This window comes from Jaculus jaculus, chromosome 23 (genome assembly GCF_020740685.1).
Source record: "Jaculus jaculus isolate mJacJac1 chromosome 23, mJacJac1.mat.Y.cur, whole genome shotgun sequence".
In the NCBI taxonomy this organism is placed as follows: Eukaryota; Metazoa; Chordata; class Mammalia; order Rodentia; family Dipodidae; genus Jaculus; species Jaculus jaculus.
In genome coordinates this window covers 3,344,871-3,416,959 of record NC_059124.1, presented here as the reverse complement: position 1 = coordinate 3,416,959, position 72,089 = coordinate 3,344,871, and the positions used below count along the sequence as shown (strand labels likewise).

Sequence of the window (72,089 nt, the reverse complement as noted above, 5' to 3'; positions counted from 1 at the left end):
GAAAAAGGCACCATTATATCAGATACCAAAGAAATTCAGACAATTATAAGGACATGTTTTAAGAATACATATGGCTCTAAGTTTGAAAGTCTGGAAGAAATGGATGATTTCCTTGATTCATATGACCTAGCAAAATTAAATCAAGATTAGATAAACCAGTTAAATAGACTTATAACAAGTAGAGATAACCAAACAGTTATAAAAACTCTCCCAACTAAAAAAAGCCCGGACCCCAATGGATTCACTGGAAAATTTTATCAGATATTCATGGAAGAACAAACACCAGTGCTTCTCAAAATTTCCATAAAATAGAGAAGGATGTAACTCTACCAATCTCCTTCTATGAAACTAGCACCACCCTCACACCAAAACTAGGCAAAGGCAGAACAAAAAAAGAAAATTGCAGACCAATCTCCCTCATGAACATAGATGTAAAAATTCTGAACAAAATATTGGCAAACATTATACAAGACTATATCAAAAAGAGTATTCATCCCAACCAGAGTAGGCTTTATCCCAGGCATGCAGGGAAAGTTCATCATATGCAAATCAAAAAATGTAATGCATCTTATAAATGGTCTGAAGGACAATAATCACATGCTCATCTCAATAGATGCATAAAAGGCACTTGACAACATCCAACATCCTTTCCTGGTAAAAGTATTATATAAAATGGGAATAGAAGGAACATATCTCAACATAATAAAAGCTACTTATGACAAACATACAGCCAACATAATGCAAAGTGATGAAAAACTCCAAGCTTTTCCACTAAATTCAGGAACAAAACAAGGGTGTCCCCACTTTTATTTAATATAGTACTGAAACTCTTAGCTATATCAATAAGTCAAGAGACACTCAAAAGAGATACAAGTTGGAAAGCAAGAGATAAAATTATCACTATTTGCAGATGATAAGATTCTGTACATAAAAACCCTAAAACCTCTACCAATGAACTGTTAGAGCTGACAAACACTTTTAGCAATGTAGTAAGATACAATGCAAATACACAGAAATCAGTAGCTTTCCTACATACCAACGACAAACATGCGGAGAATGAAATTAGGGAATCTCTCCTATTCACAATTGCCTCAAAAAAAATAAAGTACTTGGAATAAACTAAACTAAGGAAGTGAAGGAGCTCTACAATGAGAATATTGAAACACTCAAGCAAGAAATTGCAGAAGACACAAGGAAAAGGAAAGACATCCCATGTTCTTGGATTGGAAGAATCAATATTGTGAAAATGTTAATGTTACCAAAAGAAATCTACACATTTAATGCAATCCCCATTAAAATTTCAATGGCATTGTTCATAGGAATAGAATAAAACTATCCTGGGCTGAAGAGATGACTTAGCCATTAAGGCACCTGCTTGTGAAGTCTAAGGACCCAGGTTTAATTCTCCAGGTCCCATGTTACCCAGATTCACATTGTGGCACATGCATCTGGAGTTCATTTGTAGTGGCTGGAGGCCCTGGTGCACCCTTTCTTTCTCTACTGCTCTCTCCATCCATCCCTCTGTCTCTAATAAATGAATAATTAAATAAAAATTAATATATATATATATATATATATATATATAGAGAGAGAGAGAGAGAGAGAGAGAGAGCTAAAAGTAGATTTGGCATGTGATCCACCTATAGCACTCCTAGGCATGTATCCTAATAACTCTTCTCACTACCTTAGAGATACTTGCACAACCATGTTTATTGCTGCTCTATTCAGAATAGCTAGGAAATGGAACCAGCCTAGATTTCCATCAATAGATAAATGCATAATAAAGATGTGGTACATCTACACAATGGAGTACTATTCAGCAGTAAAGAAAAATGAAATTATGAAATGTGCAGGGAAATAGATCTGGAAAGGATAATACTAAGTGATATACCCCAGGCCAAACATCACATGTTCTCTCTTATATGTGGATCTGAGATACAAAGGTATAGACTTTTGTGTGATCTAGAACCAAAAATCAATAGGAGAGGCCCATAAGCTAGAAAACGACTATAAAGGGAGAGAGGAGAGGAAAGGTCTTAATGGTATGATATTGTATATATGTAAGTAGAAGAACCGATTACAGGGAGGGGAAAGGCCTAAGCAAAGTCAGGGGAAAGCATTGTATAAAAGAAAGGTTGGGGGGAGGACAATCAAAATTCAAGATATTCTCAAGAAGACATATGAAAATCTACTTTCTTGAATAATGGCACATCCAGAAGCCATACATTGTTACTAGAACATTTTCAGTGCCAGGGATGAGATACCTGCCAATGAGTTGTTGGCCACGGAGTTCCCTGTTGCCTCCAAGTCATTATAGGCTATTGCCAAGACCCTTGGTTTCCCATGAGATAGAGATGGTAAGACCCTATTGCTGAAGTCTTCACATACCTGAGTGGCAAAGTCACTGAGAAATCAAGCTGGTGCTGAGCAGAAAACCTTCTCCCTGTAGCCCTGCCAACTGAAATCTGGAAAGAGCTACACTGTATTCAGCCTTATTGGAGACAGAAGCCATTGGCTGTGAAAACAGCAGATACTGGAAACCTCAAATTTGGCCAGACAGGCAATAATGGGATGTCTGCTCTGGGGGAAACTAACTGCTCTGTAATTGGACTGAGGGCCCACTCTATGGGAGGGAATACATGCCTGATACAGAAAATCTAATCAAAAGCCTATGGCAGGGGAGGTCATGAGACTTAGGGGCAAAAAGTCTGCTCTTGTCTGGATAAATGCATATATTACTCTCACCAAATTGCCCTGAAAGCACTATGCCTAATGTTCATACTCATATATTAATGCTACTCTCACTTCTGGTTAGAGAAGCTTCTCTTTTCAGATGGTGATGACCACTGGGATGACCCAGAAGGCAATATAGTGCTGAAAAGAAGGGACAGAGGTATGTCAAGCACTGAAACATCTCACACCCTCCAAGGATCAGGGTCCATTGCGGAAGAGGTGGTGGAAAGAATGGAAGAGCCAAAGGAAGGGTATCACTCCTTATGTACAACTGTCCAGACAGGATTTGGCCTTGATATCCAAGACCTCACGGTGCCTAGCAATACTCACACAAGACCATCATAACAGGAGAAAAAGATGATGACATCAAATTAAAAGAGAGGGGGAGGATATGATGGAGAGTCGGAAGGGGGGGAAATACCATGGTTTGTTGTCTGTAAGTATAGAAGTTGTCAATAAAATATATATATTAAAAATATGATCTGTATTTGAATAAAGGTTACTAAAAGACCCAATCTAACCTAAACCCTGTCTGAATCATTACATATACCTTGTAGGAAATCTTGTTATCTCTTAGATAAAGTCTTTATCTTTTGCCTTTTCCTTTTGGTCCTCAGCATTTTGATAACTTAGAATGATATTATGAAATAAAATAAACAAGATGGCTGGTTCCACTGGGATTTTCTGAATAAGTGAATTCCATGAATGCCAGTTTTCTTATCAGCACAGCTGCCATGGTTCACCCTCACCCTCAGTCTGTGCCATGACTGTGATTAACAGCCTGACAGGTAGAGTGTGTGCTGCTGGCCCTCACCCTCCCATCCTTGGGCCTAGACTTCTGACCATCACTTCCAAGTGAGCACCTAGTAATGTGAGGCTCACCGAATCCTTCAGCACAAAAGTGGACCTGACTGTAATCATATTCTGGGTTACTCATCCCTCCAAGCTATGTTCAAACATGAAGTCATGTTACTTTGTGCCCCTACCTGAGGTGGTACGAAAGGAATGTCCTTGAACAGAGACAGAGCCTGGGAGGTCATATCCTGAGCAGATGGAACCAGTGCTAGGTGGCCCTGAGCAAGGCCACAGTCCAGTGGCTACGTCAAAGGGCTGCAGATTTTCTTCCTTGTGGGGCTGGACACCTTAACTGCTTCAGAAGGAATGTGACCCTTTTCCTAAAGCAGGCACCGAGATAGGATGAGGAGTGGGCCCAGTGTGGCCATGGGAGGCCATGGAGGATTCAGAAAGAGGTAGAGTAACAGGTATCTTGGTGATCCTGAGAACTAGGCAGGACCTGGTCCAATAGCTCACCTAACCAGGACAATGCTGGTTTCAACCGCAGTTCCTCACAAGGCTGTTCACGTGGAAGTAATGGGCGTGAGGAGTCCCTGGGTGAGCATTGGGTGCAGGGATGAGGCAGAACCTAGGCAAGCTTCTCTACCAGCTCAAATGCTGAGTAGCACACTACTTTCAAAAGCAGTTCCTCAAGAGGCAAACCATGTGGAAGAAATTGGCTGGGAGGACCCTGGGTGAGTCTTGGATGCAGGACCCGTGGGTGCTGTGGGATTGACAGCTCAGAACAGAAGGCAGGTGGGGCAGCTGGGATCATGTACTTATGCAGCAAGGCCTGGGCTGACAAATAAGGAGCAGGAGAAGAAAGTTCAGCCACCATCTGCCCCCAGTCTCCTTCCACTGACTCAGAAAACCTTGCCTAGGTGCCCACCTGTCTGCATCACTGTCCTAGAGGCTAGGGACATGGCAGAGAGTGAAACAGCCAAACTCTGCCCTGTCAACAGTGTTAGGGATAACAAACTAAATGAACATAGAAAATACATCGTCTTTCTGGAAACAAGGATTACTGTGCAGACTGGCTGAAGAGGAGGTTAGAGGGCAGGGATTGAGGAGCACAGTCCCCAGAGATGGACTGCGGGTGGACAGGAAGGAGAATGGGAGGGGAGGGACAACAACCCATAGGGGACAGGACGAGTCTAAACAGGGTGAGAAGGTGGCAGCTCTCAAGCCAGGAGCACCCGTGGGCTATGACAATGATTCCACACTTCCTCTGAGGTGCAAAGGTGGGCCCTGGAAGGACAAGTGTGACCTACTCTCTTGGGACAAAATCGTTCTGTCTTCTAGGTTCTAATGATGTTAAACAGGATAAGATTTTGTCCAGTGCAGCGGCACACACCTTTATCTCAGCACTGAGGGGCAGAGGTAGGAGGGTCACTGTTAGTTGGAGGCCACACTGACGCTATAGAGTGTTCCAGGTCAGCCTGGACTAGAGTGAGACTCTACCTGGTGGAAAGCAGCTTAGACGGGTAGGCCACCTGGGGATGAGCCCATGCTGTTGTGTCCTCATACTTTTCCTTGCCTTCCAGAAGTTCAAGGCCCCTGGACATCTCCTCTGGCCCACTGCTCACCACTCCTCCTCTTTGGCAAACAACTCCTTCCAGAGGTTCTGAAACCGCCCCACCCTGAGAGAGTCCACCCACCTCCACACTATCCCTGCAGCTGCCTGACCATGGGAGGAGTCATCTCCTGGACCTGGGGCTGCAGCTGTCTGTGCAGGGACCAGGGCAGTACTTGTCCCAGGGCCCACAATGAGGACATACTGTTTGAGGAGATGACACCAATCTCCTGTGTCTGTCACATAGATTGCACTCTCCTGTGAGACCAAACAGATTACCCTTGCCTTCTTGAACCCCCATCCCGGAGAACAATGACAATGCCAGTAGAGTCTGCTCTTCAAAAGTACACCCACTACTGGTTCTGAGAGTCAGCGGCTAAACAAGATCTCACAGCTAGTGAATGCAGAGTATTAGGACAGTGTATTTGTTGGGAGGGGGACTCAAGAAAAGACATTGACCACAGTGTCTTACCCTACCTGGGAGACTGTGACACCCTGGCATGTAGGGTAGAGGAAGACCTGTCTCAGAAGGTCCAAGGCCTAGGCTGAGGCACTGGGTGGCACCTCCTCCAGAGGCACCAGTGCCTGCTCCCTTAAGGGGATCTTGTACGCAGGCAGCTCTCTAGTCTCCTGAGCAGGAGTCTGCACGAGGAAGGGAAAGCTGAGAGCAGGCTCTGCCTCGCTGCTCCCACCCGGGCTCAGTTCCTCACACTTTCAGACTTACACTCTTTCCCACAATTCCTGCCATCATCACTTATATCACATCCTCACTCTTTTACTCACCCCTCATAATCTCAGAGGACTTCCCCAGGGCTGGCTTGCTAACATGCTGCAGTGGGGACAAGCAGAGGGTGAGTTTTGACGCTTGCATCTAGCCAGGATGGAGGAAGCCAGTACTGGTCTAGGACAATTGTCCTTGCTGGTCAAGGGGGTAGGATCCTTGGCGATGGTACACAGGAGGGAAAAGCTACTTCGTGAGAGGAACAGAATGACCTTGTCACCCATTCCACTCAAAGTTGCTACAAATGGGCCATACTTGAGGCCTGAGGGTGCTTAAGATGCAAAACCACATCACAAAGCTGTTTGCTATTCTTTCCCAAGAAAAAGGGAGCCTCATCAATAGCTGTCCCTTGATGCAGCCCCCCAACCCTGTGAATATAGAGTGTAAGCAGCTGAAATCTCATCTGTGGGATGTTGACCTACCAATACGAGATCTAAACCTCAAGGCCAAGGCCCAGAGATATCAAGTCAGGAAATTTAGACCTCCAAATAACCTCTCAGCTCTATAACACAGAGATGCCCTGAACAGCTCCATAACATCACAGCCTTGTGTCAGACACACCTTCTCTTTCATTTCCTATGAAAGAAGTGTAAAACTACGTCAGGGCTGGAGACATGGATTAGTGGATAAGGTACTTGCCTGCAAAGCCAAAGGACTCAAACTCAATTTCCCAGGACCCATGTAAGCCAGATGCACAAGGAAGTACACATGTCTGGAGTTTGTTTGCAGTGGCTGGAAGCCCTGGCATGCCCATATTCTCCCTCTCTCTCTCTCTCTATCCCTATCTATTTCTTTCATTCTTTCTCTCAAATAAATGAAGAAAAATGTATTTAAAAAATTGCTGGGCATGGTGGCACACACCTTTAATCCCACCACTTGGGAGGCAGAGGTAGAAGAACTGCCGTGCATTCAAGGCCACCCTGAGATTGCATAATGAATTCCTGGTCAGCCTGGGCTAGAGTGAAGCCCTACCTCAAAAACAAAAAACAGAAAACACACTATCCCACAGCCATGGATACCATGAACTTCTTCTACCCCAAGAAGACTGACACCTCACACCTAGGGACACAGGCCTCTCACTAGCCTCTCACTGATGTCTCATTCTGGAGTTGCACACCTGTGCATGCCAACATGGACAGATCACATGGTGGGCTTCAGACTAGTTCATCAAAGCCTGAATCTTCCCACCAGAGACCAACACTCTTCTAACCATCTCCACCCACTTCATAAACACCATGGGGAGGAACACCTCAAACTAATCAGACTGCCCCAAGCAGGGAAAATTTCCCCAGGTGCCCACCTGGCCCTCAACTGCCTCTTGGAGTATAAACATAATTGACACCGTGTTATTATGCATGGCCACCATACAGGAGATTGGGATCTTAAAAAGGCATTCAGGGGGCTGGAGAGATGGGTTAGCGGTTAAGAGCTTGCCTGTGAAGCCGAAGGACCCCGGTTCGAGGCTCAGTTCCCCAGGACCCACGTTAGCCAGATGCACAAGGGAGTGCACGTGTCTGGAGTTCCTTTGCAGTGCCTGGAAGCCCTGGAGCGCCCATTCTCTCCCTCTCTCTCTCTCTGTCTCTCTCTCTCTGCCTCTTCCCCTCTCTGCCTGTCGCTCTCAAATAAATAAATAAAATAAACAAAAAAAAATTTTAAAAAAAAAGGCATTCAGGATCACAGCCACATCACTAGTCTGGCAGGAATCTAATCCAGATCACTGCAGCCTCACAATCCATGTCTAGAAAGGAGAGGCAGAGGTATTGCTTTGCTGTTGAGAGAACCGCAGGGGAGAAGTGACCACTACTCTATGGCCATGTGGTATGTGTAAGAGGCAACTGCCATCTTGGGGAAAGACCTGGGCCAGGACCAAGTCAGTTATTTTGAACTGACTCAAGAAGCAAATTAGCAGGTCTTGGGAATACAAAATAGGCATCAGTCTCCCTGTATCTCCACAGGACTTTAGGGCAGGTGGGGTAGGTAGTCCAGTCCCCTGTCTCCACTACTGTCACATTGCTGGATACTTACCCCAAGGCCCTGAGCCCCCCTCACTGAACCTCTTGAAAGTCTAGCCCTCCTCCAGCCCACAGGGGACGGGCAACACGATGTTGCCGGCATAGAAGATGCGATGCTCATGAGCAGTGTGTGCAGGTAGCTCTGGACATGTGACAGGATCTGTGGCCTCTGGATGTGACATACCTTCTCTGCCAGGTCTGATAGTGTGAAGGCCAACACAAAACTGCAGCCATGCCAGGTGTGGTGGTGCACACCTTTAATCCCTGCACTCAGGAGGCAGAGGTAGGAGGATTGCTGTGAGTTCTAGGACACCTGAGACTACACAGTGAATTCCAGGTCAGCCTGGTCCAGAGTGAGATGCTGCCTTTGAAAACCAAAAAAAAAAAAAAAACAAAAAAAACTGGAGCTATGTGGGAACACAGCCATCAGCTGCGCTGTATGAGGAACGATCCCATCAGCCCCTGACTCACCTCGCCAGAGCTCCTCTTGGACTCCTTCACCCTTCCCCAGACTGGACAGAAGGGCAGGAGGCAAGAGGGCAATGCTTGAGTACAAAGCTTAGAATCCAGGTTCTCATGCTGTTCTGCTGTCCTGAGACAAGGTGGGCCCCACTCTAATCTCCACTGATACACCAGGACATGTCAGAGGAGGACCACTGAGTATACACTACCCACCCCAGTCCTCACACCTGAAGATCACCTGGACAGGCACACCTGAGTATGGATTGCCTTCCATTTCCTATAGAACAATTAAATCCCATACCCTGGGGAAAGAGCAGGAATCACATCTTCCCAGGTTCTGGGACAGACTGAAAACACCTCACATAGAGAGGCCATGCATGCCAGAGGGCCTACACTGCACAGGACAGTGATCTGGGGCATGTGGATTCTCAGGAGCTTATAGCATAGGAAAAATGTGATAAAAAATTAATGATCCAAGGGCTGGAGAGATAGTTTATCAGTTCAGGCACTTGCCTGCAAAGCCAAAGGGCCCAGGTTCAATTCCCCAGTACCCACGTAAGCCAGATACACAAGGTGGTACACATGTCTGGAGTTCGTTTTCAGTGGCTGGAGGCCCTGGTGCTCCCATTCTCTGTCCCTCTATCTGCCTCTCTCTCTCTCCCCCTCCAATAAATAAATAAAAGTTCCTCAAAAAATTAATGAACCAAGAAAATCTCTTCAGGTTTGGAAGGTACAGGAATGGACATCTAAGAAGGCAGTGTGATTTCTGAGTGGAGAAGTGATGATTTATTTAGCTGCGCAGGGCCTGGGAGGGGTAGATATATGGAGGTCAGGGAAGCGTCTCTGGGCAGGACAAACAGCAAGTGCAAGGCCTTGAGGCTGGCAGAGAACACTAGAGAAGGGAGAGTGGGAATCTTTTTTGAGGTACAGTGGTGAGACAGGGTCCCATCATGCACACCTAGAACTCGTTATGCAGCTGAGGATGGTTTTAAATTTCTGATGCTCTTGCCACCATTGTGATTTCAGTGCTGAGATTACAGGTGTGGGCCACCATGCCTTTAAGGAAAGAACATGTCTGCTTTGTTCTGTGCTCCTGGAACCTTGATCATTGCTGAGCCCTGGAGGGACATCTCGGAAGTGGTGGCAGTGAGGGGAGCTGAAGATGTATCTGGTGTTACTTTAAGATGGACATTTGTACGCCTGCTGGCCTCCAGATGCCAAACAAAAGAGTCACCACCCCCTGGGTCTCCCTCCACATTCCCCGCACATTTCAAAAAAAAAAATGGACTCATTCCTGGTTTTGATTTTTCATTTTACAAATCAAAACACATATAAATATGCTGGAAGTACTCAAATTATAATAAAAAAGAAGTGACAAGCCCTACCATGTACACTCAATCCTGAATCATCCTACCCGACTGCAACACACAGGGCACACACATGCACATCCACAAGGTGAACATTTGCATACAAACCATATGACACATCAAGCCTCACAGCATGCCGCCTCTCCACAGGACAGCCAACGTCACTGAGAAGGTCACAGAGACCGAGCCTTGTCACTGCAGAGAGCTGACATGGAACAAGAGAGCATCTTGAAGAGGAATGCAGATGGCATGTAAGATGTCCCTCCTCCTGCCCCGCGGCCACTCCCTGTCACAGCACACATCAGACCAGGTGGCTGACCCTGTTGGTACCAGGTGTTGCCATTGTACATATGTAAGTTCTCAAGAGCCAGGCTGCCATCAGGGCTGTGCAGAGATCAGAACTCCCAGGAGGCTCTGTCAAGACTGGACTTCTCAGTGAGACCCTAGGTCAGGCCTTCCCTGGACAGCTGAGGGCCCATGAGCTGGTGAGGAAACCTCCTCTGCTTGAGAAAGAATGCTTCTGAAATGTTTCTTGAAGAGTGAGAGGCCTGTGCCAGGCAGTGTGGCAACCACCTTTGATCCCTGCACTTGGAAGGCAGAGGTAGGAGGATTGCTGTGAGTCTGAACCCAGAGTGAGCTCTAAGTCAGGCTGGGCTAAAGTGAAAATCCAACCTTAAAATCAAACAGAAAGAAAGAGTGAGAGGACTAGGGCAGCACTCATAAAGAGCACACATTAAATAGCCTGAAGGCAAAGAGGGCCTCTGTGCGCTGGTGACTGTAACAAACCACTAGGGGGCGGTGTAGCTCAGTGGCAGATCCTTTGTTCAGCACTAGGCACAGAGGAGGGATTAAGCGCGAGAAAAAAGTTAAAGCATGCTTAGTAACACATGCCTGTAATCTCAGCACTAGGAGAATCAAAGCAGGAGAATTAGAAGTTCCAGATCATCCTGGACTGCAGAGGAAGACTGAGGCGAGCCTAGGCCACATGAGATCTCTGTCTCTATATCTGTCAGTCTGTTGGTCTATTTGTCTGTCTATCTATCTATCTATCTATCTATCGATCTATCGATCTATCGATCTATCGATCTATCGATCTATCGATCTATCGATCTATCGATCTATCATCTATCTATCAATGTATCACCTATCTATCATCACCTGTCATCTATCTATCTAATCTCTCTATCTATGAGAGAGGGTATCACCAGATGTTTAGAGGAAATGAGTCAGTTAGTGAGTAAATGAGAATGTGAAGAGTGAGTAAATGAGAACAAGTGGGCAAGGAATGAAGTGATTAGGGGAGCATTATGCACAGGGCACATATATAAGAGGTGAAGAGGCAGAACAACTGCAGGATGGATGAAGGGGGAATCCCTGAAAGTGCTTGGAGGTGAACAGAAGGCAGTTAGATGAGGAAATGAGCGAAAGAGGATGATGAACTGAGGTCTCAGAACCTGCTGCAGACGTGCCCAAACTTGCCCAGCCCCAACGCTCATGCTAATTGTCCTTGACCAGTGGTGGTGGGTGGGGGGTGGGGGGAGGGCCTCTCTCCAGTCATCTCCTTAAACCGCCTGTCTGGCCAGTCTGCAGGAGAACATGACCAGTTGACACTGGGCTGGGGGGAACACTGAAGGGAGAGAAGGGAGAGCGGAATAGGGACCGAGCCTGGGTATGGAGAGGCGTAAAACCTCCTCACCAGAGCACACCTCTGCAGTCCCGCCAGTGGAGCCACAGCGGGGTGGGACTGCGGCCAGGGCAGCCGAGACACCAAAGGAGTCAGCGAGCCGCAATGTCTGAGGAGCCGCAGCGCAGGCCAGAGGAAGAGGAGGACTGCTCCCTGTGCCCAAGTGGCTTAGCCTCACGTCTGCATGCTTGAAGACTCCATGCTTCCATACATGAGACCGTTACTCAAAAAATAAAAATAAACTAGCAACAAAACACTCTCTCCCCATTTATCTCCATTCTCCATACTCATTTCTTCTATTTTCCCTATCTTTATTTCTCCTATTCCTTTTTTCCTCCTCTCATGAAACATGAAGGCAAGGACAGAGGAGGTGGGCCATGGATCTGTTCCTCCAAATAGTCTAGATGTTTCCCCAGCAGGGGCTACAGCGGTAGTCATCCAGGACTGCTTCATCCACTGGGCTCAACTTCCCACTCTGAGGAGGCTATGGGTGCCAGGGCAGGCCAAATTTCCTCTGACTGTGAAAAAGCCTGAGGCTGTGGCCATATCTCCTCCTGAGCTGGACAGAGGTCTCTGGGCCAGGTGTGTGGACTTCTCCCTTGATTTCAAGCCCAACTTCCTGTTGAGGCTAAGAGGAATCCAAGACCACCTTCTCCCTGTGGCCCAATAAAAAGCATAAACACACTCAGACAGCACTCTTAGAACTTTAAAATATACATGGCTTAGTCTGGGCTGTGCCAACCCTGCTGAACCATAGCCCCTCACCTGACTTCTTCCCACTGAAACTTTTTTCCCTTTTTCCCAAGTCTTTTCCCTCTATCCCCAGCCTCTAAGCTTGACATCATTTCTGCCTACTTTGATGTTAATTGTCTCAACTTCCACATAAGGAGGGTGGATGCTAATGACTAGTTCTTCTGAAGCAGTAGATATGTTAAGTTGCACACCCCATAAATAAGTACAATCATTTTTGTCAATTGCAAATGTTATTTTAAACATGCAGGTAAAATATAATGCATAAGTGTATCTTGGCTTCCCCACTTACCTGGTTTCCTGTGGCTTCATTCTCTTCCCCACTTGCTAGAGACACTTTATTTGTGGAAACATTTTTCATTTCCTTCCTCTCTTTAGAAAGTTTTTATTATTTATTTATTTATGAGAGAGAGATACAGATACAAAGAGATAGATAGAGAGATAGATAGAGATAGAGAGAGAGCCAGAATGGGTGAGCCAGGGCCTCCAGCCACTGCAAACAAACTGCAGAAGCATATACCATACCACCATGAGCTCTGGGTAATTAAACCTGGGTCTTTAGGCTTCACAGACAAGCTCCTTAACTGCTACACCATTGCTCCAGGCCTTTGTTTTTCTATTGTGCAAAGCAACACAGACTCAGCACACAGCTGGTCTCCTCCTCAGCCTCTGGCAGCTGTGTTATAGATTTGCATAAACACTAGGCTGCACCCTCGGGTGATGTTTCATGGGGGAAGTGATGGGGTGTTCTGGTCATACATACTGGAGGTTGTCATCCCCTCAAGTGACTCTCTGGAAAAAAATCACTAACAGTGGTGTGTCATTAGAAGACAAGCTGGTCTTATTGGCAGTTGTGCCCTCTGGGTCCTATTTGGAGTAGGTTTTGATTTGATGCAATTGTCTGGAGGGGGTCATTGCTTTCAGGGGTGTGCAGACTGTGGAGTCACCCTGTTGCTGGCCATGCAGTGAGTGCTTTCGTGGATTGTGAAGCCCTGGGAGTCATACACTCTCATGAAACACTGGAGAATGAGGTGCAGGCTGGTGGGCTGTTGTTACCCTAACTGCTCTTCCTTGTACCACCAACACTGCTCATTTTCTGAGGATCACAAGGATTATGCTGGTGTCATATGGGCATATACCACGTAGGTGCATAGCTGTCCTCCTGAAGCATTCTCTACCAGGGTTGTGATGGCAGCTGACTCTTCATCTTTCATTATTAGATTTCTTATCATATGGCTTGGAGGGCATGGGAAGGTTAGAAGGCTGGGTTCACTTTTCTGTCTTCTCAGGGGTCAAGGGGTAGGCTGGGAGCCCACTGGAGTCCTGGCAATACCACTAGGGAGCTGGGTTCAATTTAATGGTGCACATTTAGCCAGTTGCCAGCAGGTATTACACCCCTAGAGCACATGACCTCCCCGTCATAGGTTTTCAATACCAGGCACGCATTTCTTCACCTGGAGCAGGCCTCCAGTCCAATTAGTGTATAGTTGGCTTCCTCCATAACAAACATGCCACTCTTGCACCTGTTAACTCATTTGGCCAGGCTTGGCAAACTTAAGGCTTGTAGTATCCACTGTTGTTATGTCCACTAATGACTTCTCTCTCCCATTGGACTGGATGCAATGTAGCTTCTTCCAGCTTTCTGTCAGCTAGTGTAAGACGAGGAGGTTTTCAGCTCAGGTCCAGAATGACTTCTCAATGACCTTGCAGCCCAAGCATGTGGAGTCTTCGGCAATAGAGACTAATGCCTATTCTTGGTGGGAAACCAAGAGCCTTGGCAATAGCCGGTAATGATTAGGGAATCAGAGACCTTCCTGGACAACAAATAATGAAAGGTGTCCCATTTGTGGCACCGAAATTTTTCTAGTAAATATCTATGGCTTCCAGGTGTGCTATTGTCCAAAAGAGTAGATTTCCATATGGCTTATTCATATTCTCTTAAATTTTGATGCGTCATTTTTTTTTCTTCTTACTGTGTAGAATCCCATCCTCTAGCTATACCACATCTTGGATATCCATTTGTCTAATGATGAGCATCTGGGTTGATTCTAGCTCTTAGCTATTACGAATTGAACAGCTATAAACATGGTTGAGCAAATCTCCCTGAACAGAGGCATGGACCTGGCAGGATAGATGCCCAGTAAGGGAATAACTGGGTGTGGTGATAACTCTGTAGTCAATGTCCATGTTGCTTTCCATAGTTGTTGGGCCATCTTACATTCCTACCAATAGTGCCTGAGGGTTGCTATTTCTCCTTATCCTTGCCAGCATTTTTTTTTTTAATGTTTTCTATCCTTATTTCGGTAAGGTGGAATCTCATAGTTGTATTAATTTGCATTTCCCTGAGAATTAGGGATGATGAACATTTTCATAAGTGTGTGTTTGCCATTTGTATTTCTTCCTCTGAGAATGGTCTGACCAGTTCTTTGCCCCATTTTGTGAGTGGGTTGTTTGCCTTTTTATTGTTTAGCTTTTGAGTTCTTTGTAGATTCTAGAAATTAGGCCTCTGTCAGTTGTATAGCCAGCAAAAATTTTCTCACATTCTGTGGATAATGTATTGGCACTGCTTATTGTATGTTTGTCTGTGCAAAAAAAAAAAAAAAAAAAAAAAAGCCTTTTCAGCTTCATGAGATTCTAATTCTTGAGTGATTATTTAAGTTCCTGAGTTATTGGGGTTTCATTCAGGAAGCATTTTCCTATTCCTATATCATGCAAAGTTCCTCCTATTTTTTTCTTCCAGTAGTAGCTGGGTTTCTGGTCTTATATTGAGATATTTGATCCATTTGGACTTGATTTTTGTGTACTTTCCTGCATATGGTTATCCAGTTTGTCCAGCATTATTGGTTGAAGATGATGTGTTTTTGCCAGCCTACATTGTTAGGACATTTGTCAAATATCAAGTACCTGTAGTTACTTGGCTCAAAGTCCAGGTCCTTGATTCTGTTCCATTGGTCGACAATCCTGTTTTATGCCAGTATCATGCTGTTTTTATTACTATGGCTTTGCTTTAGCTTTAGATCAGGTATGGTGATGCCTCCAGAGGTGTTTCTTTTGCTGAGGACATACTTAGATATCCAAGGACTTCTGTCATTCCATATGAATTTTGAGATCATTTTTTCTATCTCTGTAATGAATAATATTGGGATTTTTATTGGTATTGTGTTAAATATGCATATTGTCTTTGGTAAGATTGCTATTTTTACAATGTTAATTCTGCCTGTTCATTTTTCTCCAGTCCTCCCAAATTTTTTGGAGTGATTTTATGTTTTCATTGCATGGATCTTTCACATCCCTGGTTAATATTATTCCAAGGTATTTTGTTGTTATTGATGATATTGAAAATGGGACAATGTCGCTTATTTCTTTCTCTGTATCTTTGTCTTTTGCATATAGAAAGGCTACTTATTTTTGTGCAATGATTTTGTTTCCTCATACTTTTCTGAACAAATTAATCTCCTTTAAGAGTTTTTTTTTTCTAAACAATTTTTTTTGTTCATTTTTATTTATTTATTTGAGAGTGACAGAGAAAGAAAGAGGCAGGTAGAGAAAGAGAGAGAGAGAATGGGCGCGCCAGGGCTTCCAGCCACTGCAAACAAACTCCAGATGCGTGCGCCCCCTTGTGCATCTGGCTAAGGTGGGTCCTGGGGAGTTGAGCCTCGAACCAGGGTCCTTAGGCTTCACAGGCAAGCACTTAACCGCTACGCCATCTCTCCAGCCCTCCTTTAAGAGTTTTGAGGTGGAAATTCTTGGGTCTCTCATACATAGAGTCATGTCATCTGTGAATAGGGATAACTTAACTTCTTCCTTTCCAATTTGTATCCCTTTTATTTCTTTCACCTGTCTTATTGTTTGAGCGAGGACTTCCAGTACTATGTTGAACAGCAGAGGTGAGAGTGGACACCCCTGTCATGTTCCTGATTTCCATAGGAATTCCTTAAGTCTCTCCCCTTTAAGTATTTGGGCTTTAAGAGCTGCATATATACCTTTATTACATTGAAATATAAACCATCCATGCCTATTCTCTCCAATGTTTTTTATCATGAAGTGATATTGTATTTTGTCAAAGGCCTTTTCTACATCTATTTAAATGATCATGTGGTTTCTGTGCTTAAGCTTATTTATGTTGCATCATGTGATTCTTGTGATTACATTTATATAATGTATTATGTCTACTCATTTCTGTATGTTGAACAATCTCTGCATCCCTGGAATGAAGCCTATGTGACCAAGGTGGGTAATGCTTTTAATATGTTGTGGAATTTTGTTTGCAAGTATATTGTTCAGGACTGTTGTATCCAAGTTCATCAGGAATATAGGCTTATAGTTTTCTTTTCTTATTATCAAGTGAATGCTACAACAAGAGGATATCACAATAATCAATCTTTATTCACCAAACACAGGTGCACCACAATTCATAAAACAATACCTACTTGACAAAAATATCAGAAATAACTACCAACATCATCATAGTTGGGGACTTCAATACTCCACTATCATCAATAACCTCCAAACAGAAAATTAACATGGAAGTGAGAGAGCTCAACAAAACCATAGATCAATTACACCTAATGGGCATCTACAATACATGCTACCCAAAATCTGCAGACTACACATTCTTTTCAGCAGCCTATGAAACCTTCTCTAAAATAGATCATATACTGGGTCATAAAGCCTGCCTCCATATGTTTAGGAAGATCAACATATTCTCCTACATGATATAAGATCACAATGCTCTGTTGCTTGAAATTAACAACAAAACATGTGTCAGGAATCCCATCAGTACCAGGAAACTGAACAATACACTTTTAAACAATAAATAGTGGACAAAATAAACACAGGAAATTGCAAAATTTCTAGAAATAAATGACAAGATCATATCATACCAAAATTTGTGGCACACAATGAAAGTGGTCCTCAAGAGAAATTCATAGTACTAAATGTCTTCGTAACAAAGACAGAGAAATCCCATATCAATAACCTAACCATGTACCTAAAGACACTGGAAAAGCAAGAAGAATCCAATCCAAAAAGCTCCATATAGAAAGAAATAATTAAGATCAGAGCATAAGTTAATGAATTGGAAACTAAGAAAAGAATTAAGAAAAATTATGAAGCAAATAGTTGGATTTTTGAAAAAAATAAACAAGATTGATAAACTCGTGGCCAATTTGATCAAGTGAAAAAAGTGACACTTCAAATTAACAAAATTAGAAATGAAAAAGGAGAGCTCACAACAGACATAAATGAAATTTGGAGGATCATCATGACTTATTTCAAAAACCTCTACTCCTCAAAACTGGATAATATGGAGGAAATGGATGAATTCATGGAAACATACCTCCTAAGAAAGCTAAGTTCAGAGGAGATTAACCTCATAAATGACCCATTGAGATTGAAAAGGTAATCAAAAACCACCCCCAAAAGAAGAGTCCAGGACCAGATGGCTTCTAAGCTGAGTTGTATCAAACCTCCATGGAAGAGCTGAAACCAACTTTTCTCAAACTGTGCCACACAATTGGAGAACAAGGAAAGCTCCCCAACTCCTTTCATGAAGCTGATATCACCCTAATACCAAAACCAGGCAGAGATGCCACAAGAAAAGAAAACTACTGGCCTATTTCCCTGATGAACTTGGATGCAAAGATCCTGAACAAAATCCTCACAAGCCGAATTCAACAAATATCAAAAGCATTATCCACCTTGATCAAGTAGGCTCCATCCCACAAATGCGGGGTAGTTTAACATATGGAAATATGTCAATGTAATACACCACATAAATAAGCTTAAACACAAAAACTACATGATCATTTCAAGAGAGGTAGAAAAGGCCTTTGACAAAATATAATATCCCTTCATGATTGTTCAATTTTTTAAACCATTGCCATCCTTACTGGACTAAGGTGAGATCTCACAGTTGTTTTAAATACGCATTTCCCCAATGGTTAGGGATGTTGAACATTATCTTAAGTGTGTGTTAGCCATTTTTAATTCTTCTTCTGAAAACTCCCTATTCAGTTCTCTGCCCCACATTTAGAGTGGCTTGTATGATTTTTTATTGTTTAGTTGTTTTTTTTTTTGTATCTTGTAGATGCTAGATATTAGGTTTCTTTCAGTGGTATAGCTGGAGAAGATTTTCTTCATTCAGTGGAAATATATTTGCTCTGCCTATGCATATGGTGTGTTCGTTTGTGAACAGGCTTTTTATCTTCATGAGATCCCATTAGTTGAGTGATTGTTTAATTTCCAGGGCTACTGGGGTTTTGTTCAGAAGTCTTTCTCCACTTCTATATCATGGAGCATACCTCCTATTTTTTCTTCTAGTAGGAGAGGAGTAGTAAGAGAAGAGTTTCAGGTCTTATATCTAGATCTTTAATCTATTTGGACTTGATTTTTGTGTATGGAGATATGAATGGGTCTAGTTTCATTTCATTTTATTTTATACATTTATTCAAAACAGTGTGATTTGGTTATGCATGTCTATGTAAAAACACATATTTGAAATGTTTAAAAAACAAGTTAAATATTAATATTTTGCAGTATGATATTTCAATATGTGTATAAATATTGTGTGAACCATATTAGTCAGTACTTTCATATTTTGTGGTACTTTTGAAGGGCATGTGTTCTTATTTTAGTTATCCATACAGTAAATAACAGGTTGTTGAGATGTAGCATCAATCACTATTGTAGAATTATAAATACTCATATGTGAAAAAAATTATGAAATTCAAATAACTCAAAACATGTTAATGCTATTTAAATCCTAGTGATACTGTTTACACTAGAGATTTGTTCAAAAAGTGTTACATCCATCCATTATGCATCATCTATGGTTATTTTCCCACTATAGCACTGGAGGGTCACAGCATCCTCAGAGACCATGTGGTCATAAAACTGAAATGATCTACTATCTGGCCACTATATATAAATATACTATATTTAATTTACACCACCTGCAATAAGATAATGGCCATTTTCAGTTACCTTATCACACAAAACCCACAGTGCAATAAATTCCAATTTTGGAAAATGAATATTGATGCTATTATATTATGGTTTGATTTCTTGGACTAAAATAATCCCATCCATGCTTTTGGAGAAAGTATCAGGCAAATTCTTTGAGTGAGCAGAAAATCAGTTGGGGAAGATGATACATATCTGGACAGGGATGAATGCAGTTAAGGCCTCTTAAATGTGCTGTCAGACACTGACCACCTGAGGAGAATCATGTTGTGTGCTGTTTAGTTAATTTTGAAAGAATAAACACAATATTACATAACAAGTGTTCAGAAGCATGTGGTACATTATTTAGTTTTACATATTATCCATTAATGTCTTCTTTTTAGTATTTTGTCATAGTTTGGAAAATGTAGGCCGTAATCCTACTAATAAGAGAGAAGCAGCTGAACACAAGTATATACAGTTTTTATTTTTATTTAAAATTTTTTATTTTTATTTATTTGAGAGCGACAGACACAGAGAGAAAGACAGATAGAAGGAGAGAGAGAATGGGTGTGCCAGGGCTTCCAGCCTCTGCAAACGAACTCCAGACGCGTGCGCCCCCTTGTGCATCTGGCTAACGTGGGACCTGGGGAACCGAGCCTCAAACCAGGGTCCTTAGGCTTCACAGGCAAGCGCTTAACCGCTAAGCCATCTCTCTTACAATCAAAGGATAAATTTTTGAAACTTTTTCTTATACTTTTGCAAGAGTGGGGTAGATGTCTGGGTGTCACACAAGCCAAAAAAAATTAAAAACAAAATTGTTGATGATCAATTCATTTGGCCACAATTATTTAACCATTTGTAAATATTACATATAATATTGTACTATCCAGAAAGACATTCAGATTTGGTATCAATTCATGTTTCATGGGAACAAAATGCTGATATATTCCTTCAGGAAGGACAAAAAAAAAAAATTCAGAAAAAATATGATGATATGGTAAATCATCACATCTTAGTTTTACCAGGAAGCTGACATTAATGCCAAGACTTATCTATTCTTCTGGGATTATTCCTCATGCCTGGCTGTCTTTCATATGGACCATGAACAACACTTCACTGTCACAGACATTCTGCAGCCACTCTATGTATTTTCCCTTCATCAGCATCTGAAACGACTGGTAAGTTGAGCAATTCATATTCTGTTTCAAGGTTCCAGATGCTGAGCTCTCTGTTCCTGTGCATGGAAATCTCTTAGTTCAAATATGAGTTCGATTTTATGTTACTTTGGGTAGTAAGTTAAGAATTGTAGATCAAAATATCCAAATGGAATTTCAGAGATTTTGACCTGATACTTTGGATTTGATGTCTCACAATGGATGTCATCACAGTGATTAATAGGATGTATAAGAACAGAAAAGAAGGGATGACAGTAATTTAGCATCAAGAAAAGTACAAGCAATGAAGATCTGCTAGGGACCAATTCTTATTCACACTTCTTCAGCACTACAATATTGAGAAGCCAGTCCCCAATAGTTGAATCCTTGGGAGACAAAGGACATCTGTATAGTAACTGGTACTAAGCAGAAGTTATACTAATTTAAATTATGTAAACATAATTTCATTAATTTCTATGTTTATAAACTTTTAAATAAAAACCACGAAGAGTTTATTTCATTTGTGGTGTTATAAATGCCCAAGATTTGTGATCTGCAAACCAGTGAACTACAAATGTGTTAAGTAACAAGAAACAGATTTTCAACTGTGTCACTTTCTCAGTGTCAGCCATTTCCTTTTACATTTTGGACAAGGACCTTCCATGGTCTGCACAATCTGATCATTCCTCAAGTTGTCCAGTGGATTCCAGACACTGTGATAACCATAGTGCATATGGAAAATGGTTACTGTAAGGCCTGCGTTTCTTCCAGAGAGTAATATTCTTTCATCTTTTAAACATACCCTCACCGTGTCTCTGAACAGTCTTTGAGCACTCACCTGCGACCTTTCAGTCAGGCTCAAAGACATTTGCTCTAGGAATCCACCTATAGCAAGTTTCAAATAAAAATCTGAAGAATGGCTCAGATACATTTCCTATTATCAAGACTAATAGGAGCAAAATACCCAGTACATTGTCAGTGTCTTTTACTAAATGATTTGATTTACTAATTTGAGAGAGATGTGAGAAAATGATTATTCTCACTACTGCAAATGAACTCCAGAGGCATAGGCCACTTTGGGAACCTGGATTTCAGTGGGTGCAGTGAATGGAACCTGTGCTGAAGGCTGTGCAAGGAAGCTGATAAATATCATTAGAGAACAAATAAGACTTTTACACAATGGCAAGTATTTTATCATTTTCTAATGTTTAGTGGCTATAGTAGTACAAAGGTTTTTTACAGGACATACACTACATTAATACATATGACTTAACTTTAAAAATCAGTTGGTTGGACTGTATGTTTTTTGTTGATGCTCTGAAGTGAATTTCTGCTTGGTCTTAGTAAAATGATGTAGCACTTGGGGAAAAAGATGCAACCTAGCAACCCTGCACTGGAGGCCAAGATAGAGAAGACCTCCACCATCACCATGGCCTTCCCCTTGGTGCTGTGGTAGACAGGAAGGAAGGTGACCCACACACTGCAGAACACCAGCATGCTGAAGGTCAGGAACTTGGCTTCATTGAATGTGTCAGGCAGGTTTCTGGCCAGGAAAGCCACAGTGAAGCTCCCTAGAGCCAGAGATCCCAGGTAGCCCAGGACACAGTAGAAGGCAGTGACTGAACCTTTGTTGCACACAATGATGATGTGGCCATGTTCTGAGTGGGCATCAGTGTCAACAAAGGGAGGGGATGTTCCCAGCCAGATTCCACAGAGAACAAGTTGGATCAAGGTACAGATGGGAATGATGAAGTTAGGTGCTCCTGATACCAGCAGCCCCCTCATCTTTCTTCCTGGAACAGTGACCTTGAAGGCCAGAACCACAGTAATTGTTTTGGCCAAGATGGTGGACACAGCCACAGTGAACAGCACTGCAAAGGTGATCTGCTGCAGGATGCAGGTGGCTGTGCTGGGATGTCCAATGAAGAGTAATGAACAGAGGAAACAAAACTCGAGGGAGATGAGCAGGATGTAGCTGTTTGTTCGATTATTGGCCTTCACAATCGGTGTGTCTTGGTGCTTCACAAAAACCCCAAGAACAAGAGCAGTGAGTGCAGAGAAACACAGGGCCATGTAAGCCAGAGCCATGCCAAAGGGGTCTTCATAAGACAGAAATGTCACAGTTTTTTGGAGACAGTAAGTTTGCACTATGTTGGCATACTGATCAATTGGGCACTTCACACATTGATCCACATCTGACAGACAAAGAAAAGTATCATCAGGATAATGGCAGTATTTCCTCCTTAGTCAGAGCACACTGCAAACAAGTGTTTCAGAGGTGAAGCATCTTGTATTCCTTGTTCCTACTGAGAGCAATTAAGTTAGATTGTTCAATAGCCATGATTCCCAATTAATAAAGACCATCATCTTATGGTAAGGTAAACACAGATTTTTTAGAGATATTTTTATTTGATTTTTGGAAAGCAAAGTGAGGGAGACTATGACAGAATGGGTTCACCTGAACCTGTAGCCACTTCAAACAATCACTGGATACATGTGCCACTTTGTGCTTCTTGCTTTAGGAAAGTACTGGAAAATTGAATGGGGTGGTTAGGTATTGTGTATATGCATATTAACTGCTGATCCATGTACTTAGACTAACAAAGCTGTATTTTATCCATTTAATTGACCTTATACATTTTCCTGATCCTTTATTTATCTTAAAAGAATAAAATAATATTGTCCTAGTGTATAAGAGTTATATAATACCATAGCTTAAATGAGGTATTTCTTACGATTTCTACTGCTGGAGAGGTGGGTTAGTGATTAAGGGACCATTGGCTCATCAGATCCCTCATAAGTCAGAGACACAAGGTGACACATGAGCAAGTCCCACATATGCGCAAGGTGACAAATGTCTCTGGAATTCCACTGCACTGGCTGGAGATCCTGGCATAATTCTCTCTCTCTCTCTCTCTCTCTCTCTCTCTCTCTCTCTCTCTCTCTCTCTTTCTCTTTGTGTGTGTTTCTCACCCTTGGTCTCTTTCATTTTTAAAAAAGTGCCAGTCTACTAGGCTTACCTCCAAAAAAAAAAAAATTCTAGTTCAGGGTTCTGTACAAAGTACAGTCCAAGATCAGAGAGGTACATGACTCTATGTCTCTTTTAAGACCCTCTTTTATTTTACAACATCCGTACAGGGAGGGAGTTAGGGCACTCGTGCACTGGGAGGGGCCCAGCTGCGGGCAGAGCTGCGGGCAGCACAGCAGAGAACCTGCTCAGGGGCTCGGTGGCTGGACTAGTGGTGCGGCGGACCGCGGGTGCGGTGGGCTACGCCAGACTGTGGGAATCAGTGGATTCTCTTCAGTGCCCCTCCCTGCCCTCTCACTTGAGGTCAGCTAAGACTGGCTCACACTGGAGCACCACAGAATTTGCCTGATATTACCCTGGGAGCTGAAGCGTGGCTAGGTGGACACTATCTTGACCAGAAGCCTTCTTGATGTCTCTTACAAACTTTTTTTGACAAAGTTCATAAATTTAGACAATAAAATATGATTGTTCCCTCACCATGGAGTTCTATAGCATATGAAATCTGTCTGTATCAAGGTGATGCCCCTTGGCTTTGTCCCTAGAAGGCAGCACATACATATAATTGTTTCAAAACTATTTTTTCTTTTTAAAATATATTTATTTATTTACTTATTTGAGAGAGAGAAAGAGAGGATGGGTGCACCAGAGCCTCCAGCCACTGCAAACAAACTCGAGATGCATGCACCTCCTTGTGCATTTCACTTATGTGGGACATGGAGAGTCAAAGCAGGATTCTTTGGGTTTGCAGGCAAAGACATTAATCGTTAAACCAACTTGCCAGCATCAAAACTTATTTTTAACAAGTACAAATGAAATTGGAGACCCCTAGATATAATTCACACTAATATCATTATTGCTTAAATCCATTTCCTTGGAGTAGGAATTAATGTACTAATTTGGAGAGGACATAGCATTTCCCTATACTGCCCAACTCTACCTGCATATTCCTTAGTCTATGTTTTAGCAGAATTTGGTCAGGAAGTTATTGAGAAAGGATTATGAACAAGGTAACTTGCCAACTTTGATAAAAATTAACATGATACATAATAGTGAACTGGGGATAAATTCATCCCATCTATAAACTGTATTTTTCATCATGGACTTAAATTTTTTTTGATGTCTAAAAAAAGTATTAAATATAACTGCTCCAAAGAAGCAAAGCTCTCATAAACAGAAACCTTCCTTGGAATTAATACTTAATAATTAATTAATAATTAATTAGTTCAACAAAGTGAGGAACCCAACTTCATTTATTAAATGTGACTGTGAGTCTTCAAATATTTTATTGCTATTAAATTGTTTTGTGTGTTTCTCATTTTTTTTATTAATTACTCTTGTACTCAGCAAATACAGTCAATTTGGTACCATTGTTAGGCTCATCCATGTCCTAACCCCCCCCCCCCGTCCCCTCCTTGTGGAGGTATATGGGTCATGGATTCTGGAGTTAGCCCACAGTTATTGGTAGGATAAAATGACTCTGTATATCATTACCCAACATGTGGCTATCTGCCCCCTCTTCCACAAAATTTCCCTGAGCCATGTTGGGTTCATCTTTGCTCTGCTTCAGTGATGAGGTGTTGGGGGTCTCTGGGTCTCTGGATATCTGACTTGGTAGGAATTGATTTTTCTCTGTGATGATCTCCTTCACCCTTGTGCTGGTCCCATGATGGTACCATCATTAGCCTTCTTCCTGTTGCACCACCACCACCACCAGAGATTGTGGATGCTGCATTTTGGGTGCCTTCAGTTATGGGGGCAAGGCAATGTCTCTGTGCACATTGACCCAATGTAGGGCTCTAACAATCTTTCCATCCCCTCTTCCGTGAATTTTCCTGAGCCAAGTTGGGTTCATTTTAGTTCTATTTCAGTGACAGGAGGTCTTGGGAGTCTCTGTGTCTCTGGATATCACATTTGGTAGGAGTTGAGTGTTCTCTGTGTCTGTCTCCTTCACCCTTGTGCTGGTACCATGTTCACCAAGAAAGTGTCTTTTGCTCATTACCCCACTAACTCTATGGCTTCAGCTGGTGCCCAGGTGGAGCGCGATGGGCTGATTCTCTCCTCAGGTTCTGTGTCTGTCTGCAAAAGAGAAGCAAATTCTCCAACAGAGAGTGAGGTCAGTGCAAGATACATGGATACCCATTATTATCTTAGAGAGAATTTAGTAGGTGTAGGCCCTTTTGTAGCCACTTATTGTTTAAGAGAGTGTTGCTCAGTTTTCAGGTGTTGGTTGGGTTACTGGCACATCTTTTGTTGTTGATCACAGCATTGTGACCTGATATTAAGCAGGAAAGATATGTCGATCCTCCTACATATAGGAGGTAGGCTTCATGACCTAATATATGATCTATTTTAGAGAAGATTCCATGGGCTGCTGAGAATGTGTAATCTGTGGATTTGGGTAGAATATTCTGTAGATGGCTGTTAGGTAAAATTGATCTATGCTGTTGTTGAGCTCTCTTACTTCCCTTTTAATTTTCTGTTTGTATAATTTATTTATTGCTAATCGTGTCGTATTGCAGTCCCCAACTATGATGGTGTTGGTGTTTATTTCTGTTTTATTGTCAAGTAGATTTTGTTTTATGAATTGTGGTGCACCTGTATTTGGTGCATAAAGACTAGTGATTCTAATATCCTCTTGTTTTGGATCATTCCCTTGATAAGAAGTGGCCTTCTTTGTCTTTTTTGATTACTTTTGGTTTGAAGTATATTTTATCCAGTATAAGTGTAGCTATAACTGCTTGCTTCTTATTTCTGTTTGCTTGGAATATAATTTTCCATCCTTTCACCCAGAGGAGGTGTCTGTCTTTAGTGGTGATGTGGGTTTCTTGAAGACAGCAGATTGAGGGTCTAATTGTCTGATCCACCCTGTTAGCTTGTGTCTCTTGATGAGTGAGTTAAGGCCATTAATATTTAGGGTAATAATTGAGGTTTAATACCTGCCATATTGTGGTGGTTTATGTGGTTCGGTGTTTTCTTGGCCTTTGTAGTTTTTGTGCCTTCTTGAAGTTTGGTTATTGTGGTCTGCTTCTTGAGGCACTTGAGGTAGGTTATTTGAATCTTTTATGTGGAGCATTCCCTGAAGTACTCTCTGCATGTTTGGCTTAGTGTTAATATAGTTGTATAGCTGAGTTTTATCATGGAAGGTTTTTCTTTCACCAACTCTTATGAGGGATACTTTTCCTGGGTAGAGTAGTTGGGGTTGAAAGCTGTAAGTTCTTAGACTTTGCAGTGTATCATTCCAGGCCATTCTGACTTTTAAGGTTTCCATTGAGAAGTCTTAAATAATTCTTATGGGTTTTTCTTTATATGTAGCATGTTGTCACTCCCTAGCTGCCTTTAGGACTTTCCCTTTGTGATTGATGTTTATGATAATATATCTTTGAGAATTTCTGCTTTGGTCCAATCTGTTTGGAGTTCTGCTAGCTTCTTGTAACATGATGGGACTTTCTTTTGAGAGAGTGGGAAAATTTTCTTCTATAATTTTGTTGAATAAGTTTTCCATGCCTTTGGTCTGATTTTCTTCCCCTTCTGTTTTCCTATGATTTGAATATTGGGATGTTTCAGGGTATTCCACAGTTCCCTCATGTTATGTTCACAGAAAATTTTGAACTTGTGAAAAAATTTGAACTCACAAACTGTTTCTTCTATTTTGTCTCCCAATTCTGAGTTTCTATCTTCCACATGGCTGACTATTGTTAGAAGCTTCTATAGAGTTTTGGGCTTGTTCAATTTGGTTCATGGTTTCTACTGCTTTTTTTATGTATAGTTTCCAACCCTCTGTCAAGTTTTCCCTTTTCACATCATTTTTTGATTTTCTTAATGCTCCTTGGAGTTCATCCTTGTATTATTTTATGTCTTCATTGACTTTAGCCAGCTGGTTATTGAGGACCATTTTTTTTACTCTCCTTCAGATAATTTAACTGTCTCCAGAACCCTTCTGTTTTTGTTTTTATGTCTAATCTAGTGAGCATACCATTCATACAATTATTGGTCCTTTGTTGAGTTTGTGCAGGTTCTGCTATTTGCTTGGCCAAGATTGCATAGTTTGTTTCTTCATGTTGAGGTTCTGATCCTATTGTATCTTCTCTGTTTTGATTAGAGACATTCTTTGTAGGACTGGACAAACTAGCTGGATTTACTTGCATCTGATTTTTCATGCTATTCCTTTTTCTCTGTGGTCTGCCCATCACAATGTTTCAGAAAGCCTAGGGTGTGGGATGCTAGCCTGCTTGCCAGGGGCAGGGGTTTGGTGGGGAGTGGGACCATGAACACCCGTGTAATTCAGAAAGGCCAGGGTGGAGACACTTGCCTGGTCCCTGTTTGGTGGTAGGATGGGGCAACAGCCAGTTGGGTGGCAATTGCACACTGGGCTCAGATGGGCTGGGTGAGAACTGAGACTGTACTGGTGATCACCCACAGGGTCAGCAATGCTGGGGGGTAACAGTGACTGGGTTGCCCAATCACCCACAGGGGACAGCAAGACTGGGCTGAAAGGTGATGGCTGGCACGCACCCACAGGAGACAGCAAGATGGGGCCAGAAAGGAGATTGTGTGCACGTGGGGACAGCAAGGCGGGGGTAATGGCAGTTGTGTACACGTGGTGACGGCAAGGCTGGGGTAATGGCAGTTGTGTACATGTGGTGACAGCAAGGTTGGGCAGGAAAGGCGATCACGCACTGTGGCCAGCGGACAGCAAGGCTGGGCGGGAAAAAGAGGTCCTCAATAACCAGCTGGCTAAAGACAATGGAGACATAAAAAAAGATACAATAAAGGGGAGAGAAAGGAAGGGAGGAGGGTGCTTAATAGGTTGATATTGAATATATGTAAGTACAATGATTGTTATGGGGAGGTAATATGATGGAGAATGGAATTTCAAAGGAGAAAGTGTGGGGGAGGGAGGGAGGGAATTAACATAGGATTTTTTTATAATCATGGAAAATGCTAATAAAAAATTTTAAAAAAATAATAAAAAAATGGAGTCAGGTTGGCTCTTTAGGAGAAGCTAACCCTCCCCCCCCCCAAAAAAATACAAGGATTACGTCCAAGAAGCATTAGGAAAATTAGAAAATGATGTGAAAATGGAAAAATCTACCGATGGTTGGAAACTATACATAAAAAGGATTAGAAAACGCGAACCAAATTGAACAAGCCCAAAAGTCTGTAGAGGCTCTCAAGAACAGTCAGTGAGGGGCATAGCAAGGCTGGGTGGGGGGGGCAATTGCACACACCCGCCGCGGACAGCAAAGCTGGTGGGGGGGGGTACCACTCACGCCCAGGAGGGACAGTGAGGCTGAGGGGACAGCAATCATGTGCGCGAGGGGGGCAGCAAGGTTGGGTAACGATGCCAACCATGCACGGGGTGTGGGACACCAAGGCTGAGTGGGAGCTAAGATTGGGCTCAGCAAGACTGGGCGGGAAGGGCAATTGTGCACTCCTGCCAGGGTCAGCAAGGCTGCGGTGGGGGACGGCAATTATGCGCCACGGGGTCAGCTAGACTGCGGGCACTGCGATTACGTGCGCCCAGGCTAGTGGGGACTTGTGATCGCGTGAACCTGCAGGGGACAGGAAGGCTGGGGGCGGGGTGCGGCAATCACGTGTGCCCGCATGGGACAGCAAGGGTGGAAGGCAGTTGATCGCGCGCCCTTGGGGGACAGCAAGGTTGGGCGGGAACTGTAGGACAAGGATGGCATCCATGGATCCGCCTGGTTGTGGGAAAGCCTAGGGATGCGGACCTTGCCCGCTAGCTTGGGTCCACTTGGCTGGCGTTTAGTGCAGGAGGACCTCCTACGGTACTGCAGCTAGGATCGCTGCTCGAGGGGCTCAGGGGACTGCTGGGCTACCCCAGAGTGTGGGAATCAGTAGAGACCCTATTTTTTCCTCCAGACCCTCCCTCTGGCAGCCTACTAGAATCATCAAACTTCTAAACAAAAATACCCCCCCCACACACACACCTTAAGGGTCTTGCCTTTTCTTCCCCATGAGGTGAGGTAAGGTTAGACAGATGCCATCTTGACAGGAAGTCCAAGTTTAAAATTTTTGATTGTGATCATATTGAATCACAAAATAGGATTAAGAAGAATTAGCTATCCCATGTTCAGTATTTCCATCAAGGACATTTTTTTTTCATTTATAATTCATCTTTTCTTAATCATTTTTTTCCTAAATTTATGTGCATGCAATGTTAGGAATTGTGTAAGCATATAAAAGTTAGTCTATATTATATAGGCATAAATTCCATTTTATTTGCTACATATAACATGGCCAGCATGTACAAATGAAAAAAGAAAAACCTTCCAAGCTGGGCGTGGTGGTGCACACCTTTAATCCCAGTACTCGGGAGGCAGATGTAAGAGGATTGCCATGAGTTCGAGGCCACCCTGAGACTACATAGTTAATTTCAGGTCAGCCTGGGCCAGAGTGAGACCCTACCTTGAAAAAAAAAAACCTTCCATGTTAATAATGAATTCATCCATCACCACTAAAGTTTGTATGTAAGAAAACAATTTGAATTTTATGCTATGGTATTATATGAATAAACAAAGTTTTAATTTCCTTTCTAATAATATTCTTTTAGTTCTCTTTTATGATGCTATCCAATCACATCTTAAAAATTAAAATCAGTTTTATTCCTTTTTCACATTATGTATCAACACCCTCCCTACCCACTTTAAATTCTGGTGCACTGGAAAAGTGCCCTGGGTATGAGAGTGCCTTACAGGCTGTCATAGATTAAAATGATGAAATGTTAATATTTATATAATCACTTATATCCCCTTGATCATATTTATTGCAGGCTTTAAGTTCAATTCTAACATCTCATCTCCATAAGTTTGCTTCTCTTCTCAATGTAAAATAGAGGGCAACATAAAGTAACACCTCTGCATCCATTCAATGCCAGCCTAATAGTCTTCATACCACAGCAATACGTCTTTATTTTTATTGTTATTTTTGATCTCTGAACATTTGTGCTTACCTCTTTAAATGCTTAATATATACCTGAAACAACACTTGTGAAATTTTAATCAGAATATTTAGTTTCTTGAAACAGTATTTTAATGTTTGTGACATGCTATTGTCTAAAGTCTTAAAATTAACTTTCATTTCTGAATTATTTTGCATATCCTCACTAGATACTAGTTCCCAATATGGGTGGAGAAAACAATCAAACTGGAGAATTACTCCCTAAGCCATCTACTTACTTGTTTCATTAGAAATCTCATTTACTGGGCAGGGGGAGCAATCAAAACAGCAGGCTGCCTTTCCCTCCTGATGGAACTTCCTGAAGCCAGGCCTGCAAGTCAAACTGCACACAGAGGAGGGAATCTGAGGAAAACCACAAATGTGCTTGTAACAGATAGGAATTTCACCTACTACATTCATAAGTATATGTTAAAAGAATGCACCATTAATAAACCTCCAATATAACTGAAGGGTCACACCTATTTAATACTCTGTATATTGTCATAGACATGGAGATTTTGATTAAACATTTTGTTGCTTCCAAATAACTTTCAAAAGATAAAAAGAAGGGCTGGAGAGATGGCTTAGTGGTTAAACGCTTGCTTGTGAAGCCTAAGGACCCCGGTTCGAGGCTCAGTTCCCCAGGTCCCACGTTAGCCAGATGCACAAGGGGGCGCATGCGTCTGGAGTTCGTTTGCAGAGGCTGGAAGCCCTGGCGCGCCCATTCTCTCTCTCTCCCTCTATCTGTCCTTCTCTCTGTGTCTGTCACTCTCAAATAAATAAAAATTTAAAAAAAAAAAAAGATAAAAAGAAAATCAAGGAGGATGGAATGCAAATCCTAAACAACATGTACTTGATCAAATAAGGAGGGAGTACACATTGCCCCACATGATTTTTGCTATTTATGTACTAAATAAATAAGTAAATAGAAATAAATTTAGAAAGCTGGCCATCGTGACGCATGCCTTTAATCCCAGCACTCGGAAGGCAGGGGTAGGAGGATCGCTGTGAGTTCAAGGCCAGCCTGAGACTACATAGTGAATTCCAGGTCAGCCTGGGCCAGAGTGAGACCCTACCTCAAAAGCCCAAAAATAAATAAGTAAGAAAGAAAGAAAAATAAGTTTAGAGGAATGCATTACAATTAGTTAAAACATACCTGCCTACTCCCTGTGACCCACTCTTTTGTCTCAGACAAATACAATTGCTGACCAAGGGTCAGATATGGAGAAAACTGTCCTATTTTGACTTTTATACCAATTCCTTGTGGAAAATTCAAAATGTGGAGAATATCATAGCCCACATCAATTTTTGTATTCTCATTAACGGCCACTAGTTCTCCAGCAGAGTTAATAAATTGTATGTTCTTCAGAGCGCGGTAAAACTAAAAGAGATGAACCATTTTGCAATTAAGTATGTACACACATTAAGGCATAATGCATGATGTGTGTAATACCTTTCTTTTTTATTTTCAGAATCCCTTCCCTCATAAGGAACATCATTGCATGTACCCAATAGCGCGAAATAAATCAAATTCCACAGGTAAATTAAGTATGACTAAATTTTTATATGTTTCTTTTTGGAGAAGCTGCAAAAATGATCACCAAATATTTGGTCAAGCTAATGAGATAAGCCTTTAAATCAATTATATTTGTGAAAAATCAGAAGAATATTAACTAAAGTACTAAGGTCTTCAGTAACTATGGTGATATAAAATTCTTTAACAACTCGTGTGACCTGTCAATCACACTGATCAGGGTACATTGACATGTGAAAAGCAAGATCACACTTTGATATTCAAACACTTCATGGTTGATAAAACTGTGATTATATTTCAAATAGTTAAGGCAGTTGGGCATGGTATCAGGTTCATCTGTCGCATAAAACACAGATCACTGAAAACTGACATCATTAATTTCATTGTCCTCTTGTTCATGAATACACACAGTGATGGTTTGTCATCATTGTCTACTTGGCTGGAGTTAGAATTACCATGGACAAAAATCTATGGAAATGTCTCTAAGGAATTTCTAGGTTAGGTAACTAAACTTGGAACAATCACACTGAATGCAGGTGGCATTATTCTATGGGGGAAAGGGTCTCTAATCAGTGAAAGTGGCAGACCTCATATATTCATCACTCTCTGCTTAAAGACTGTGTATGCCATGGACACAGTATTTTTTCATAGCCTCACTTCCATGATTTTACCAACATGATGGACTGTATACTTGAACTGTGAGCCAGAGTGAAACCATTCTTCACTAAGTTGCTTTTGTCAGGTATTTCCCACCCAAAAGAAACTAATAAGCTCACATCTAGATTTACTTCCTATGAAATGAAACATTATACAAATATTCATAATTTGGAAATGTACTCCTTAGCACCAGTGTTTAAAAATGTGTGAACCCACTTAGAAGGTAATATTGATGACTGCATACCTTTGGGCAGTCAACTAGGTGTTGATGTATGATTGGCTGAACATCTACCTGCTGAAATGATATTTCATGGACAGCATATGCCCAAGCATACACAGCATTGTATAGATTGTAATTCTCATCATTCATTGCCATGTCAAATCCTTGATCTGCATACCACTCTAATGAAGTGTTAGGTAAACACATGCTCTGTGATCGACATTTAGATTCATTGTCTGAGCAATTAAAGTACATCCATTCTGATCTCATCAGTGAAATATCTATTGGATATGTGGAAGTATTAATTGTCTGAATAAATTTTTTGAAATTGGGAATCTCATGATGGTGGTTTGAAAAACTGAAATCCTCATGGAACGAGTCAGGAATGAAATCTCTTTTCATAGTTGTGATGACATCCCACTGTGAGGTGGTGACCCAGATCCTCCGGATACCTAAATAAGCCCATCTTCTAAAGCTCACTTCTAGTGTAGAATTCATTTCACCATAAATGATCACAACATTTGCTAATGATGTCACAATTTGTTTATAATACATCTCAGCCCTTGTATTGTATAATTCCATGCTTAATGGGATCACATTCACAAAGGCCAAACAAAGCTCATTTCCTTGCATCCTTTCTCTCAAATCTGAGAGAAATGGAATACCGTGGTCATCATCAGAGATGACCAGACCCACCCAGGTCCAGTTGAAATGCAGCATTAAGGAGACTATGGCAAATGTCAGTCTTGTGTTCTTGGGGGCAATCTGATACAGATAAGGATACTGATAACGGTCACTCAGAATAGGATGAAATGGGCCATAGTGAATCTAAAGGACACAGAACATATAAATCAACATGATAAAGGGAATTGGAAGAAAATTCAATCTAAGATTAGAATTGTATAAATTACCACTTGGGAAGAATGGTGGGAAGGATGATTGTTCACCCCATTATTAGTCATATGTCACAATTCATAAATGGAAATGGAAAATTAGTGAACAGTTTAAAGGTTGTAGGAAATCCCTTTTTATGTCTCCACAGGTCCTCCTATCAATCTTTTAAAATTAAGGGTTGATACATCACCAAGTCACTGATTACTACTTCTTTGAAGTGTATGTGAAAAATATATGTATACAACAAGTACTATACTTGAAATATCCCTAAGCACATAAGAAGAGTAATAAAGGGGACAGGATTTATACTCTTTATATCACAAAGTCTCACCTGTGCATAATCAAAGATGGTCAGAAATGTTCCAATTTTGCTACTTGCTGCCCATGTTGGTCCTGTAAGCAACACACCACATCCAACTGATGTACACCTATAATTAGGAAACTTGCGATATGTATTTGCTATCCAACGTAGATAAAAGATAATTTTAAATGAATCATCACACTTGAAAGGAAAAAAGGTAAAAATCACCGAGATGTTGGGTAAAAGGTTGGGATTCTTGTTGATCTCCTCAGTGACGAAAATCAATGTCAGAATGTGTTGATATTTTTTGACTGGCAAACTGAAAAGAAACACAGTGATCATTATGGATGGGGCTTCATACAGGATAATCGTCAAAGCAAACACAGTGGACATGTAACACGTGTGATAAATGAGGCTTTCTCCTGAACTTCTCATGCTATCATTCACCTTGATGTGAGGTATGACAGCCACAAAACAGGGACCAACTAGGTGTAAGGCAGACCATTTATAAATTCATTTATGTTGTTATAAAAATATTTAAAGAGCTGGTTTCATCTTTAGCACATGAGAATCTGGTGAAAAAGCTGTAGGTCATCTATGAACTGGAAAACAGAACTATACCACAAAGTAAGTCTACCCATATCTTGATCCTGAAATTCCCAGTTTTAAGAAATGAAAAATAAATGCAGCAGTGATCTAGTTGATGGTACTTTGGTGTGTCTATGTGTGTAATACTCACATTCATATTTGTGGTAGACCACATTGTATGTGTGTGTGGAACAGGGCACCTGCTTCTTTCAGTGTGTACATCATAAATCAGTGTCAGTTAAACTACTTTACATGGAATTATTTTAATGACTTGGAGTTCATCATTTTGGCTAGACTAGCAAATAAGTAACTCTAGGGATCCTGTTTTTTCAAAGAGACTTTTCATGGAGACTTGGGTTGACAGATACACATCAACATGACAAAATTTTATGTGAGAGCCATAGATTTGTACTCAGGACATCATGCTTATGCAGAAATCCCTTTACAAATTCCTATTTTATGGTACTTTGTTTCATGCCATCTTCCACTAAGGCCATACCCTGATTAATGTTGAATATACAGTCAAATATCTTTTCAGGACAAAATTGGGCTCTTATAATACCATTGAGGACATGAATATCTCTTCTATTTGTGTTGTGAAATCTATTTGATCGGGAATTAGAAGAGTGGTCCATCATTTTCACAGTTCCATTTTCTTCTTGTATTAGGCATCTTCCCTTTGTTAGGACAAAATAGTTGACAAAAATCAGGTTAAATGAATCAGCTCATTGCACCTCACCAGGGCCCCAGCTGAAACCAAGACTAGTTGGGGAAATGAGCAAGAGTTCTGCTTTCCTGGTGAACCTGGTACCAGCACAAGGGTGAAGGAGATAAGACACAGAGAACACTCAATGCCTCCCAAACAAGATATCCAGAGACACAGAGGCTTCCAAGACCTCATCACTGAAGTAGATCTAACACGGCTCAGGGAAATTTGCAGAAGAGGGGGCAGAAAGATTGTTAGAGCCACAGTTGGCCCACAATGCACAACCCACGTTCCCCAATGAGGAGGGTCCCTGTGGAAGGGGGAGGACAGGAAGGAGGCTACAGATGGTACCAACGTGGCTGTATACACACTGTGTAAATAACTAATTTAAAAATCAGGTTAAAGAAAGAAGTATTTATTTTTGATTACCCTTCCAGGTAATCTTAAATAATAATCAAAATTGATAAGGAGGGCTGGAGAGATGGTTTAGCAGTTAAGTGCTTGCCTTGAAGCCTAAGGACCCAGGTTCGAGGCTTGGTTCCTCAGGACCCACATTAGCCAGATGCTCCAGGCGGCACACGTGTCTGGAGTTCGTTTGCAGTGGCTGGAGGCCCTGGCGCGCCCATTCTCTCTCTCTCTCTCTCTCTCTCTCTCTCTCTCTCTCTCTCTCTCTCTCTGCCTCTTTCTCACTCTCAAATAAATAAATAAAATTAAATAATAAATAATAAATAAATAAATAAAATAATTGATAAGGAAATTATTGGCAGGGAAGGCATGGCAGCTAGGACTGGTCTCTTTCAGTCCAACAAGGAGGTACCAAAGTTAATCTAGGACAGCCAGTTCTCTCCTTCTTATACAGTGCAGGATCTCTGCCCTGGTATGGTGCTGCCCGCAGTGAATTTGGATAGTCCCACCTCAATTTCCTAGTCAAGATTATCTCACATAAATGCTGTCCAGGGATTCTCTAATCCATATAATCCCTCTCAGACCTTTCTAAATCTTCTGAAGATGAATATGAAAATAAAATGTCACAGTTCAAAAACCATTTTCTATCTGTTCCCTTAAAAATATCTCTTTTAAACAGATATTTATTTATTTATTTGACAGAGGAGGAGGGAGAGAGAGAGAGGAAGGATGGGTGCACCACTGCAAACAAACTTCAGATATGTGTGCTCTCTTGTGCATCTGGCTAACATGGGTCCTGGGGAATCAAACCTGGGTCCTTTTGCTTTGCTAGCAAGTGCCTTAACTGCTAAGCCAGTCCTCCAGCCCTCAAAAATATCTTTTTAATGGTAATGTGAGTTAATTTAAAATGAAGAAATGCTTTTTTGTGATTCAATCTTGTACTTTGAGTCTTTTGAGTGGAGAGTTAACACCAAAAATATACAGAGTTGGGCTGGAGAGATGGCTTAGCGGTTAAGCGCTTGCCTGTGAAGCCTAAGGACCCCGGTTCGAGGCTCGGTTCCCCAGGTCCCACGTTAGCCAGATGCACAAGGGGGTGCACGCGTCTGGAGTTCATTTGCAGAGGCTGGAAGCCCTGGTGCGCCCATTCTCTCTCTCTCCCTCTATCTGTCTTTCTCTCTGTGTCTGTCGTTCTCAAATAAATAAATAAATAAATTTTAAAAAATTTAAAATATATATATACAGAGTTATAGTTGATTTTTGAATTTATTTTTTATTTAGTTTCAAAGATTTGTTTCATTATGGTGTTTTAAAACAGTTACATTTCTCCCCTTCTTCTTCTTCCTCCTCCTCCTCTTCCTCTTCTTCTTCTTCTTCTCCTTCTCCTTCTTCTTCTTCTTCCTCTTCCTCTTCTTCTTTCTTCTTCTTTTTCAAGGTAGGGTAGCCCAGGCTGACCTGGAATTCACCATGAAGTCTCAGGGTGGGCTCGAACTCATGATGATCCTCCTACCTCTGCCTCCCGAGTGCTGGGATTAAAGGCATGCGTCACCACACCCGGCTTCCCCTTCTCTTTTAACCTTCCCCCTTTAAGCCTCCTCCTCAAAACATAGCTTTCCTGCTTTCATACCATATGATTCCTTTGGTCTTTTTGCCTGTTCTCATCTACTTATATTCACCTCTCATGGCTGAAGTGATGTTTACTGAGTCTTAATTTGCTTAATTATTGTATTACTATTGGTTGTTTGTCTGTACATTTTAGAGTATGTTTGCTCCTCTGTTCAATTTGAAGTATTCCTTGTATCCTCTGCAGAGGAGTTGCCTTGGTGTCCAAAGTTTCCTTAAGCCTTCATTTATCATGGAAAATGTTTCTTTCCTTATTATGGGAGAAAGTTTTGTGTTATAACTCTTTGGTTGTGCAGTATGTGATTAGTCGATAGTTGAAGCTCATCTTGCCAAAACTATCTTGTTTATAGAGTCTATTTAAAACTCTTCTCTTCTGGGCTGGAGAGATAGCTTAGCAGTTAAGCGCTTGCCTATGAAGCCTAAGGAACCTGGTTCAAGGCTCGATTCCCCAGAACCCACGTTAGCCAGATCCACAAGGGGGCAAATGCATCTGGAGTTCATTTGCAGTGACTGGAGGCCCTGGCGCTTCCATTCTGTCTCTCTCTCTCTCTCTGCCTCTTTCTCTCTCTGTTGTCACTCTCAAATAAATAAACAAGAAATATTTGAAAAAATCTTTTATTCTGATGGGCTTGCTTTTATATGTCACCGAATGTTTCTGTCATGAGCTAGCAGTAGCCTTTCTTAGTTCTGTATATTTAGTTGTTACTATAGCATGACCTGGGTAGTTTCTCTTGGGGTCCTGCCTGTTTGTTGTTTTCAATGTCTCTTGTACCTGGATAGCATATTTAGTCCTAGTTGTGAGAAATTTTCTTCTAGAATTTTTTCAATAAATATTATACCTTTAGTCAAAGGTTTATTCCATTCTACACACATAATTTGCAAGTTTGTCTCTTCCATAGTGTTGCAAATATCACTTGTTTACTTCACACATTTTGATCCTGTTAATTTTGACTGAACCTTTAATTCTTTTTCTTGTTTTTTATTTTTTATTTTTTTGATTTTTCAAGGTAGGGTCTCACTCTAGACCAGGCTGACCTGGAATTCACTATGGAGTCTCAGGGTGGTCTAGAACTCATGGCAACCCTCCTACCTCTGCCTCCCAAGTGCTGAAACTAAAGGAATTTTTCCTTGTATATGTATCACTACTGGACTTCTAGTTTACAAAGTAAGAAGAAAAACTCAGGATTTGATGGTATTTTCAATGTTGAAGATTTCATCTTCCCTTACATTTTGGCTATTCCTGCAAAAGTAACATTTTGACTTCCTATATAATTCTTTCATTTTAAGTCTTCCTTATTCATATATATAGTTTTTTAGCAAAGTTTTTCTGTAGATGTATTTTGATGTCATGGTTAAAATATTTCTTCATAATCACTTATTCTATGTTGTCCTTTTATGAATAGTTCAAGTGACTGCAGCAATGCACATGTAGCATCCTCAACGAATGTTGCTAGACATACTGGATAACCACATGAGGAAAATAAAACTAGACCCACTATTTTTCCCCTGTAAAAAAATCAAGTCCAAATGGATGAAAGACCTCAAAATAAGACCTGAAAATCTAAAAGTACAGGATGACGGCTGGAGAGATGGCTTAGCAGTTAAGGCACTTGCCTGTAAAGGCAAAGGACCCAGGTTTGACTCCCCAGGACCCACATAAGCCAGATGCACAAGGGGGCACATGCATCTGGAGTTCGTTTGCAGTGGCTGGAGGCCCTGGTGCACCCATTTTCTCCCTCTATTTGCCTATTTCTGTATATCTCTCTCTCAAATAAATAAAAAATATTTTAAAAGAATAATAATAATAAAAGTGCAGGATGAAAAAAGGAGGAATTCTCCACAATATAGGACTGGGGAAGTACTTCCTGAACCATAATAGTCCAGGAAATTAAACAATTACACAACCAGTGAAATATAAGGAAGATAAATACTTTTATAAAGATAATATACCCTAAACAGGGCCAACAAACTATGCACAGATTGGGAGAAGAATCTTTGCCAGCTATACCTCTGACAGAGGCCTAATATCCAGAATCTACAAAGAAAGCAAAAAGGAAAGCAATAAAAAAAAAATGAAACAATCCACTCAAAAAGCGGGACAGAGAATATAACAGGAAATTCTCAAAGCAAGAAAAAAAATGACTAATATTTATCTAAGAAAATGTTTAACATCCTTAACCATCAGGGAAATGCAAATTAAAACTACTATGAGATTCCACCTTACTCCAGAATGGGTGGCAATCTTTAAAACATAAAATGACAATGAATGTTGATGAGCTTTCAGGGAAAAGGGATGCCTCATTCACTGCTGGTGGGAATACAAACTTGTACAACCAGTATGGAAATCAGTGTGAAACCTCCAGAAAAGACTGAAAACTGTGCAACCAACTGAGCCAGCCATTCCTCTGCTGGGCATCTACCCTAAAGGCTCCACTTTTCACTGCAGATACATTTGCTCAACCAAGATTGTAGCTGCTCCTTTCACAATGGCTAAGAATTGGAAGCAACCTAGATGCCCATCTCTTGACAAATGGATAATGAAGATGTGCTACACATATACAATGGAATTTTACTCAGCCTTAAGGAAAATGGTATAACAAAATTGGTAAGAAAATGGATGGATTTGGAAATGATCATTGTAAGTGAATTAACCCAGATTTAGAAAGACAAATGCTGCATGTTGTTAAACTGCAACTGCTTTAATTACTGTCACACCCAACAAGCAACTTGAAGGTCAGATATGAGGGATGGAAAGACTTGGGGGAAGGGAAATGGGAAGGCACAGGGGATTGGAGATCTAAAGAAACCCAAACCCAAACGTATTGGTACCATAGAGAACTTTCTCCTGGATAGCAGACTAAAAGTTATAACCCTCAGCAGTAGCATGGAGGGATCATCTGGTAAGATGGGCCCTGGAGAGAGTTGGCTTAAGGATTACCCTAAAGTATTTGACAATTGCTGTTCCCCCAAACAAGACAAGATTCTGTCAAAGCACAAAGCATGATTACCCACCTAAGAGGAAAAATGAGATATGATTGCTGAAGAAACCACATAAGGCCAAGCAGAATACTGCAGAACATTGAGAGATCTGGCTGAATCTGGAAGGAAGTCAGCTCCCATATTGTTAACCCATATAGTGCTCAAACACAGCATGAGATGCTGGTCGCAAGCAGCCAACAATGCTGTGAGCAATCAGAGGACCCTGCTGCATGTAAGCAATATCCTGACAAGATGTACACAGCTGTGCAATACGGGCACCCACACTAAGTAACTAACCAATGGTTTTCTGATTAGCTAAGCGATCTGCTCAGTGGAAAGGAAACCATAGCTAGAGTTCAGAGCAAATTCAGAATCCTATGGACACCAAGACAATAGTCACCAATGAAAACCATTCATTAGTCTTTGGTCAAAAGTGAGACTACAGCTATCAAAATCTCTCCAAATTGATAATTGCTATACACTTTAACCTATCCTGATCTCATTCTAAATTGGAGAATCTGTTTTCTTTTTCTAAAAGCAGCAATAACAAAGTACAACCAAAATCTATCAACAGGACAGGATCTCTGACTCCATGTCAGCTAGTGAACCACCCCAAGCACCGGAGGTAGGCCCCAGATGAAAACACAATGGAATTGGTGAGATGAGCAGGAATGCTCCCCCCACAGACAGTCTGAAAATGTGAGCCAGGGTGATGGAGATTGACACTGAAGATACTCAAAGTGCACTAAAACAGAAATCCAGAATGCTGAGACTTCCACACTAAAGTAGATATAAAGCACACTAACCAAGTACCAGGAAATTTTGTGGGAGAGTGGGAAGAAAGAATGTACGAAGCGCAGGGAGGGAGAAAATATCCAGGAGCATTGCACAGACTTCTCACAACTCATTACCCACAACTACATGGTGAATGCAAGAAATCCCACCAAAGAGGTTCCTCAGTGGATCAGGAAGGAGGGGAATGATGATACAAACACTTCATGTATCAATACAAAGTACCAACCTAATAAAAAGAAAGTATTAAAGAGAAGTGGAAAATAAAGAAAATACTGTTTGTAACATGTCAATCCTGCTATTACATGGGAGTAACTACCATGAGAAACACTTGCTAGTTTAGGATCTCAGAATGGATATAAGTAATCATAACATTGGGTGACATCTTCTATTCTATCAGGAGTAAAAAAAATTTACAGTCCTTTCATAACTGTGCTTTATTCATGTATTAGCTGGGATATTGATCAAATACCTGACCGAGAGTATTTAAAATCCTTACTATTCTTATGTCCAAGAAACACAGTAAAAGAGGAAGACAATCAATAGTTAGAACCTTTCTTCTTTCTGTATTCAATTTAGAATGGAAGGAAATATCATGGGACCTCATCTACCCTGTATCTGAGAGATTAATAACTATGAGAAAAGTCTGTGTAGAGTTAGGCAATAAAAGAAAATTATTCCCTTTCCACAGACTTTAAGAATTCCATGCTCATGGATGAAAGATGAACAGATATTTGAAGGGACACTTTGTCTCAGTCACTTAATATTGAACAAATGCCAGTGGTGCTCATTGTCAAGAAAAGGAGGATCTAATAGGAAGCAAGGTAGAAAGCATTGTGTCCCCCAAATTCTAGTTTTATTCATTGGAATATTAAAAAAAGTCAGATACATTTGACTGTGGAAATACTGTTCAGTAAAAGACAAAATAAATTTTGGTTTATTCATAAGTGGTATGCTTGGGAAGAAAAGAGCAAGGGATCCAAAAAATATTAGTGTACCCATATACAGACTTCTTACACATTATTCATGACTTCCAAGTAGAAAATTAAGAAGCAAAAAAAATGACACTTACCGTGGAAGCTCGCTTGTTAAATTTCTTTGTTTCATAGGCCTCCGTGATGTCCCAATTTCAAATATACAGTCCTTCCACATATCTCCATCATTCTCTGTGTTTTGCTTTATTCTCCAAAAGCAGCTTGTTTCTGTCAAGCTGCAGAAGCAGGCCGACAGCATCACAAGCAATAAGACAAAAATGATACTGATCAGCAGCCCCATGTCTCAAATCTCTCAGCCTGAGCTCAGCTGTAGTGAGCAGCTACCAGTAGATAAACACAACGCATGCACATGCTTGTGTGTGTATCTGCCCTTACTGTTATTTCTGACTAGAGGGAATATTTATAAGCCTAATATTTTTCTTTCCAGCCTGAAGAGGACAGAACACAGCCCTGGGGCTCTGCATCTGAGGTCTACATCAAGGCCAAAAACACAAGTTGAAAAACATGTTGTGATGATCATCTCTTGTTTCAGGTGCAGTGATTTCATGCGTATCCAGGCATGAATGCCACTGGGATAATCTCCTGAGCACATTTGGTTCCAGATTCATGTCAACAAACCATTTGGATGAACAACACCTAAAACCATGTAAGTGGATTTCATCAGACTTCCCAAAGCAGGATGTGAAGTGAAAATGTCGGAAAGGTACCCTGCCCATCATAGCTCATGCAGACACATGCGGAATCATTTCCTCCATTGTTCAAGCAGTGGGCAGAACCCTCACATACCTCACTTCCATCAGCATCATAGCATTCACCGTGTGGTCCAGGCACTGCTCCATAGCAGTTTCATGCCTGTAACATCCCACATCTCCATGTTTCCCATTATCCGAGTAAACAATAAAGAAATGATCATGGCAAATTCAACAATCCCCAGTCTCTCAATATCAATTAAGACACTATTCTTCATACTTCTGTTCTAAAACATGACCTTCATCCATGTTCCTCAGTTCCCACAGACCAACGCCATGTGAAGACCCAGTTTCTCATCTTTAATGTTGCTTTTCTCCATTGTTTATTCTTACTTATTTCAGGAGTCTAGCTGGAATTCAGCAGTATATTTTGTGTGTAAACTCTGTATTTCCACCATTTAAGTAAGGAATTACTTTTTCTTGTTACTTTTACTCTATGTGTTGCCAGATGTACAGTCAATAAATGAGTGTGGAATGAGGAATTTGCTTTTGTTAATATGGACTGCAAAGAAAGTTGCACAAACTTAGTGTAATTAGATTTATGTGAGTTGACATAGATCTTGGGACTCAGAAAAGGCTCAAGTGTCCTGATTTATTTCCTTGTTTAAAAATGCTTAAGATTTTAAAATCATTACTCAATGGTTCTAATTCTTGGAAGAATCCTCCTGGAGGATTCTAAGAGGCACATGCAGAGAAAATAGGGAGAATTAGCTATGGAAGGGAGAGGAAATTCATCCTTGAGAATGGAAAATAAAATTTCTCTGTACAGTGTTGAGCATGTTTTCATTAGTTTTTACCATAATTATTTCTTTCTGTTATTTTAAGTTAACATGAAACAGGTTTTAGTTCTATATGAAATATTAACTTGTGTGACATTGCAATTTGAGCATATTTCTCTTCCATTAACTATGTTTATCCTTCACCTAATTCTCACCTTATCTTTTTCTTATCCCAAATATTCACCTTATGTTTCATGTAACATATATTTATTTATATTTTTCACATTAGAGTGAATAGACTTGTCATCTTGCTTTTTTGTTATATTTTTATTAGTTATGGATATGCTCAATATGTAAACAGCACATGTTGGTACCGTCCTTATCTTCATGGCTATTCTCTCAAATGTTTTGATCACAAAGTGACGTTGTATTTTGTCAAAGGCCTTTTCTGCATCTATTGAAATGATCATGTGGTTTTGTGTTTAAGCTTATTTATGTGGTGTATTATTGACAGATTTTAAAAAATATTTTATTTATTTGACAGAGAAAGAGGGAGAGAGAGAGCGAGGGGAGAGAATGGGCACACCAGGGCCTCCAGCCACTGCAAATGAACTCCAGACGTGTGCACCCCCTTGTGCATCTGGCTAACTGGGTCCTGAGCAATTGAACCTGGGTCCTTTGGCTTTGCAGGCAAACACCTTAACCACTAAGCCATCCCTCCAGCCCTACATTGACAGATTTTTGTATGTTGAACCACCTCTGCATTCCTGGGATGAAGCCTACTTGATGAAGGTGGATAATGCTGTTGATGTGTTGTTGAATTTGGTTTGCAAAGAATTTGTTCAGGATCTTTGCATATAAATTCATCAGGGCAACAGGCCTATAGTTTTCTTTTCTTATGACATCTGTGCCTGATTTTGGTATTAGGGTGATATTAGCTTCCTTCAAATGAGATGGGGAGCTTTTCCCATTCTCTGATTATGTGGCACAGTTTGAGAAAATTTGGTTTCAGTTTTCCATGAAGGTTTGATCGAACTTAGTGAAGAAGCCATCTGGTCCTAGACTCTTCTTTTTGGGGAGGTTTTTGATTACTTTTTCAATCTCCATGGGTGGTTTAGGAGGTTAATCTGCACTGAGTTTAGCTTTGGTAGGTGGTATATGTCCATGAATTCATCCATTTCCTCCACGTTATCCAGTTTGTGTAGTAGAGGTTTTTGAAATAAGTCCTGATGATTCTCCCAATTTCAGTTATGATCTCTCCTTTTTCATGCCTAATTTTGTTAATTTGGAGCATCTCTTTTTTTCAGTTGATCAAATTGGCCAGGGGTATATCAATCTTGTTTATTTTTTCAAATAACCAGCTCTTTGTTTCATCAGTTTGATTGTTTTCTTAGTTTCCAATTCATTAATTTATGCTCTGATCTTAATTATTTCTTTCCATCTGGAGCTTTGTGAGTTGGGTTTTTCTTGCTTTTCCACTGCCTTTAGGTGGATGGTTAGGTTATTGATTTGAGATCTCTCTGTCTTTGTTATGAAGGTATTTAGTGCTATTAGGCATTATGTGTCCTATAAGCTTGGTATGATGTGTTCTCATTGTCATTCAATTCTAGAAATTTTGCAATTTCATTTTTTATTTTATCCACTACCCATTTGTTGTTTAAAAGTGTGTTACTCAGTTTCCGGGATCTGGTGGGGTTCCTGACACATCTTTTGTTGTTAATTTCAAGCAACAGAGCATTGTGATCTGACATCATGCAGAAAATTATGTTGATCTTCCTAAATATATGGAGGCAGGTTTTATGGCCCAGTATATGTTCTATTTTAGAGAAGGTGCCATGGGCTGCTGAGAAAAATGTATAATCTGTGGATTTTGTGTAGAATGTTCTGTAGATGTCTGTTAGGTCTAATTGATCTATGGTGTTGAGCTCTCTTACTTCCCTGTTAATGTTATGTTTGGATGATCCGTCTATTGCTGATAGTGTAGTATTGAAGTCCCCAACTATGATGGCGTGGGTGGTTATTTCTATTTTGTTGTCAAGTAGGTTTTGTTTTATTAATTGTGGTGCACCTGTGTTTGGTGCATAAAGATTGTTGATGGGAATATCCTCTTCTTGCATCATTCCTTGATAAGTAAGAACTGTCCTTCTTTGTTTTCTGATTATTTTGGTATGCAGTCTATTTTATTTGATATTAGTGTAGGTATACCTGCTTGCTTCTATTTTTCTGTTAGCTTGGAATATAATTTTCTACCCTTTCACCCTGAGGATGTGTTTGTCTTTAGTGGTGAGGTGGGTTTCTTGAAGACAGCAGATTGAGGGGTCCAATTTTCTAATCCACCCTATTAGTTTATGTCTTTGGAACCTTTCCTGGTTGTTATCTATTAAGTCTAATCTAGCAAGTACATCATTCATACAATTATTGGACTTTTGTTGATTTTCTGCAAGTTCTGCTAATTGTTTAGCCAAGGTTTCATAGGTTCTATCTTCACTTTGGGATTCTGATCCTATTGTCTCTTGTATGTTTTGATTAGAGACATCCATTGTGTGACTGGAAAACCTTGTTCTATTTACTTGCATTTGATTTTTTGTGTTATTCCTTTTGTGCTGTGGACTGCCCATCATAGTGTAGGAATCTTCTTTAATTTTGGAGGAAGCTATAGTTTACCCTTGAAGCGTCTTCAGTTATTATTCCCCTTTATGTTTGCTTCAGTTAGGCTTCTGCGGGCAATGGGGCCTGTCTGCTCAGTGGGAAGGAACCAGTGAAGCTCTGGTGGGAGCCTGAGGACCGATGAATGGGGTTGTAGTTCAGGGAATGGGACTGTGTGGTCAGGTGGCCCTAGCGGACAGGGGTAGGGGGAATGGGACAAAGCAGACTGGTGTTGTGGTGGGGCAGTGGAGGGGGAGGATGTGATTGCATGGTGGTTTTGTGATGCTGAGGTGTGAGGGGATGGGACAGTGGGGTCTGTTTGGACCATGTAACGGGGGTGGGTGGGACTGCCAGGTCCTGTGACACAACGCGGTGGAGATATGGGACTGCTATGCGTCAGGTAATGCACAGGGGATGGGCAGCTGTCCAAGTGGTGGGAAGGGGGAGGAAGGGAGGGGTGAACAATAGCCTGCTGGCCTGGGTCAGAGTAACCTGCAGGAAGTGCATGAGGACCTGGTCCAAGCAGGGCAGGGCAGTGGGAGGCACAGTGGTCTCAGGTGGAAGTTCCCAGTGGCAGGAAAGCCAAAGGACGGGGGAATGGTAGCCTGCTGACCTGGGTCCCAGTAGCCTGCAGGAATGCAAGGGGATCTGGTTGGAGCACAGCAGGGCAGCGGGAGGGACGGTGGGCACATGTGGAAGACCCCAGCGGCAGGAAGACTGAGCAAGGGTGAGAGGGAAGGGGAGCACTAGCCTGCTGACCTGGGTCCGCTCAGCCTGCAGGAAGTGCAGGAGGAAGCTGGTGGCAGGGCGACTGGGAAGGCATCCAGGACCGCGGCTTGACGGGGCTGGAGCGGGGCGGCTACGCCAGAGCATGGGGATCAGCAGGTTCCCTACTCTGCTCCTCCATGCACTCCCGCTGGAGGTCTACTAGAATCTGCAAACCCCTACCCCCCACCCCCCAAAAAAACCCCAAAGATATTGCCTTTCATTCCACGTGGGGTGAGGCATGGTTAGGCAGACACCATCCTGACTGGAAGTCCTTTATTTATTTATTTTTTTGGCAGTTCTTTACTTACAGAAAATGAACAACGATGATTCCCTCCCCCCAGACTTTCCCTTTCACCACTCTGTTCTCCATCATATTCCCTCCCTTTCTCCATTACTCTCTCTTTCCTTTTGATATTATCATCTTTTTCTCCTATTATGAGGGTCTTGGGAGGAATTGCTAGGCACTGCAAAATCATGGATATCAAGGACAATTTCTGTCTGGATAGTTGCATTGTAAGGAGTGGTACACTTCCTGTGGCTCTTACTTTCTTTCTGCCACATCTTCTGCAATGGACCCTGAGCCTTGGAGAGTGTGATAGAGCTATTTCACTGCTGGACACTCCTTTGTCGCTTCTTCTCAACACTATGTTGCCTTTTGGGTCATCCCAGTGGTCACCTCCATCTGAAAAGAGATTTTCTAACCAAAAGTGAGAGTAGCATTAATATATGAATATGAACATTAGGTATAGGGCTGTCAGGACAGTTTAGTGAGAATAATATATGCATTTAGCCAGACAAAAGCAGGCTTTAAACCCCTAAGGCTCATGACCTCCCCTGCCATAGATTTTTGATTAGGTTTTCAGTACTAGGCATGTATTCCCTCCTATAGAGCAGACCTTCAGTCCAGTTAGAGAGCAGTTGATATACCCCAGAGCAGACATGCACTATTGCACCTTTGGTCATTTGGCATGTCTGGCCAAACTTGAGGCTTCCAGCGTTCACTGTTTTCACTGCTGATTTCTGTCTCCCACACAGCTGCATGCAGTGCAGCTTCTTCTAGCTTTACATTGGCTGGTCTACAGGGAAAAGGGTTTTAGCTCAGCACCAGCTTGATTTCTCAGTGACCTTGACACCAGGCTTGTGAAGCGTACAGAAACAGGGTCTCACCATCTGTTACTCCTGGGAAACCAAGGACCTTGACAATAGCCTGTAATGTTTTGCAGACAACAGGAACCTCCTTGGCCAACAACTCACTGGAAGGTATCCCAACCCTGGCACTGAAAATTTTCCAGTAGCAACCTGTAACTTCTGGATGTGCCATTATTCAAAAAAGTAGACTTTCATTTGTCTTACTCAGAATATCTTGAAATTTGATTGAACCTCCCCGCTGCCCTGTCCCCACACTTCTCTTACTTGGTCTTCTCCCCTGGCCTCACTTATGCCATTTCACTCCATGAAATCTTTTCTTCTACTTAAACATACAATATCATCACCTAAAGTTTTTCCCTCGCCTCCCTTCCTTATAGCCTTTTTCTAGCTTACTGGCCTCTGCTACCAAGTTTTGGTTCCAGCTCACACACAAGTCTAAACATCTGCACGTAGGATCCACATATGAGAGAGAGCACGTGACACTTGGCTTCCTGGGCCTGGGTTATGTCACTTAGTATAATACTTTCCAGTTCCATTCATTTCCCTACAAATTTCGTAATTTCATTTTTATTTACTACTGAATAGAACTCTATTGTGTAAATGTACCACATTTTTATTATCCATTCACCTGTTGAGGTACATCTAAGAGGGTTCAATTTCCTTGCTATTGTGAATAGAGCAGTAATAAACATGGTGTGTAAGTATCTTTAAGGTAGTGAGAAGTGTCATTAGCACATAGGTCTAGGAATGCTATACCTGGACCATATGGTAAATCTATATTTATCTGTCTCAAGAACCTCCACACTGATTTCCACAATGACTATTCCAGATTATATTTCCACCAACAGTGCAGGAAGATTCCTCTTTTTCCACATCCTCACCAACATTTATTATCATTTGTTTTCTTTTTTTTTTTAAATTTTTTATTTATTTATTTGAGAGCGACAGACACAGAGAGAAAGACAGATAGAGGGAGAGAGAGAGATACTGGGCATGCCAGGGCTTCCAGCCGCTGCAAACGAACTCCAGATGCGTGCGCCCCCTTGTGCATCTGGCTAACGTGGGACCTGGGGAACCGAGCCTCGAACCGGGGTCCTTAGGCTTCACAGGCAAGTGCTTAACCGCTAAGCCATCTCTCCAGCCCTCATTTGTTTTCTTGATGATAGCCACTCTCATAGAAATGCTATGGATTCTCAAAATACTTTTAATTTGCATTTCCCTGATGGATTGCTTTTTTTTCTATTTTTGTGAAGAATACCAATGTAATTTTAATGGGGATTGCATTAAATGTGTACACTGCTTTTGGTGAGGTTGACATTCTCACAAAATTGACTCTTCCAATCCAAGAACATGGGATGTCTTTCCAATTTCTAGTGTCTTCTGCAATTTCTTCCTTGAGTGTTTTAAAATTCTCATTGTAGTGATCCTTCACTTCCTTGGTTAGGTTATTTCAAGGTACTTTTTTTTTTGAGGCAATTGTAAATGAAACAGATTCCCTGATTTCATCTTCCACATGTTTGTTGTTAGGAGACAGCAAAGCTACTGATTTACATGTGTTTATTTTGTATCCACCTTTATTGCTAAAAGTGTTTATCAGCTCTAACATTTTGTTGGTAGAGTTTTAGGGTCCTGTATTTTCATCTCTCTTCAAACCTGTCATCATTTAAGTGGATGGTGAATTCGGTCCACTAGTATTAGACTTACAGAAGCTAGGTTATGTAGGAATTAGACATGCCAAATAAGAAAATTTTTTCCATTGAAGATATTGCTTATTATTAAATGAAGCAAGAAGAAGAAGGAGAAGAAATTGGGCATGGTGTGGCACACCTTTAATCCCTTGGGATTAAGCACCTGGCAGGCAGAGGCAAGAGGATTGCCTTGAGGTTCAGGCCACCCTGAGACTACATAGTGAATTCCAGGTCAGCCTGAGCTTGAGTGAGACTCTACCTCAAAAAAAAAAAAAGTCCCCTGTGGGCTGGAGAGATGGCTTAGCAGTTAATGCACTTGCCTGCAAATCCTAAGGACCTAGGTTCAATTCCCCAGTACCCAGGTAAAGCCAGATTCACAAGATGTCACATCTGGAGTTCATTTGCAATGGCTAGAAGCCCTGGTGCACCCATTCATTCTTTTTTTTCTCTCTGTCTCTAATAAATAAAAATAAAATAAAGAGTTTTACAACATGAACCTTATTTACAACCTTACCAGGAAGGATTTTTTTAAGACAGAGAGTGAGAAAAAGAGAGTGTTCTGGAGAATGACTTAGAGGTTAAGGCGCTTGCCTTTGAAGCCTAAGGACCCAGGTTTGATTGCCCAGTACCCGTGGTAAGCCACATTCACAAGGTGACACACGTGCAGGAGTTCATTTGCAGAAGCTAGAGGCTCTGACGTGCACATTAATGCTCTCTATCTCTCTTTCTCTAACTATGAAAAGAGGGGAACACTGGCCAAGGAAGAATATCAGGAAAAGTCAATTTCCAAAGCAGAAATGGGAGAGGCTGTCTGATTACTATATCCTATTCTAGAGAAATCACCTAGTGTCCATGAGTTTAGCTTTAAAAGAACCCTGCAGGATTACATTCCAAAGTGCGTGATGATTTTGTGCACCCAGGGATTACAACACTGGTTTTATACATCAAAGCTACATATATTTTAATTTACAAGCAGAGAAAGAAAGAGAGAGAGAGAGAGAACGAATGGGTGTACCAGGCCTCCAGCTACTGCAGACCAACTCCTGATGCATGCACCATCTTGTGTATCTAGCCTACATGGGAAATGGGGAAATTGAACCCTGAATTATTAGGCTTTGCAAGCATGCACCTTTTACCTGTGAGCCATATCTCTAACCCTCGAAATTATTTTCAACAAACCTGGTATAGCAAGGCAATTTCCAAACAACCACCTAGGATTTCCCAATCCCTTCTCAAAGAGAAAACAGGAGGACTTGATAACCGACTGGGTGGCTTTGTGAGTCCAGAAGGATTTGAAACGAGTTGTTTGACATTGCTGTGGTTCGGGGTCATGACTTTCTAGCTTCATGGATACTTTTTATTTGAGAGAAAGAAAGAGAGAGAGAGAGAGAATGGGTGCACCAGGGCCTCCAGCCACGGCAAATGAACTCCAGACATTTGCGCCACCCTGTGCATCTGGCTTATGTAAGTACTGGGGAATCAAATCCCAGTCCTTTGGCTTTGCAAGCAAGTGCCTGAACTACTAAGCCTTTTCTAGTTCAATCCCACCTCCACCAGGGATATTTTAGTGTAAGACTTGTCATTGGAAGTAGAAGAAAGCAATGCATTTGGGAAAAGAATCAAGAAGGTTTGGCAAACCCCATCTGTGATCTGGAAGCAGGTAGGTCTCCATGCCCTGTCTGCTGGATGGTGATAGGATACAGCCAGCCACATGGCCATGGGTACCAGGAAATGCCCATAGATTGCATTTAAAAAACTAAGTTATGTACATTAAATAAATAGAAACTATAGCCAGTGTGGATGGTGCACTCCTTTAATCCCAGCACTTGGGAGGCAAAAGTGGGAGGATTGCTGGGAGTTCGAGGCCAGCCTGAGATGACAGAGTGAGTTCTAGGTCATTCTGGGCCAGAGAGTCCTTACCTAGAAAAACAAAAAACAAAAAAGAGAGAGAAAGAAAGAAAATATGAGTAAATAGAGGGGGCTGGATACATGGCGTAGTTGTTATAGCATTTGCCTGCAAAGCCAAAGGATCCCGGTTTGGTTTTCCAGGACCCACATAAGCCAGATGCACAAGGGGGCACACGCATCTGGAGTTCCTTGCAGTGGCTGGATGCCCTGGCATGCCCATATTCTCCCTCCCTCCCTCCCTCCCTCCCCCTCTCTCCCTCCCTCTCTCTCTCTCTCTCTCTCTCTCAAATAAATAAATATATATACTTAAAAAAACATAAATAGAAACTACCTGATATTTTTCTCCTTCACCCAACCCAGTGGGGTTTGTTCAGGAGTCATGGTTAGTTGTGGGAGGTGGAGGGAAGAAAAGGTCCTGAGTATGTGAGAAGAAAACAAGACACTGGAGATGAAGAGGGGGTCAGATTAATAAGACTTGTGTCATCTCAAGACACAGAAGCAAATGTGAAGTAGACATGCATCAGCCGGGCATGGTGGTGCACGCCTTTAATCCCAGCACTCAGGAGGCAGAGGTAGGAGGATCACCATGAGTTCGAGCCTACCCTGACACTACATAGTTAATTCCAGGTCAGCCTGGACCAGAGTGAGACCCTACCTTGAAACACCAAAAAAAAAAAAAAAAAAAAAAAGTAGGCATGCATGGGCTGGAGAGATGTTTCAGTAGTTAAGGTGCTTCCCTGCAAAGCCCAATGACCTAGGTTTGATTCCCCAGTTACCCATGTAAAACCAGGTGTACAAAGTGGTGCATGCATCTGGAATTCATTTGCAGTGGTTGGAAGCCCTGGAAAGCACAACCCCATCCCCACCCCTGCATTGAAAATAAATAAATAAACTTTTTTTTAATAAGTTTTGTACTCAGTGAATATAGTCAAGTTGGTACCATTGTTAGCCTCCTCCCTGTCCTCCCCCTCTGTATCATGCATTGTGGGGTTAGCCATCAGTTATAGGAGAAGGCAATCTCTCTGTGTGCCATGACCCAATGTGTGGCTCTGACAATTTTTGTTTTGTTTTGTTTTTTGGTTTTTGAGGTAGGGTCTCACTCTAGCCCAAGCTGACCTAGAATTCACTATGTATTCTCAGGGTTGCCTCAAACTCATGGTGATCCTCCTACCTCTGCCTCCTGCATGCTGGGATTAAAAGCATGTGCCACCACGCCTGGAAAATAAACTAATTTTTAAAATAGACTTTGCTATTCATTCCTGGAGAGAGGCATCCCACATGCTCAAAGTGCATGTCTCCTTTGATAGAAATTTTTGTGAGGGCTTTGTTTTTAGTAAGCTACAACCTCATTCTGCAAAACCTAATTTTCCTTCAATACTGTTCCTGCAGAGGTAATGTTGCTAGCTGAGAAAGAACTGAGGAGCAAGTGAATCACAGGATTGCTATGTATTCCAAAATGTGCTTAAATTCCCAATCCTCCTGCTTCAGCCTCTTGAGTCCTGGGCTGATAAGTGTGTGTGTACCTCTATGCCTGCCTTGAAAGACTCCGCTGAATCTAAAAAGCTACTGTGAAGTTTAGTTGTTGCTGTTTTCAGAATAGACATAGCCCTAATTGGTCAGTCCTGGAGATCTTACATTCTGGAGGAAATCTGTCTTCATGGGGGAAATATTCTTAAAATTCAAATCTTAAACCTGGAGTGGTTCCATCTACCTTTAATCTGAGCAATTGGGAGGCAGAGGTAGGAGGATTGGCCATGAGTTCAAGACCAGCCTGAGACTACATAGTGAGTTCCAGGTCAGCCTGGGCTAGAGTGAGACCCTACCTCAAAAAAGAAAAGAAAAGAAATCATAATGCTCTTTCCAAAACACCCAGACCTTGGCAGAGAACTAGTTTTATTTTTATCTGCATTTCTTTGGTCACTTAATCTTCAAAATATCCAAGCATGACAGGGACCAGCTGATATGCTGTTCAGAAAAGATATCAAACCAAAACAAAGAAAACAAAAAAAGCCAGGTGTGGTGGCACATGCCTTTACTCCCAGCACTTGGGAGGCAGAGGTAAGATGGCTGTGAGTTTGAATCCACCCTGACAGTACATAGTGAATTCCAGGTCAGCCTGTGCTACAGACCCTACCTAAAAAAAAAAAAAAAGCAAACAAAATAAAAAGAAAGAAAAAGCAAAGGAAAGAAGGAAAAAAGAAATAAGGAAATCAAAATATAAGAGAGTAATACATTCCTCCTGGAAATGGGCATAGAATTTGAACTCAGGCCATCTTATTCAAAGTCCTGCCATGGTCTGTGGTAAATGTAGTCATGGTTGGATGCCCAGTGAGTTCACGGAAGAATATCTAAATTTTCTTCTTCCTTTCTCCTCGTGGACATAACCACGGTGTCCACTGTACCTGGAGAGTGTGAGAAAGTCTCACAGAGAACCATGGCTTGCAAGGTTTCCACACGTGGCAAGCAGGCCTTGCCTGCAGTGGAATTGGAACCTAGGACCTTGTTGTGACCTTGCAAGTCACACTCTCTGACACTGAGCTGCATCTCCATTGAACCAAACTCTCAGGTGGTCCGGATGCAATATTCTTCCCTCCCCATGATGAGAACCCCTCACTGAAATACTGATGAAGATAAGAGGTGATGAAAAGTTTCAGGGGAGAGGGGACAAAACTCAATGGTGATGTGCCAGGATATGCACAGGACCTGGTTTCATTCTCAGCACCAGTTAAATAACATAGTAATTTTTGTTAGGCACTGAGCTATTAAAACTTACTCAAGGAGGCTGGATGGATGGTGCAGCTGTTAAGGCATTTGTCTACAAAGCCAAAGGACCCAGGTTCAATTCCCAGGACCCACATAAGCCAGGTTCACAAGGGGGCATATGCATCTGGAGTTTGTTTGCAGTGGCTGGAGGCCCTGGTACGCCTATCCTTCTCTCTATATCTAGGTCTTCCTCTCTCTTTCTCCCCCTCACAAATAATAAATAAAATATTAAAAAACTTACTCAAAGCCATAATCCTACCCATGAGGGCATCTTCCTCACTGCATATCATCCACCGACACCATCATGGCTGCATGTGGCCCTATTTCTACATATGAATTTTGGGGATACTCATGCAAGCCACAGTGCATTGATATCACATATTTGAGGCTCAGAAAGAGGGTTGCAAAGGTTAAATTGGTCATGATAGCACAGCTGATGCTTGGAAAAGACCGTTGAATGTCAGTTCTGCCTGTCTCCAAATAATGTAGGATATTCATATTTTTATTATTATTTTATTTTTAAATGCAAGGAAAGAGATAGAGAGAATGGGTGCACCAGGACCTCCAGCCACTGAAAAAAACTTAGGATACATGCACCAATTTGTGCATCTGGCTTTATGTGGGTACTGGGGAATTGAACCTGAGGTTATCTGGCTTTCCAGGCAAGCACCTTAACCTCTGATCCATCTCTCCAGCCCATATTTGGGATATTCTATATATACCTGACCACTTACCTGTCAAATCACAGAGCACAGGGAACCCCCTCACCAATGACAGCCGTGCCCCAATCAAGAAGTCACCTTCCCGCCTCCCATATGTCAAATGCATACAGAGTAGCAGGTGGCTGAGAAGAAAGTAATATCAAATTTTATCAATTTTGTATAGCTGGTAGTTTCACAGTTTCTTAAAAGTGAAGTCTTTTTTTTTTTGCCAAAAATGTTTTTAGAGGACTGGAGAGATTGCTTAGTGGTTAAGGCACTTGCCTTCAAAGACTAAGGACCCAGATTCAACTCCCCAGTACCCACATAAGCCAAATGGACAAGGTGGTACATGTATCTGGAGCTCCTTTGTAGTGGTTAGAGGCCTTGGCATGCCCATTCCCTCTCTCTCCCTCCCTCTCTCACAAAATAAGTAAGTAAAAAGCAATTTTTAAAAATATGCTTTTCTTGGTAAATCTAGCAACATATATTTTGTTCCCCAGCAGATAATTTCACAGAAATCTGATTTGATTGTGTATTTGTAGTATTTGTTTCAAAGATCTTGGGCTGGGTGTGTGTCCACAACAAGAAGGTGGCACAACTGGCGTGACCCCAGGGGATGCCAGCGTGCTCCCAGGCTGCCTGTCAGAGCCATAGAACCCAAAGACATTGACATGGGTGTGACATAGCCAGAGCTGTGGGATATGTGGGAAACACAGTCCAAACACATCTAGAGACACTTCCATGTGTGTACATACATACATCTATGATAAAGAATGGGTATTAATAATATATTATGGACCAGGCTTGGTGGCACACACCTTTAATCCCAGCACTCAGGAGTCAGAAGTAAGAGGATCAACATGAGTTCCAGGCCATCCTGAGATTACATAGTGAATTCCAGGTCAGCCTGGGCTATAGCAAGACCCTATCTTGAAAGAAATAATATTTTATAAATACTACAATATCAGCAATAGGATAAGAAATGTAATTCATTTAAGAAACTGTGAAATATTAAATGGTACACTAAAGAAATAAAATTTAACAGGATGTTAGTATCATGAATTCAAATCCGATATGCTTACCTCATGGTGTATACATCTGTACTTATTACTGTCTCAAGAGAAATAATCTTGTTGCTCACAAAAATCGTGAGCAAGCCAGGTGTGGTAGCTCTTGCCTTTCATCCCAGCACTGGTGAGGCAGAGGTAGAAGAATCACTATGAGTTTGAGGCCACCCTGAGACTGTATACTGAATTCCAGGTCAGCCTGGGATAGACCCTAACTTGGAAAACAAAACAAATAAAAATAAACAAACCCCAATACTCAGGAAGTGGAGGCAGGAAGATTATAAATTCACGGTTATGCTTAGCTACACTGTGAATTTGAAGCCAGCCTGAGATACATGAAACCTTGTCACAAAACTATCTATCTAGCTAACTATATATATGTATATATATGTGTATATATATATATATATATATATACATATATATATATATGTATGTATGTATGTATGTATGTATATGTGTGTGTATGTGTGTGTGTGCATAACCAAACAATACACTTAAATAAAAAGAAAGGACAATGCAAGCTAAGTCAAAAATGTAGTCTTTTGAGCTGGATGGATGACTCTAGCAGTTAAGACACCTGCCTGTGACTCCTAAGCACCAGAGTTCGATTCCCTAGTACCCACATAAGGTCAAATGCACAAGGTGATACATGTGTCTGGAGTTCATTTGCAGTGGCTGGAGGGCTTTGGCATGCTCATTTTCTCTAACTCTCTCTACCTCTCTCTCTAACTCTCTTTCAAATAAATAAATGTTTCTCTTTCAGATAAATGTTCTTTAGAAGTTTAAAAAATATAGTCATTTTTTTCTCTGTGTCCCTGGAAGACCCCACCATGACAGGAACACGAAAAGTCACAACTTCAGAAAAATATATCTAAGCAATATCTCTTTTTATTTATTTATGAAATATATAGAGAGAAACAGAAAGAGAGAAGGGGTTGCCAGGGCCCCCATCCATAGCAAATGAACTCAAGATGCAGGTGCCACCTTGTGCATCTAGCTTTACATGGGTACTGAGAAATCAAACCTGGGTCTTTTGGCTTTACAGGCAAGTGCCTTAACTGATGAATCATCTCTCCAGCCCAAGCAATATCTTTTCAACCTGAAGCACAGTATCTGGGAAGGCAAGACCTAATTTCAAGATTGACCTGGAACTCACTATGTAGTCTTAGGCTAGCCTCAAATTCACAGCAATCTTTCTTCCTCTGCCTTCTGAGGGCAGGGACTAAAGGTGTAAGTCACTCATCATGCCCCATGCAAGACATTATTTCTAAAAATAGTGTTTAGTGCTGTGTCCCAGGACAGAGCAAAAGGAGCCTTTTTTCTTTTTATATCAGGACGAACCACTTTCTGTTCTTTGCTGGCTATCCAGGTTACAACAAAAGCTGCAGTGTGGCTGTCTGCAACAGAAAGGACTGCTGATGGACAAAGTATATAAGGGACAGAGTCCCTAACAGGGAAAAAGAAGGATGACTTGCTGGGACATGGTGGCACATGCATTTAGTCCTAGCATTGGGAGACTGAGATCTGAGGATCTGTGTGAGTTCAAGGCCAGTCTGGGACTATAAAGTGAATTCCAGGTCAGCCTGCTCTAGAACAAGACCCACCTCAAAAAAAAAAAAAAAAAAAAGGAAAGAAAGAAAGAACAAAACAAAAATAAATGAATAAAAAGAGTGATGTTCAACAGGGAATAAGTTCCATAGTTCCATTTCAAACTAATAAAATTGATGACAAGATTTTAAATGAATTTAATTTTATAAAAGTCATCTATGTGAGTAGTTGCAAAAAAAAAAACCTCTAGGGCACTGAGAAAAATTTAGATACATAAAGAGATGATTGATAGATGGATAGACAAATGATAGATGATTGCATACATATACTCACAGATGATGAAGAGATAGATGATAGCTGATTAGATAGATGATTACATACATGGGTGGATAGATTGATAGAGGATAAATGATCATGGTACATCCCCCAAAATGATACATCTATATACACATGGATGGATTAATGGAATGAACATAGAGGTAGGAAGATAACAGGTAGGTGCATAACTACCAGTGAAGGAATGGATAACAAACACAATGTGAGGGCTGGAGAGATGGCTCGGCAGTTAAGGCACTTGCCTGCAATGCCTAACAACTGGAGTTCAACACTCCCCAATACCCACATAAAGCCAAGTGCACAAAGTGGCACAAGTACCTAGAGTTCATTTGCAGTGACAAGAGACCCTGACACATCCATTCTCTCTCTCTCTTTGCAAATAAATAAATTATTGTTAAAAGAAAAAAAGAAAACAAGATGTGATAAATAAAATAAATAATGGAGGTAAGCCTGGGCTACAGCAAGACCCTACCTGAAAACCAAAATAAATAAATAAACGATGGAAGAGAAATCTACAAGTATTGGATAGATAATAGGTAGAAGACAGACATATCGACATGTATGAAGGGACTGATTAATAGAATAGCTTATTTATTGAGGCAAGGTCTCTCATTTGAACTCAGAGCAACACTGACTTGAAGAGTCTAGCTAACTAGCTTGACCCTGAAATCTCATCTCCACCTCCTGCATGCTGGGATGACAGCCCTGCACCATCACACCCACCTGACCTTTACATGGATGTGGGGGTCTGAATTAATATCCTCATGCTGACACAGTAAGCCCTTTACCAACTAGACCAGCTACTTTCTCATTGCTGTGACTAAATATCTCTTCAGAAGCCACTTAAGCAAGGAAAAAGTTTATTTTATTGACAAGGTTCCAGTCACTTGGAAGGCTGGGGAAGATACTGGTCAAAGGATGCCAATATTCATTTATGGCACAAATAGATTCTGGGGGGCTGGAGTGATGACTTAGTGATTAAAGGCACTTGTCTGTGATGCCTAAGGATCTGGGCTCTCTCTTTCTCTCTCCAGTAAATAAAAATTTTAAAATTCTGGAAATCTGATATATAATATGGTGATTATACTTTATGATACTGTGTTGTATACTTGAAATTTTCTATAAGCGTAGACTGGAAATGTTCTTACCACACATACAGGATAGCTAATGATGTCAGCAATGGACAGGAAAATTTGTTGTTTTGCATAAATTATTTTATATTGCAGATGCAAATCCACATTACACATGGTAAATAGGTTCAATTTTTATTAGTTGTTCCTCAGTAAAATTTTGGGGGAGAGGAGGGTGAACAAAAACTTACCTTATCTCAAATTCCCCCCCAAAAAATAAAAATTAAAAATGGCTGGAGAGATGATTCAGTCTTCATTAGCCTGCAAAGTCAAAGGACGCAGGTTTGATTCCCCAGTAACCATGTAAAGACAGATGTACAAGGTGACGCATACATCTGGAATTCATTTTCAGATATCTATCATACACCTCAAATAAATAAACTAATTGAATATTTTTAAAAGAATTAAAAACAAAAAATATATTTCATACAAAAATAATAAACAGTTTCTAACAGGTCATGCTTGAATGCAATGAATCCTGTGCATAGTAAATGTGAGCTTCTGATCTCTTACACTTTTCCTCAAAAGATAAAGTTTGGCCTGGCAAGGTGCTGCATGACTTAATCCCAGCACTTGGGAGGCAGAGGTAGGAGGATCTCCATGAGTTTGAGGCCAGCCTGAGATGACAGACTGAATTTCAGGTCAGCCTGGGCTAGAGCAAGACCCTACCTCCAAAAACCTATGCATACATACATATATATGTTTGGGATAAAAGAATCCACATGAGACTGAAGTAACAGGTTCCCAGAACCAATAGGTAGCCTAAGGCAATAGAAATTTGTTCTCTTACATGGTGTAGGCCGGAGGTCTAAAATCAAGGCTTGACAGTGTCAAAGACGACATGAGACAGCCTTTCCATGTTCCCTTAACTTTCCATGTTTTGCCTCTGCAGGACCTTTGTTCCTTCTCACCTACTAGGGAAGCACCCTTCCTCACTTCTAAACACATCTATCACTAATATTAGTGGGGCCTGAATCCAGGTTAACATCATCTTGAGATCCTTCATTTACTTGTATTTGCAAAGCCCACTTTCATCCCATGAGGTCTCATTCCCAGGTTCCACTTATCCAGTCCATACACACCTTGTCCTTTCTGTAGCCCAGTCTAGACTTGAGCCGTCATCCTGTCTCCGCCTCTTTGGTGGCAGGGGTTGCAAGCTTGCCACATTAGGCTTAGTGTATATTATGTTCTCTTTCCTGTGAGGCTTGTCTACCTCCCTTCCTGTCTTTCTAGAATTCACTGTCTTCTAAGACCTGCCCCTTACTGCCTTGGGGCGTTGAGTGCCCCTGCAGCACTTGGACAGGAGCTGACAAGCTAGCACTGGTATAGAAAGAAGAGTGACTGCTCTGCCCTGCTCTGAATCACAGCCTTGACACCACCCTTGCTTGCTGCTCCCCCACCCCTCTTGATGTTGGGCCCTCCAGGCTTGAAAGCCATAGTGCTGCAGATTGAAAGTTAATCAAAGCTGATAATTGTCAGCTAGTGAAAAAAGAAAAGAACCCATCCCACGTGAAATTCCACAACCCTCTCCTCCTCTGCACTGGGCTCTTCGGTCAGCCATCAGAAGGGAAGCATGGCACAGGGAACATGCACATTTTTAGGGACAGCTCAGTGTTGGCATTTTAACACGCATTGATTCTATGATATTCTGGGGCAGCACTTTCATTAGTATAAAGCTATGTTCCTGTTTCAATTTTTTTTTTTTTGGAAGAAAATGAAAATATCACACATGTCCCTTCAGTACAGTCGTCCCTTAAACCAGAGCTGTCAAGCGGAGACGTTCTCCAGGGTGATAAATTCAACATGGTTAAAGCAGGGTGGTGGGAAAGGGAGAGGGGAGAGAAAAAAAAGAGTTGGAAATCCTGGCCATCTTCTTGTTCAGTGGTGACTGTAATTCAGGGGACAGTAGCCTACCCATGGTGCCCACCTAAAACAAGGAGATGCATTGAGCTAGGAGAAGGCTATGAACAAACCCACACTGTCTCCCTAGCCCTTGCAGGTGACATCAGTTATCTGCAGATTTACTGAGGATAAAAAATGAAAATGACAATATTTTGCAAAAGCTAAGAGCCAAAAAGCTTTTTTGGCATGGTATTATTTTTTTAAAAAATACGAGAGGGCTGGGGAAATGGCTGAGTGGTTGAGGCATTTGTCTGTGAAGCCTAAGAATCAAGGTTGGGTTCCCCAGGACCCAGGTAAGCCAGATGCACAAGGGGGCGCATGCATCTGGAGATCATTTGCAGTGGCTAGAGGCCCTAATGTACCCATTCTTTCTGTCTCTCTGCCTCTTCTCCCCTCTCTTAATCTCAAATAAATGAATAAAATAAACAAGGCATGAGCCACCATTCCTGCCACAACAACAACAAAAATAATACAAGAACAAAGTGACTGTGTGGAAGGCTACTGGAATAAAAAAACCACATATTTCTCTATTAAAAATACCTATGTGGGGCTGGAGAAATTACTTAGTGGTTAATGTGCTTGTCTGTGAAGCCAAAAGTCCCAGGTTGGATTCCCCAGGACCCATGTAAGCCAGATGCACAACTGGGCACATGCATCTGGAGTTCCTTTGCAGTGGCTAGAGGCTGTGGCATACCCATCCTCCCCCCCTCCCACATCTGCCTCTTTCACTCTCTCTCTCAAGTAAATGAATAAAAATAAAATATTTTTAAAAATTATTTATTTATTTATTTATTTGAGAGCGACAGACACCAAGAGAAAGACAGATAGAGGGAGAGAGAGAGAATGGGCGCGCCAGGGCTTCCAGCCTCTGCAAACGAACTCCAGGCATGTGCGCCCCCTTGTGCATCTGGCTAACGTGGACCTGGCTTCACAGGCAAGTGCTTAACTGCTCAGCCATCTCTCCAGCCCAAAATAAAATATTTTTAAAAATTAAAATTAAAGGCAAGGCATGGTGGTGCATCCTTTTAATCTCAGCACTCAGGAGGCAGAGAAAGGAGGATCACCATGAGTTTGATGCCACCCTGAGACTATATAGTGAAATCCAGGTCATGCTGAGCTAGAGTGAGACCCTACCTCAAAAAAACAAAAATTAAAATTAAGTTTAAAAAATAATACGACACTTTATGGTCTTCTAGTGACAAAATATCCACAGGATAGGTGCTGTGAGCTCACTTCTAACTTCACTCATCAGCCATAAGAGACACTTGTGGTCTGCAGGTTGCTCCATGGACAGCAGTCGCCACTTCATCTCCACCATAGCTCCAAATGCCTTTATGATTATATCTTGCTTTCTTCTTTATTGATGGCCAACTTGACCCTTGTACACGCACGTTTCATAAGAGGAGACATCTGGTCTACCCTCTTTAAAATAAGTTTATTATGTACCAATGAAAACACAAGTCACCATCTCTACATGCATACTCAACACATACAGTCCACATAATTAGATTTGTTTCATCAACAGAAAGCTGGAGTACAGTTGCATCAGCTATCTGTCAAAGCCAAAGCTTTTTTTAGTAAAAAAAAAAATGTATATTTATTTATTATTTTGTGGGGAGAGGTTTCAGGGTAGAGTCTTGCTGTAGCCCAGGCTGACCTGGAATTAGTCTCAGGCTGCTATCAAACTCACATCAGTCCTCCTACCTCTGCCTCCAGAGTGCTGGTGGCACTGGGAAGGAAAGTATCCTGCCCTCCTTCTGTGTGAGTAGGAAGAAAACTCAGTAGCAAAGGCCAGTAAGCTAGAAAAGAGATATAAAGGGAAGAGAAATGAAGGGAGGGGGTACTTAATAGGATGGTATTATATATATGTAAATAGAAGAATAGATTAGTGGGGGTGAAAAGGCCCAAGTGAGGTCAGGGGAAGAGATTGAATAAAGGAAAGGTGAAAAGAGGGTTAATCAAAATCCAAGAGCATATAAATAAATCATATGGAAACCTACTTTTGTGGACAATGGAACACTCAGGAGCTGTAGATTATTACTAGAAAAATTTCAGTGCCAGGGATGGGATACCTTACAGTGAATTGTTGGCCAGGGAGGACCCTGATGTCCCCAAAACATTACACGCCATTGCCAAGGCCCTTGGTTTCTCACAAGGAATAGATGGGCAGACCCTATTGCTCTGGACTCCACATACGTGGGCTGCAAGGCCACTGAAAAACCCTGCTGTAACTGAGCTGATAACCTCCTCCATGGTAGAGCAGTGGACAGAACACTGGAAGAAGCCATTCTGCATGCAGTTCAATGTGGGAGAGAGAAATCACCAGTGATGATACTCAACAGTTGATACTGAAAGCCTTATACTTGGCCAGCCAGGCCAAATGAGCCAATGGGTGAAATAGTGGCATGTCTGTCATGGTGGAAACAGACTGCCCTCTAATTGGACTGGAGGCTCACTCCATGGGAGGGAATGCATCCCTGATACTGAAAACTTAAAACAGAGGTAGTCATGAACCCTAGGGATTAATTTCTGCTGCTCTCAGGCTAAATGTATATATTGTGCTCATCAAACTTCTCTTAATATTCATACCTGTATATTAATGGTACTCTCATTTTTGGTAGAGAATCTTCTCTTTTCAGATGGCAATGACCTTGGGATGACTCAGAAGGCATTATGGTGTTGGGAAGAAGGAACAGAGGAGTTCTCAAAACTGCAATATCTCTATCACACCTTCTAAGGTTTAGGGTTCATCACGGAAGAGGTGGGGGAAAGAATGTAAGAGCCAAAGGAAGGGTAGGACTCCTTACAACGTGCTCCTCCAGACACCAAATGGCCTGGAATCCATGACCTCACTGTGCCTGACACTACCTACACAAGACCATCATAATAGCAGGAAAAGATCATGACATAAAAATTAAAGAGAGATTGATTGAGAAGAGGACGGGATATGATGGAGTTTCAAAGGGGAAGGTAAGGGGAGGGAGGACATTACCATGGGATATTGATTATAATCGTGGAAGTTGTTAATAAAAATAATAATAAATATGAAAAAGGAGAAAATTTTCAGGAGACTTCCAGGTAAGATGGCCACATAGGAGGCACACCAAACCAGGCTAGGGAGAGATTTAAGCAAAAACCTCAGCAGAATACACTCTTTTTCTGAAAGTTAAGGTGTATAGGTTTTTTATCAGCCACATCACAGAAGCAGGAAAAACCAAGATCCACCAGAAAGGAGGAAAATAGCCAGAATCCCACTGAGGTGCCTGCGGCCCAGATCAATGCTCAGAGCCACTTACCTGGCACCTAGCTGCAGGAGCAGAGACCAAAACAAGGCAATTTTCCAACCTCATCAGCCTGCTTGCAAAGTCAAGAAACCTGAAGGGAAGACAGTGGAGATCAGGTGAGGAGCTGCTGAAAGGGATACAGGTGGGACCAGCTGAGCAGTTCCAATACAACTACAGGCTTCCTGAACTCACCCATCCCACAACAATCAGAACAGCGAACCTCCAGACAAGGTATTCAGCTCCTTGTGACAGGGCATCCAGCAGTACTGATCAGAACACTAGCTCCACAGCACAACATGGAGGGATCGAGGTGGGCAGTCAGCATTGGTGAAATTGGAAGCCACCCCAAGAAGTAACAAGGCCAACTGACAAAAAATCAGGTACACAGGCCTTCACTGGAAGTGCTAATTTCTCTTTGCATGTCATGGCAGGTTATAGGTTACATATTCTTGCTTGGCTTCACTATTCTCAATTAAGCTGTAAAAGTTGCCTTTGTCTTTTGCTTCTGTCATTATTGGGGGAAGGTATGATTCAGATCCAGAGTGACTTGGAACAGAAATCTCAACCTCCCAGCTGACAGGATTAAGGGGGCAAGGCAACACACATGGTAGGGACTGTGGCTTTGTTAGGTTATCTGTTTGTTTCAATCCTCATGCTTGCATTCTCGGTGCTGCTTTTTATTGAATATGTATATTGCTCATTTGAAGTTCGAATTTCCCTGTAAATTTTTCCACAATACCCACTAGAATACTTGAACGACAGGCAAACTGAACACCGAGGATTACTTCTGTGGTTGGAGTACAAGAGCTACACTTAAACTCCTACTCTGAAGGCCCATAAAGTTGGATTTCCAAATCTAAAAGCACCACATAATGAGAAAACCCAAGCATCAAATCAACTCAGGATGCAAAAGTTGCAACATTATAGTGCAAGAAGCACAAAGAATCAAGACAATAAAATCCCATCAAAAATTATAAATACATCAGAAATGGTCCCCAATGAGACTATTTTAGATTAAATGCCTGATAAATCATTTCAAAAAATGATTTTATCTATATTCAAAGAAATCAAAGGGATTAAAGTAGAAATCAGGGGCTGAAGAGATGGCTTATCAATTAAGGTGTTTGCCTGCAAAGTCAAAGTATCATGGTTCAAATCTCCAGGGGGCACATGCATCTGGACTTTGTTGCAGTGGCTGGAGGCCATAGTGTGCCCATTCTCTCTCTCTAATAAATAAATTAATAATATGTACATATTAATAAAATAACTGCTTATGGAATTCCAAGAGAACACAGGAAACCAGTTTAATGAAACAAGGAGGTCATTACAAGACATAAGTAAGGAAATAGCAATACTGAAGTAAAACCAGGCAAAAATTCTAGCTCTAAAACCACAGTCAGTCAAATGAAAACTCTGTGGAAAGTCTCACAAGTATAATGGATGAAGGAGAGAGCATAATATGTAAACTAGAAGACCAGATGGAAGATCTAATACAGTCCAACAAAGAGAAAGGCAAGCTAATATGAAGGTATGAATGGGATTTTCAAGATATCCAGGACACTATGAAAAGATCAACATAAGAATTAAGGGTATAGTAGAAAGAGAAGAATTTCAATCCAGAGGCTTAGTAGGAATTTTCTGAACAAAGTCATAGAAGAAAATGTTTAGCAAATGGGGTAAGAAATGCCAATGCAGATACAGGAAGCTTTAAGAACACCAAAAAGACAAAAACCAGAAAGAACCTCTCCTCACCATGCTATTATTAAACTATGAAACACATAAACCAACCAAACAAACCTTAAAGCCTTGGAAAAAATAAGAATAAGGGAAATCAAAAATCAGTAGATGGGAAGAAATAATAAAGATTAGGGCAGAAATTAATGAAATAGAAACAAACAAAAAGCATCCAAAGAATCAATGAATCAAAAAGTTGGTTCTTTGAAAGGATAAACATGATTGATAAACCCTTAGCAAATCTGACCAGAAGAGAAAAGAGAAAAAATAATAATAAAATTACAGATTTAAAAAGCAGTATTACAATGGATACCAAAGAAATTCAGAAAATCATAAGGACACACTTTAAAAATATACATTCCTCTAGGTTTGAAAATCTGAAAGAAATAGATGATTTCCTTGACTCATATGACCTGCAAAAATTAAAGCAAAATGAGATAAACCATTTAAATAGACCTATTACAAGTATGGGGATCGAAGGACTTATAAAAAGTCTCCCAACTAAAGAAAAGTCCAGGCACAGATGGATTCACTGGTGAATTTTACCAGACCTTCATGGCAGAACTAACACCACTGTTTCTCAAACTTTTCCATACAATAGAAAGAGAAGGAATTCTACCAAACTCTTTTTACCAAGCCAGCATCACCCTGATACCAAAACCAGACAAAGAAAGAACAACCACAAAATTACCGATCAATCTTCTGCATTAACATAAATGCAAAAATTCTCAAGAAAATATTGGCAAACAGTATACAAGAGTATATCAGAAAATTATTTACCCTCACCAAGTAGGCTTTATCCCAAACATGTAGGGATGGTTCAACATATGCAAATCATTACATGTAATACACTATGTAAATGGACTGAAGGACAAAAATCACATGATCATCTCCATAGATGCAGAAAAGGCATTTGACTAATCCAACATTCCTTCATGGTAAAAGTCCTATAGAAACTGGGAATAGAAGGAATATATCTCAACATAACAAAGGCTATTTATGACAAACCTATAGCTAACATAATACTAAATGGGGAAAATCTTGAAGCTTTTCCACTAAATTCTGGAACAAGACAAGGGTGTCCACTGTCCCCACTCTTATTTAATATAGTACTGGAAGTCTTAGCTATAGCAGTATTGCAAGAGATACTCATGACGTTATACAAATTGGAAAGGAAGAGAACAAATTATCTTTATTTGCAGATGATATGATTCTATCCATAAAGGACCATAAAGATTCTACCAGCAAACTCATGGAGCTGATAAGCATTTCTAACAATATAGCAGGATACAAAATAAATACACAGAAATTAGTAGGTTTCCTATATACCAACAAAAAACATGTGTAGGATGAAACCAGGGAATTTCTCACATTCACAAATGCCTCGAAAAATAATAACAACTAAAAAAACCGAAAAATAAAAGCAATAAAGTACTTTGGAATAAACTGAACCAAAGTAGTGAAGGATCTCTACAACGAGAACATTAAAACACTCAAGCAAGAAATTGCAGAAAAAAAACTAGGAAATTGAAAGACATACCATGTTCATGGATTGAAAGAATCAATATAGTGAAAATGTCAATCGTACCAAAAGCAATCTACACATTTAATGAAATCCTCATTAAAATTCCAATGGCATTCTTCACAGAAATTTTTAAAAATGCTAAAAATCATTTAGAAGCACAAAAAATTATTGAATAGCCATAGTTTTGAACAACAAAAATAAGACTGGTGGTATCACCACACCCAATTTTAAGCTAAATTACAAAACCATAGTAACAAAAACAGCATGGTATTGGCACAAAGATACATAGATCAGTGGAACAGTATGGAGGACCCAGATGCTAATCCAGGCAGTTACAGCCATCTGATTTTTGACAAAAATGTCAAAAATATTCTTTGGAGACTAGACAGCCTCTTCGACAAATGGTGCTGGGAAAATTGGGTATGTATATGTAGAATGATGCAAATAGATCCTTGTCTTTTTCCATGCACAAGAATCAAGTACAAATTGATCAGGGAACTTAATATCAGACCTAAAACTCTGAAATTGATAGAGGAAAAGGTAAGGTAAAATCATCAACATATTTCTATAGGCCATGACATTCTGAATATAACCCCAGTTGCTCAGGAAATAAAACAACTAATCAACCACTGGGATCTCATGAAATTACAAAGCTTTTGTACAGCAAAGGACACTATGAATAGATCAAAGAGACAATCTATAGAATGGGAGAAAATCTTTGCCAGTTATCTGACAGGATCCTGAATATATAAAGAACTTAAAAAAAGAAAGAAAGAAAGAAAGAAAGAAAGAAAGAAAGAAAGAAAGAAAGAAAGAAAGAAATCAAATAACTAAATTTAAAAATGTGCTGTAGAACTCTCTTCTCAAGGGAAGAAATACAGATGGCATATAAAAATTGAAAAGTCTTCTACATCCTTAGCCATCAGGGAAATGCAAGTTAAAACTACATTGAGATTCCATCTCACTCCTGTCAGAATGGCTACCATCAGAAAACAAATGACAATAATTTTGGTGAAGATGCAGAAAAAGGGGAACCCTTTTACACTATTGGTGGGAATGTAATCTGGTACAGCCATTGTGAAAATCAGTGTGGAGGTTCCTGAGACAGCTAAAAATAGATTTAGCATATGATCCAGCTATAGCACTCCTAGGCATATAGCCTAATGACTCTTCTCAGATACTTACACAAGTATGTTTATTGCTGCTCTATTCACAATAGCTAGGAAATGGAACCAACCTAGATGTCCATCCACAGATGAATAAATAATAAAGATGTGGTACATATACACAATGAAGTTCTATTCAGCAGTAAAGAAAAATGAAATTTGCAGGGAAATGGATGGATCTGGAAAGGATTATACTGAGATAACCCAGGCCCAGAACGCCAAATGTCGCATGTTCTCTGTCCTATGTGGATCCTAGCTACAAATGTTTAGACTTGTTTATGAGCTCGAAACAGAAATCGGTAGCAGAGGCCAGTAAGGTGGAAAAAGGTAGTGGAGAAGGAAGGACTTTTAGGGGATGATATTTTATATATATAAGTAGAACAGGTTACAGGGAGTGGAGTGGCCTAAGTGAGGCCAGGGAAAGATATTGAGTAAGAAAAGAGTTGGGGAAGGGTTTTTCAAAATTCAAGATATTCTGAGCTGGGCGTGTTGGCACCTGTCTTTAATCCCAGCACTCGGGAGGCAGAGGTAGGAGGATTTCCATGAGTTCCAGGCCACCCTAAGACTACATAGTGAATTCTAGGTCAGCCTGGGCTAGGGTGAGACCCTACCTCAAAAAAAAAAATCAAGATATTCTGAATAAGACATATGAAAACCTACTTCTTTTGGATAATGGCATCTCTAGAAGATGTAGATGGCTACTAGAAAAGTTTCATTGCCAGGGATGGGATACCTAACACTGAGTTTTTGTCAGGGAGTCCCTGTAGCCTCCAAAACATTACAGGCTATTGCCAAGGCCCTTGGTGTCCCATGAGTAACAACAGATGCTGAAGACTTCACATGCATGAGCGGCAAGGTCACTGAAAAATCAAGCTGGTTCTGAGCTGAAAACCTCCTCCATATAGACCAGGCAATGGAAAGCTGGAAAAAGCTGCACTGCATGCAGCCCAATTTGAGACAGAAGTCATGAGCGGCAAAAACAATGGACAATGGAAGCTTCAAGTTTGGCCAGACAAACCAAATGACCAAACGAGTGCAATAGTGGCATATCTGCTCTGGGGAAAACCAACTGCTCTCCACGGCGCTGCTTGGACATGGAAAGGGCCTCCTCCTCCCCATCCGAGGGCGTGGAACTCTCCTGTCCTGGGGCAGAAGGAGATGAGGCTGCACCCAGGGGAGCCAGAGTGCACTCTAAGACACTGGTCTACTCTGGACGTAGGCAGGGCCACCACTCCCTACAAAAAGCCAGGCGTCCAGTCCAGTGCATGGAGCCACATGCAAGCCCATCGCGGGAGGAGCAGGAAGACAAGGAGGAAGGGTGTTCCACCTTGGAAGCAAGCATAATCCCAGGGAATCCTGTCGCTTGGCTCTCTCGGGACAAGCACACGCCCGCGCAGCTCCGTGCCCTGGAGAAAAGTCACCCAGAACTCCTTGCAGAGCCACCTGGCTTACAGAAGCTTCACTTCCACAGAGCCTTGAAGGAGAATACCCAGGGGCGGGAGACCTGCAACCAGATGGGCCCCAGGCTGCAGGAGGCTCCAGAGCAGGGGCTCCAAGCACTGACCTGAAGCATCTGGGACACTGCTAAAGCCCAGAGGCCCCAAAGCCTGCCAACCGAGACGATCCTTGCCAACAACAGGACGCAGCCAGCAGGCCTTATCCTTCTTCCCCAAAGGCAGGAGCAGTGTGCCACAGGACGGGCAGTTGGGTCTGGGAAAGCCAGCAGCTCCTGCTCCGGATCTGGTCCTGACTCTTCCCAAACAGCCTGTTTGTCCACTGGCTTTCTCGAGCGCTCACTGGGGGCCAGCACCCAAAAGCCGCAGGGTCACCACCAAGAAAGTCGCCCCACTCTGCCAAATCCATAAGAGATTACAAGAAGTTGTGCTGCAGGAGATGAGCCCAGCTCAGGAAACAAGGGAATTGCAGAGGGCATTGCCCAGAGAAGAAAACAGGGCTCTGCCCTCTGCTGCACCTTTCCATTGCGGCCGCTGGAATGGATCCCAAGTCCCTGCATGGGGGTAGGGGGCAGGTACTGTGGCTCACACTCTTCCGGCCCAAGAACGAGGGGCTTTCTGGGCATTCCTAGGTGCGAAGGCCAGACATTTCCCCACCTAGGCACTGGATGGAAGCAAGTGATTCAGATGCCGCCATGAATCCACAGACACAGGGACAGACACAAGGCCACAGTGCAACAGTGCTTCCACGCAGCACAATACGGTGAATTTGCAACAGGAACTAGGGTTCCATTTTCGCTTAGTTAGATAGCTGTTCAGAAAGCAGGGTCACAGCAGGAAATCAAGGATTCCACTCTGCACCCCCCATCCCCCTGGAGCTCATGACTCTCAAATTCACATCACCCTTTCTTTCTCCCCCGCTGCCCTGGCCACCCTGCTCCCTGATGCTTCCAAACTGTGGCCACCAACACACCCAACCATGTTCAATTTGCAGTTTTTTTGAACACTATCTCTTAGTTTTTAATTATAATTCTCTATCTAACTGTCTATTCGCCCGTTTGTTGGTCGATTTATTTATTTATTTATTTATTTATTTGTTTATTTATTTACTTGTCGCTGGAGCAAGGGTCTTGCTATGGCCCAGGCTGCAACAGTCAGTAGACCGTCAGAACCTGGCAGGGAATTCACAAGGATCCTCCCAAGTGCCGGAATTAGAGGCAAGCTCCACCAAGCCCAACTGGCTTCTGGGTTCTTTCACATCTTCCGGCCCCCTGCCCCCACGTGCCTTCATGTGGTAGTTGCATGATGAATAGGATAGTTTATACCCACAAATAGGAACGTTTTGATTCTACCTGGACACTGACTTACATTGGATGTACATACCTCCCAGAATAACCTTGATCAATTCCTTTGTCTAATAACTCGGCACCTAGGGAAATGAGAGGACAGGGCAGGGTGGGGTGAGGCAGAGCTCTTGGGGCTCCATTACGTTCTTCTGGCAGGTCCCTGAGGAATTTCAACCAACCCACTCACCAGAATAAAGAAAGAAAATGAATAAATACCTAAGAAGTGCAGCAAAGCAAGAGGTTGGAAAGGAAGCAGGATAGTAGCTAGTTGAAGGAAGGGAAGGGGAACCGTCCTACATAAAGTGCCTAGGGGTAAAGAAGCTGATGTTGTGATGACTAGAAAACGTGGCTCTGCAAGCACCCCAGCCCTCAGATGAGTGACACGGAGCTGACGGCAGAGTACATCCTGTGGCACGCAGCCGGTGAAGGAATTATGGGTGTGTGGAGCAGGGCCTCCTTTCACAGAAGGCGCACATCCCCTGGGGCCTGGTCACACAAATGATGCCATGCACTGTGAGGAGACAGGACT

The 72,089-nt window shown here is 41.6% G+C and overlaps 1 protein-coding gene across 1 annotated transcript; it reads right to left on the bottom strand.

Moving 5' to 3' along the window:
• Positions 1–21,570: 21,570 nt before the first annotated feature.
• Positions 21,571–42,844, bottom strand: LOC123456471 (vomeronasal type-2 receptor 116-like). Its single transcript, XM_045139778.1, has 8 exons — positions 42,761–42,844; positions 42,052–42,189; positions 34,977–35,080; positions 33,920–34,374; positions 32,719–33,522; positions 31,440–31,664; positions 30,523–30,646; positions 21,571–22,490 (listed from the first exon to the last, which is right to left on the bottom strand). Exons 1-8 carry the CDS (start codon positions 42,811–42,813, stop codon positions 21,571–21,573), a joined length of 2,823 nt encoding a protein of 940 aa, XP_044995713.1. The 5' UTR covers positions 42,814–42,844.
• Positions 42,845–72,089: the final 29,245 nt, after the last annotated feature.

Coding starts and splice junctions, on each gene's coding strand:
- LOC123456471 (XM_045139778.1), bottom strand. CDS start 42,813: ATGGAGCAGTGCCTGGACCACACGGTGAATGCTATGATGCTGATGGAA. Junction 35,081..42,051: donor TTAACAAGCGAGCTTCCACG/GTAAGTGTCATT, acceptor CCGATCAAATAG/ATTTCACAACACAAATAGAA. Junction 34,375..34,976: donor TATATTCAACATTAATCAGG/GTATGGCCTTAG, acceptor CCTTACACCTAG/TTGGTCCCTGTTTTGTGGCT.